This window comes from Lytechinus variegatus, chromosome 17 (genome assembly GCF_018143015.1).
Source record: "Lytechinus variegatus isolate NC3 chromosome 17, Lvar_3.0, whole genome shotgun sequence".
In the NCBI taxonomy this organism is placed as follows: Eukaryota; Metazoa; Echinodermata; class Echinoidea; order Temnopleuroida; family Toxopneustidae; genus Lytechinus; species Lytechinus variegatus.
Genome location: NC_054756.1, coordinates 19,538,423 through 19,599,922, shown reverse-complemented (window position 1 = coordinate 19,599,922; position 61,500 = coordinate 19,538,423). Strand labels below are relative to the sequence as shown.

At 38.0% G+C, this 61,500-nt stretch overlaps 2 protein-coding genes across 2 annotated transcripts; both read right to left on the bottom strand.

Annotated features, from left to right (window-relative positions):
* Positions 1 to 24,091: 24,091 nt before the first annotated feature.
* LOC121430834 (retinol dehydrogenase 8-like) lies at positions 24,092 to 36,267 on the bottom strand. The gene is made up of 4 exons (XM_041628252.1): positions 35,773 to 36,267; positions 31,003 to 31,182; positions 25,306 to 25,399; positions 24,092 to 24,653 (listed from the first exon to the last, which is right to left on the bottom strand). The coding sequence occupies exons 1-4, from the start codon at positions 36,035 to 36,037 to the stop codon at positions 24,323 to 24,325; spliced, it is 870 nt and encodes a 289-aa protein (XP_041484186.1). The 5' UTR covers positions 36,038 to 36,267; the 3' UTR covers positions 24,092 to 24,322.
* Positions 36,268 to 41,938: 5,671 nt separating this feature from the next.
* On the bottom strand, positions 41,939 to 59,342 carry LOC121431332 (retinol dehydrogenase 8-like). The gene is made up of 4 exons (XM_041628869.1): positions 58,872 to 59,342; positions 43,797 to 43,976; positions 43,404 to 43,497; positions 41,939 to 43,092 (listed from the first exon to the last, which is right to left on the bottom strand). The coding sequence occupies exons 1-4, from the start codon at positions 59,134 to 59,136 to the stop codon at positions 42,738 to 42,740; spliced, it is 894 nt and encodes a 297-aa protein (XP_041484803.1). The 5' UTR covers positions 59,137 to 59,342; the 3' UTR covers positions 41,939 to 42,737.
* Between the last annotated feature and the right edge of the window lie 2,158 nt (positions 59,343 to 61,500).

Here is a 61,500-nt window from a genome sequence, read left to right as displayed (position 1 = left end):
AGAGAAAGAGACAGGGGGTTAGATGGCTTTTATTCTAAATGGATGGGGGCTAGGCTGGCTAGAAGTCAGTAAAAGTTGAACAAGATGGCAGTAGAACTCATTCTCAGCCCCCCCCCACATATTAACTATGCTTTTCTCTACCCCCCCCTCCCTCTTGAATCCACCACTCTTCAGTCAAATTCTAAAGTTTTCTCTTCTCATTCCCTTCCCCATGAACCAATTTTCACAAGCGCTATTGATGCAAGGCCTATCTAATGTGTACTTTATCTCGTGATGGGTGCAATACACGATTTACAGCAGCGCTCGTCGGTATACGAAAACACACGACAACATGCAAGCAAGTCCCAGTGACAAACACATGCACATACAGCCTACACAGCCTAGCCTAGGTACACAAACACAGAGTTAGTTACTAATAACAACTTGTTACCTGTACTACCCCCTATGTAGCCTTGTATAGCCATGAAGTTCAGTTTTTGGACCTCTTGATGATTGAAACATGTCTACTAGTAAGAAAAATCTGCTACTGAAGAGTTGGGCAGGGATTTCATTCACTAAGGAATTCCCCTTCTAATAGTAATAGGCTATGGTCAAGGTTATATGTATTGTATGGCACATGAAGGTTTCTTTTTAATTTACTTCCTGGCTTTTCTTCAACATCTGTACACTCACTTTATCACAAAGAAATGCATGAAATATACAGATGTGTTATGTAATGACCATTTCTAATGTTATCTAATATGTCTAGTGCCCTATGGATTTACACACATCCTACATGCTTATGTTGCTCAACAATGGATGCAATGTAGGGCCAATCCTATAATGCAAATTGTAGATATGAATAGTGTGCATATCTGGATTCAAGATCTGCCCACAATATAAATACCAGATTCACATGAGTTTAATTAGGATAACAATAAAAAAGAAATGAGAATCAACATACAAGCATACTATACATTCACATCTTCCTATGACAAGGGCCCAAGCCAGGGTGTAAGAGAAAGAGACAGGGGGTTAGATGGCTTTTATTCTAAATGGATGGGGGCTAGTCTGGCTAGAAGTCAGTAAAAGTTGAACAAGATGGCAGTAGAACTCATTCTCAGCCCCCCCCCCACATATTAAACTATGCTTTTCTCTACCCCCCCCTCCCTCTTGAATCCACCACTCTTCAGTCAAATTCTAAAGTTTTCTCTTCTCATTCCCTTCCCCATGAACCATTTCACAAGCGCTATTGATGCAAGGCCTATCTAATGTGTACTTTATCTCGTGATGGGTGCAATACACGATTTACAGCAGCGCTCGTCGGTATACGAAAACACACGACAACATGCAAGCAAGTCCAGTGACAAACACATGCACATACAGCCTACACAGCCTAGCCTAGGTACACAAACACAGAGTTAGTTACTAATAACAACTTGTTACCTGTACTACCCCCTATGTAGCCTTGTATAGCATGAAGTTCAGTTTTTGGACCTCTTGATGATTGAAACATGTCTACTAGTAAGAAAAATCTGCTACTGAAGAGTTGGGCAGGGATTTCATCCACTAAGGAATTCCCCTTCTAATAGTAATAGGCTATGGTCAAGGTTATATGTATTGTATGGCACATGAAGGTTTCTTTTTAATTTACCTTCCTGGCTTTTCTTCAACATCTGTACACTCACTTTATCACAAAGAAATGCATGAAATATACAGATGTGTTATGTAATGACCATTTCTAATGTTACTCCTAATGTCTAGTGCCCTATGGATTTACACACATCCTACATGCCTATATGTAGCTCAACAATGGATGCAATGTAGGGCCCAAATCCTATAATGCAAATTGTAGATATGAATAGTGTGCATATCTGGATTCAAGATCTGCCCACAATATAAATACCAGATTCACATGAGTTTAATTAGATAACAATAAAAAGAAATGAGAATCAACATACAAGCATACTATACATTCACATCTTCCTATGACAAGGGCCCAAGCCAGGGTGTAAGAGAAAGAGACAGGGGGTTAGATGGCTTGTATTCTAAATGGATGGGGGCTAGTCTGGCTAGAAGTCAGTAAAAGTTGAACAAGATGGCAGTAGAACTCATTCTCAGCCCCCCCCCCACATACTAACTATGCTTTTCTCTACCCCCCTCCCTCTTGAATCCACCACTCTTCAGTCAAATTCTAAAGTTTTCTCTTCTCATTCCCTTCCCCATGAACCAATTTCACAAGCGCTATTGATGCAAGGCCTATCTAATGTGTACTTTATCTCGTGATGGGTGCAATACACGATTTACAGCAGCGCTCGTCGGTATACGAAAAACACGACAACATGCAAGCAAGTCCCAGTGACAAACACATGCACATACAGCCTACACAGCCTAGCCTAGGTACACAAACACAGAGTTAGTTACTAATAACAACTTGTTACCTGTACTACCCCCTATGTAGCCTTGTATAGCCATGAAGTTCAGTTTTTGGACCTCTTGATGATTGAAACATGTCTACTAGTAAGAAAAATCTGCTACTGAAGAGTTGGGCAGGGATTTCATTCACTAAGGAATTCCCCTTCTAATAGTAATAGGCTATGGTCAAGGTTATATATAGGTCTCACAGGCCTAATTCATTCCCCATAGACTCATGTGTTAAATTGGCACTTTAAAAAATTCATAAAAAATAAGGATGAAATTCGGGGGTCGAATGTTTACTACCAGTGGATAGGATTTATATCTGGCAATCCATATCTGACCAGAAAAGGGTCCCTCGACCGGCTCATTTTAAAAATAATTGGCGTGTTTGAAGACACCGTCGGGGGGAGCAGATTCATCAACTCAAACAGCAAAATAGCCCTAATCCTTCCGCCAGTCATAATATAGTCCAAAATTGGTGATATTTCTTCCCAATTAGGGAAAAGGAAGTTCAGTAATTACCAAAAATAGAATCAGTGTTAGATGGACAATCATATGCATACACTTTGTCAATCAGCCATATCAAAATAAAAAAAATAGCAATGGGTTGGCTCGAATGAATATCTATGGCCTACCACTAGTAATTAGGCCCGTGAGACCTGTATTGTATGGCACATGAAGGTTTCTTTTTAATTTACCTTCCTGGCTTTTCTTCAACATCTGTACACTCACTTTATCACAAAGAAATGCATGAAATATACAGATGTGTTATGTAATGACCATTTCTAATGTTACTCCTAATGTCTAGTGCCCTATGGATTTACACACATCCTACATGCCTATATGTAGCTCAACAATGGATGCAATGTAGGGCCCAAATCCTATAATGCAAATTGTAGATATGAATAGTGTGCATATCTGGATTCAAGATCTGCCCACAATATAAATACCAGATTCACATGAGTTTAATTAGATAACAATAAAAAGAAATGAGAATCAACATACAAGCATACTATACATTCACATCTTCCTATGACAAGGGCCCAAGCCAGGGTGTAAGAGAAAGAGACAGGGGGTTAGATGGCTTGTATTCTAAATGGATGGGGGCTAGTCTGGCTAGAAGTCAGTAAAAGTTGAACAAGATGGCAGTAGAACTCATTCTCAGCCCCCCCCCCCCATACTAACTATGCTTTTCTCTACCCCCCCCCCTCCCTCTTGAATCCACCACTCTTCAGTCAAATTCTAAAGTTTTCTCTTCTCATTCCCTTCCCCATGAACCAATTTCACAAGCGCTATTGATGCAAGGCCTATCTAATGTGTACTTTATCTCGTGATGGGTGCAATACACGATTTACAGCAGCGCTCGTCGGTATACGAAAACACACGACAACATGCAAGCAAGTCCCAGTGACAAACACATGCACATACAGCCTACACAGCCTAGCCTAGGTACACAAACACAGAGTTAGTTACTAATAACAACTTGTTACCTGTACTACCCCCTATGTAGCCTTGTATAGCCATGAAGTTCAGTTTTTGGACCTCTTGATGATTGAAACATGTCTACTAGTAAAAACAATCTGCTACTGAAGAGTTGGGCAGGGATTTCATCCACTAAGGAATTCCCCTTCTAATAGGCTATGGTCAAGGTTATATGTATTGTATGGCACATGAAGGTTTCTTTTTAATTTACCTTCCTGGCTTTTCTTCAACATCTGTACACTCACTTTATCACAAAGAAATGCATGAAATATACAGATGTGTTATGTAATGACCATTTCTAATGTTACTCCTAATGTCTAGTGCCCTATGGATTTACACACATCCTACATGCCTATATGTAGCTCAACAATGGATGCAATGTAGGGCCCAAATCCTATAATGCAAATTGTAGATATGAATAGTGTGCATATCTGGATTCAAGATCTGCCCACAATATAAATACCAGATTCACATGAGTTTAATTAGATAACAATAAAAAGAAATGAGAATCAACATACAAGCATACTATACATTCACATCTTCCTATGACAAGGGCCCAAGCCAGGGTGTAAGAGAAAGAGACAGGGGGTTAGATGGCTTGTATTCTAAATGGATGGGGGCTAGTCTGGCTAGAAGTCAGTAAAAGTTGAACAAGATGGCAGTAGAACTCATTCTCAGCCCCCCCCCCACATACTAACTATGCTTTTCTCTACCCCCCCCCTCCCTCTTGAATCCACCACTCTTCAGTCAAATTCTAAAGTTTTCTCTTCTCATTCCCTTCCCCATGAACCAATTTCACAAGCGCTATTGATGCAAGGCCTATCTAATGTGTACTTTATCTCGTGATGGGTGCAATACACGATTTACAGCAGCGCTCGTCGGTATACGAAAACACACGACAACATGCAAGCAAGTCCCAGTGACAAACACATGCACATACAGCCTACACAGCCTAGCCTAGGTACACAAACACAGAGTTAGTTACTAATAACAACTTGTTACCTGTACTACCCCCTATGTAGCCTTGTATAGCCATGAAGTTCAGTTTTTGGACCTCTTGATGATTGAAACATGTCTACTAGTAAAAACAATCTGCTACTGAAGAGTTGGGCAGGGATTTCATCCACTAAGGAATTCCCCTTCTAATAGTAATAGGCTATGGTCAAGGTTATATATAGGTCTCACAGGCCTAATTCATTCCCCATAGACTCATGTGTTAAATTGGCACTTTAAAAAATTCATAAAAAATAAGGATGAAATTCGGGGGTCGAATGTTTACTACCAGTGGATAGGATTTATATCTGGCAATCCATATCTGACCAGAAAAGGGTCCCTCGACCGGCTCATTTTAAAAATAAATTGGCGTGTTTGAAGACACCGTCGGGGGGAGCAGATTCATCAACTCAAACAGCAAAATAGCCCTAATCCTTCCACCAGTCATAATATAGTCCAAAATTGGTGATATTTCTTCCCAATTAGGGAAAAGGAAGTTCAGTAATTACCAAAAATAGAATCAGTGTTAGATGGACAATCATATGCATACACTTTGTCAATCAGCCATATCAAAATAAAAAAAATAGCAATGGGTTGGCTCGAATGAATATCTATGGCCTACCACTAGTAATTAGGCCCGTGAGACCTGTATTGTATGGCACATGAAGGTTTCTTTTTAATTTACCTTCCTGGCTTTTCTTCAACATCTGTACACTCACTTTATCACAAAGAAATGCATGAAATATACAGATGTGTTATGTAATGACCATTTCTAATGTTACTCCTAATGTCTAGTGCCCTATGGATTTACACACATCCTACATGCCTATATGTAGCTCAACAATGGATGCAATGTAGGGCCCAAATCCTATAATGCAAATTGTAGATATGAATAGTGTGCATATCTGGATTCAAGATCTGCCCACAATATAAATACCAGATTCACATGAGTTTAATTAGATAACAATAAAAAGAAATGAGAATCAACATACAAGCATACTATACATTCACATCTTCCTATGACAAGGGCCCAAGCCAGGGTGTAAGAGAAAGAGACAGGGGGTTAGATGGCTTGTATTCTAAATGGATGGGGGCTAGTCTGGCTAGAAGTCAGTAAAAGTTGAACAAGATGGCAGTAGAACTCATTCTCAGCCCCCCCCCCACATACTAACTATGCTTTTCTCTACCCCCCCCCTCCCTCTTGAATCCACCACTCTTCAGTCAAATTCTAAAGTTTTCTCTTCTCATTCCCTTCCCCATGAACCAATTTCACAAGCGCTATTGATGCAAGGCCTATCTAATGTGTACTTTATCTCGTGATGGGTGCAATACACGATTTACAGCAGCGCTCGTCGGTATACGAAAACACACGACAACATGCAAGCAAGTCCCAGTGACAAACACATGCACATACAGCCTACACAGCCTAGCCTAGGTACACAAACACAGAGTTAGTTACTAATAACAACTTGTTACCTGTACTACCCCCTATGTAGCCTTGTATAGCCATGAAGTTCAGTTTTTGGACCTCTTGATGATTGAAACATGTCTACTAGTAAAAAAAATCTGCTACTGAAGAGTTGGGCAGGGATTTCATTCACTAAGGAATTCCCCTTCTAATAGTAATAGGCTATGGTCAAGGTTATATATAGGTCTCACAGGCCTAATTCATTCCCCATAGACTCATGTGTTAAATTGGCACTTTAAAAAATTCATAAAAATAAGGATGAAATTCGGGGGTCGAATGTTTACTACCAGTGGATAGGATTTATATCTGGCAATCCATATCTGACCAGAAAAGGGTCCCTCGACCGGCTCATTTTAAAAATAAATTGGCGTGTTTGAAGACACCGTCGGGGGGAGCAGATTCATCAACTCAAACAGCAAAATAGCCCTAATCCTTCCGCCAGTCATAATATAGTCCAAAATTGGTGATATTTCTTCCCAATTAGGGAAAAGGAAGTTCAGTAATTACCAAAAATAGAATCAGTGTTAGATGGACAATCATATGCATACACTTTGTCAATCAGCCATATCAAAATAAAAAAAATAGCAATGGGTTGGCTCGAATGAATATCTATGGCCTACCACTAGTAATTAGGCCCGTGAGACCTGTATTGTATGGCACATGAAGGTTTCTTTTTAATTTACCTTCCTGGCTTTTCTTCAACATCTGTACACTCACTTTATCACAAAGAAATGCATGAAATATACAGATGTGTTATGTAATGACCATTTCTAATGTTACTCCTAATGTCTAGTGCCCTATGGATTTACACACATCCTACATGCCTATATGTAGCTCAACAATGGATGCAATGTAGGGCCCAAATCCTATAATGCAAATTGTAGATATGAATAGTGTGCATATCTGGATTCAAGATCTGCCCACAATATAAATACCAGATTCACATGAGTTTAATTAGATAACAATAAAAAGAAATGAGAATCAACATACAAGCATACTATACATTCACATCTTCCTATGACAAGGGCCCAAGCCAGGGTGTAAGAGAAAGAGACAGGGGGTTAGATGGCTTGTATTCTAAATGGATGGGGGCTAGTCTGGCTAGAAGTCAGTAAAAGTTGAACAAGATGGCAGTAGAACTCATTCTCAGCCCCCCCCCCACATATTAACTATGCTTTTCTCTACCCCCCCCCTCCCTCTTGAATCCACCACTCTTCAGTCAAATTCTAAAGTTTTCTCTTCTCATTCCCTTCCCCATGAACCAATTTCACAAGCGCTATTGATGCAAGGCCTATCTAATGTGTACTTTATCTCGTGATGGGTGCAATACACGATTTACAGCAGCGCTCGTCGGTATACGAAAACACACGACAACATGCAAGCAAGTCCCAGTGACAAACACATGCACATACAGCCTACACAGCCTAGCCTAGGTACACAAACACAGAGTTAGTTACTAATAACAACTTGTTACCTGTACTACCCCCTATGTAGCCTTGTATAGCCATGAAGTTCAGTTTTTGGACCTCTTGATGATTGAAACATGTCTACTAGTAAAAACAATCTGCTACTGAAGAGTTGGGCAGGGATTTCATCCACTAAGGAATTCCCCTTCTAATAGGCTATGGTCAAGGTTATATGTATTGTATGGCACATGAAGGTTTCTTTTTAATTTACCTTCCTGGCTTTTCTTCAACATCTGTACACTCACTTTATCACAAAGAAATGCATGAAATATACAGATGTGTTATGTAATGACCATTTCTAATGTTACTCCTAATGTCTAGTGCCCTATGGATTTACACACATCCTACATGCCTATATGTAGCTCCACAATGGATGCAGTGTAGGGCCCAAATCCTATAATGCAAATTGTAGATATGAATAGTGTGCATATCTGGATTCAAGATCTGCCCACAATATAAATACCAGATTCACATGAGTTTAATTAGATAACAATAAAAAGAAATGAGAATCAACATACAAGCATACTATACATTCACATCTTCCTATGACAAGGGCCCAAGCCAGGGTGTAAGAGAAAGAGACAGGGGGTTAGATGGCTTGTATTCTAAATGGATGGGGGCTAGTCTGGCTAGAAGTCAGTAAAAGTTGAACAAGATGGCAGTAGAACTCATTCTCAGCCCCCCCCCACATACTAACTATGCTTTTCTCTACCCCCCCCTCCCTCTTGAATCCACCACTCTTCAGTCAAATTCTAAAGTTTTCTCTTCTCATTCCCTTCCCCATGAACCAATTTCACAAGCGCTATTGATGCAAGGCCTATCTAATGTGTACTTTATCTCGTGATGGGTGCAATACACGATTTACAGCAGCGCTCGTCGGTATACGAAAACACACGACAACATGCAAGCAAGTCCCAGTGACAAACACATGCACATACAGCCTACACAGCCTAGCCTAGGTACACAAACACAGAGTTAGTTACTAATAACAACTTGTTACCTGTACTACCCCCTATGTAGCCTTGTATAGCCATGAAGTTCAGTTTTTGGACCTCTTGATGATTGAAACATGTCTACTAGTAAGAAAAATCTGCTACTGAAGAGTTGGGCAGGGATTTCATTCACTAAGGAATTCCCCTTCTAATAGTAATAGGCTATGGTCAAGGTTATATATAGGTCTCACAGGCCTAATTCATTCCCCATAGACTCATGTGTTAAATTGGCACTTTAAAAAATTCATAAAAAATAAGGATGAAATTCGGGGTCGAATGTTTACTACCAGTGGATAGGATTTATATCTGGCAATCCATATCTGACCAGAAAAGGGTCCCTCGACCGGCTCATTTTAAAAATAAATTGGCGTGTTTGAAGACACCGTCGGGGGGAGCAGATTCATCAACTCAAACAGCAAAATAGCCCTAATCCTTCCCAGTCATAATATAGTCCAAAATTGGTGATATTTCTTCCCAATTAGGGAAAAGGAAGTTCAGTAATTACCAAAAATAGAATCAGTGTTAGATGGACAATCATATGCATACACTTTGTCAATCAGCCATATCAAAATAAAAAAAATAGCAATGGGTTGGCTCGAATGAATATCTATGGCCTACCACTAGTAATTAGGCCCGTGAGACCTGTATTGTATGGCACATGAAGGTTTCTTTTTAATTTACCTTCCTGGCTTTTCTTCAACATCTGTACACTCACTTTATCACAAAGAAATGCATGAAATATACAGATGTGTTATGTAATGACCATTTCTAATGTTACTCCTAATGTCTAGTGCCCTATGGATTTACACACATCCTACATGCCTATATGTAGCTCAACAATGGATGCAATGTAGGGCCCAAATCCTATAATGCAAATTGTAGATATGAATAGTGTGCATATCTGGATTCAAGATCTGCCCACAATATAAATACCAGATTCACATGAGTTTAATTAGATAACAATAAAAAGAAATGAGAATCAACATACAAGCATACTATACATTCACATCTTCCTATGACAAGGGCCCAAGCCAGGGTGTAAGAGAAAGAGACAGGGGGTTAGATGGCTTGTATTCTAAATGGATGGGGGCTAGTCTGGCTAGAAGTCAGTAAAAGTTGAACAAGATGGCAGTAGAACTCATTCTCAGCCCCCCCCCCACATATTAACTATGCTTTTCTCTACCCCCCCCCTCCCTCTTGAATCCACCACTCTTCAGTCAAATTCTAAAGTTTTCTCTTCTCATTCCCTTCCCCATGAACCAATTTCACAAGCGCTATTGATGCAAGGCCTATCTAATGTGTACTTTATCTCGTGATGGGTGCAATACACGATTTACAGCAGCGCTCGTCGGTATACGAAAACACACGACAACATGCAAGCAAGTCCCAGTGACAAACACATGCACATACAGCCTACACAGCCTAGCCTAGGTACACAAACACAGAGTTAGTTACTAATAACAACTTGTTACCTGTACTACCCCCTATGTAGCCTTGTATAGCCATGAAGTTCAGTTTTTGGACCTCTTGATGATTGAAACATGTCTACTAGTAAAAACAATCTGCTACTGAAGAGTTGGGCAGGGATTTCATCCACTAAGGAATTCCCCTTCTAATAGTAATAGGCTATGGTCAAGGTTATATATAGGTCTCACAGGCCTAATTCATTCCCCATAGACTCATGTGTTAAATTGGCACTTTAAAAAATTCATAAAAAATAAGGATGAAATTCGGGGGTCGAATGTTTACTACCAGTGGATAGGATTTATATCTGGCAATCCATATCTGACCAGAAAAGGGTCCCTCGACCGGCTCATTTTAAAAATAAATTGGCGTGTTTGAAGACACCGTCGGGGGGAGCAGATTCATCAACTCAAACAGCAAAATAGCCCTAATCCTTCCGCCAGTCATAATATAGTCCAAAATTGGTGATATTTCTTCCCAATTAGGGAAAAGGAAGTTCAGTAATTACCAAAAATAGAATCAGTGTTAGATGGACAATCATATGCATACACTTTGTCAATCAGCCATATCAAAATAAAAAAAATAGCAATGGGTTGGCTCGAATGAATACCTATGGCCTACCACTAGTAATTAGGCCCGTGAGACCTGTATTGTATGGCACATGAAGGTTTCTTTTTAATTTACCTTCCTGGCTTTTCTTCAACATCTGTACACTCACTTTATCACAAAGAAATGCATGAAATATACAGATGTGTTATGTAATGACCATTTCTAATGTTACTCCTAATGTCTAGTGCCCTATGGATTTACACACATCCTACATGCCTATATGTAGCTCAACAATGGATGCAATGTAGGGCCCAAATCCTATAATGCAAATTGTAGATATGAATAGTGTGCATATCTGGATTCAAGATCTGCCCACAATATAAATACCAGATTCACATGAGTTTAATTAGATAACAATAAAAAGAAATGAGAATCAACATACAAGCATACTATACATTCACATCTTCCTATGACAAGGGCCCAAGCCAGGGTGTAAGAGAAAGAGACAGGGGGTTAGATGGCTTGTATTCTAAATGGATGGGGGCTAGTCTGGCTAGAAGTCAGTAAAAGTTGAACAAGATGGCAGTAGAACTCATTCTCAGCCCCCCCCCCACATACTAACTATGCTTTTCTCTACCCCCCCCCTCCCTCTTGAATCCACCACTCTTCAGTCAAATTCTAAAGTTTTCTCTTCTCATTCCCTTCCCCATGAACCAATTTCACAAGCGCTATTGATGCAAGGCCTATCTAATGTGTACTTTATCTCGTGATGGGTGCAATACACGATTTACAGCAGCGCTCGTCGGTATACGAAAACACACGACAACATGCAAGCAAGTCCCAGTGACAAACACATGCACATACAGCCTACACAGCCTAGCCTAGGTACACAAACACAGAGTTAGTTACTAATAACAACTTGTTACCTGTAGTACCCCCTATGTAGCCTTGTATAGCCATGAAGTTCAGTTTTTGGACCTCTTGATGATTGAAACATGTCTACTAGTAAAAACAATCTGCTACTGAAGAGTTGGGCAGGGATTTCATCCACTAAGGAATTCCCCTTCTAATAGGCTATGGTCAAGGTTATATGTATTGTATGGCACATGAAGGTTTCTTTTTAATTTACCTTCCTGGCTTTTCTTCAACATCTGTACACTCACTTTATCACAAAGAAATGCATGAAATATACAGATGTGTTATGTAATGACCATTTCTAATGTTACTCCTAATGTCTAGTGCCCTATGGATTTACACACATCCTACATGCCTATATGTAGCTCAACAATGGATGCAATGTAGGGCCCAAATCCTATAATGCAAATTGTAGATATGAATAGTGTGCATATCTGGATTCAAGATCTGCCCACAATATAAATACCAGATTCACATGAGTTTAATTAGATAACAATAAAAAGAAATGAGAATCAACATACAAGCATACTATACATTCACATCTTCCTATGACAAGGGCCCAAGCCAGGGTGTAAGAGAAAGAGACAGGGGGTTAGATGGCTTGTATTCTAAATGGATGGGGGCTAGTCTGGCTAGAAGTCAGTAAAAGTTGAACAAGATGGCAGTAGAACTCATTCTCAGCCCCCCCCCCACATATTAACTATGCTTTTCTCTACCCCCCCCTCCCTCTTGAATCCACCACTCTTCAGTCAAATTCTAAAGTTTTCTCTTCTCATTCCCTTCCCCATGAACCAATTTCACAAGCGCAATTGATGCAAGGCCTATCTAATGTGTACTTTATCTCGTGATGGGTGCAATACACGATTTACAGCAGCGCTCGTCGGTATACGAAAACACACGACAACATGCAAGCAAGTCCCAGTGACAAACACATGCACATACAGCCTACACAGCCTAGCCTAGGTACACAAACACAGAGTTAGTTACTAATAACAACTTGTTACCTGTACTACCCCCTATGTAGCCTTGTATAGCCATGAAGTTCAGTTTTTGGACCTCTTGATGATTGAAACATGTCTACTAGTAAAAACAATCTGCTACTGAAGAGTTGGGCAGGGATTTCATCCACTAAGGAATTCCCCTTCTAATAGGCTATGGTCAAGGTTATATGTATTGTATGGCACATGAAGGTTTCTTTTTAATTTACCTTCCTGGCTTTTCTTCAACATCTGTACACTCACTTTATCACAAAGAAATGCATGAAATATACAGATGTGTTATGTAATGACCATTTCTAATGTTACTCCTAATGTCTAGTGCCCTATGGATTTACACACATCCTACATGCCTATATGTAGCTCAACAATGGATGCAATGTAGGGCCCAAATCCTATAATGCAAATTGTAGATATGAATAGTGTGCATATCTGGATTCAAGATCTGCCCACAATATAAATACCAGATTCACATGAGTTTAATTAGATAACAATAAAAAGAAATGAGAATCAACATACAAGCATACTATACATTCACATCTTCCTATGACAAGGGCCCAAGCCAGGGTGTAAGAGAAAGAGACAGGGGGTTAGATGGCTTGTATTCTAAATGGATGGGGGCTAGTCTGGCTAGAAGTCAGTAAAAGTTGAACAAGATGGCAGTAGAACTCATTCTCAGCCCCCCCCCCACATACTAACTATGCTTTTCTCTACCCCCCCCCTCCCTCTTGAATCCACCACTCTTCAGTCAAATTCTAAAGTTTTCTCTTCTCATTCCCTTCCCCATGAACCAATTTCACAAGCGCTATTGATGCAAGGCCTATCTAATGTGTACTTTATCTCGTGATGGGTGCAATACACGATTTACAGCAGCGCTCGTCGGTATACGAAAACACACGACAACATGCAAGCAAGTCCCAGTGACAAACACATGCACATACAGCCTACACAGCCTAGCCTAGGTACACAAACACAGAGTTAGTTACTAATAACAACTTGTTACCTGTACTACCCCCTATGTAGCCTTGTATAGCCATGAAGTTCAGTTTTTGGACCTCTTGATGATTGAAACATGTCTACTAGTAAAAACAATCTGCTACTGAAGAGTTGGGCAGGGATTTCATCCACTAAGGAATTCCCCTTCTAATAGTAATAGGCTATGGTCAAGGTTATATATAGGTCTCACAGGCCTAATTCATTCCCCATAGACTCATGTGTTAAATTGGCACTTTAAAAAATTCATAAAAAATAAGGATGAAATTCGGGGGTCGAATGTTTACTACCAGTGGATAGGATTTATATCTGGCAATCCATATCTGACCAGAAAAGGGTCCCTCGACCGGCTCATTTTAAAAATAAATTGGCGTGTTTGAAGACACCGTCGGGGGGAGCAGATTCATCAACTCAAACAGCAAAATAGCCCTAATCCTTCCACCAGTCATAATATAGTCCAAAATTGGTGATATTTCTTCCCAATTAGGGAAAAGGAAGTTCAGTAATTACCAAAAATAGAATCAGTGTTAGATGGACAATCATATGCATACACTTTGTCAATCAGCCATATCAAAATAAAAAAAATAGCAATGGGTTGGCTCGAATGAATATCTATGGCCTACCACTAGTAATTAGGCCCGTGAGACCTGTATTGTATGGCACATGAAGGTTTCTTTTTAATTTACCTTCCTGGCTTTTCTTCAACATCTGTACACTCACTTTATCACAAAGAAATGCATGAAATATACAGATGTGTTATGTAATGACCATTTCTAATGTTACTCCTAATGTCTAGTGCCCTATGGATTTACACACATCCTACATGCCTATATGTAGCTCAACAATGGATGCAATGTAGGGCCCAAATCCTATAATGCAAATTGTAGATATGAATAGTGTGCATATCTGGATTCAAGATCTGCCCACAATATAAATACCAGATTCACATGAGTTTAATTAGATAACAATAAAAAGAAATGAGAATCAACATACAAGCATACTATACATTCACATCTTCCTATGACAAGGGCCCAAGCCAGGGTGTAAGAGAAAGAGACAGGGGGTTAGATGGCTTGTATTCTAAATGGATGGGGGCTAGTCTGGCTAGAAGTCAGTAAAAGTTGAACAAGATGGCAGTAGAACTCATTCTCAGCCCCCCCCCACATACTAACTATGCTTTTCTCTACCCCCCCCCCTCCCTCTTGAATCCACCACTCTTCAGTCAAATTCTAAAGTTTTCTCTTCTCATTCCCTTCCCCATGAACCAATTTCACAAGCGCTATTGATGCAAGGCCTATCTAATGTGTACTTTATCTCGTGATGGGTGCAATACACGATTTACAGCAGCGCTCGTCGGTATACGAAAACACACGACAACATGCAAGCAAGTCCCAGTGACAAACACATGCACATACAGCCTACACAGCCTAGCCTAGGTACACAAACACAGAGTTAGTTACTAATAACAACTTGTTACCTGTACTACCCCCTATGTAGCCTTGTATAGCCATGAAGTTCAGTTTTTGGACCTCTTGATGATTGAAACATGTCTACTAGTAAGAAAAATCTGCTACTGAAGAGTTGGGCAGGGATTTCATTCACTAAGGAATTCCCCTTCTAATAGTAATAGGCTATGGTCAAGGTTATATATAGGTCTCACAGGCCTAATTCATTCCCCATAGACTCATGTGTTAAATTGGCACTTTAAAAAATTCATAAAAAATAAGGATGAAATTCGGGGGTCGAATGTTTACTACCAGTGGATAGGATTTATATCTGGCAATCCATATCTGACCAGAAAAGGGTCCCTCGACCGGCTCATTTTAAAAATAAATTGGCGTGTTTGAAGACACCGTCGGGGGGAGCAGATTCATCAACTCAAACAGCAAAATAGCCCTAATCCTTCCGCCAGTCATAATATAGTCCAAAATTGGTGATATTTCTTCCCAATTAGGGAAAAGGAAGTTCAGTAATTACCAAAAATAGAATCAGTGTTAGATGGACAATCATATGCATACACTTTGTCAATCAGCCATATCAAAATAAAAAAATAGCAATGGGTTGGCTCGAATGAATATCTATGGCCTACCACTAGTAATTAGGCCCGTGAGACCTGTATTGTATGGCACATGAAGGTTTCTTTTTAATTTACCTTCCTGGCTTTTCTTCAACATCTGTACACTCACTTTATCACAAAGAAATGCATGAAATATACAGATGTGTTATGTAATGACCATTTCTAATGTTACTCCTAATGTCTAGTGCCCTATGGATTTACACACATCCTACATGCCTATATGTAGCTCAACAATGGATGCAATGTAGGGCCCAAATCCTATAATGCAAATTGTAGATATGAATAGTGTGCATATCTGGATTCAAGATCTGCCCACAATATAAATACCAGATTCACATGAGTTTAATTAGATAACAATAAAAAGAAATGAGAATCAACATACAAGCATACTATACATTCACATCTTCCTATGACAAGGGCCCAAGCCAGGGTGTAAGAGAAAGAGACAGGGGGTTAGATGGCTTGTATTCTAAATGGATGGGGGCTAGTCTGGCTAGAAGTCAGTAAAAGTTGAACAAGATGGCAGTAGAACTCATTCTCAGCCCCCCCCCCACATATTAACTATGCTTTTCTCTACCCCCCCCCTCCCTCTTGAATCCACCACTCTTCAGTCAAATTCTAAAGTTTTCTCTTCTCATTCCCTTCCCCATGAACCAATTTCACAAGCGCTATTGATGCAAGGCCTATCTAATGTGTACTTTATCTCGTGATGGGTGCAATACACGATTTACAGCAGCGCTCGTCGGTATACGAAAACACACGACAACATGCAAGCAAGTCCCAGTGACAAACACATGCACATACAGCCTACACAGCCTAGCCTAGGTACACAAACACAGAGTTAGTTACTAATAACAACTTGTTACCTGTACTACCCCCTATGTAGCCTTGTATAGCCATGAAGTTCAGTTTTTGGACCTCTTGATGATTGAAACATGTCTACTAGTAAGAAAAATCTGCTACTGAAGAGTTGGGCAGGGATTTCATTCACTAAGGAATTCCCCTTCTAATAGTAATAGGCTATGGTCAAGGTTATATATAGGTCTCACAGGCCTAATTCATTCCCCATAGACTCATGTGTTAAATTGGCACTTTAAAAAATTCATAAAAAATAAGGATGAAATTCGGGGGTCGAATGTTTACTACCAGTGGATAGGATTTATATCTGGCAATCCATATCTGACCAGAAAAGGGTCCCTCGACCGGCTCATTTTAAAAATAAATTGGCGTGTTTGAAGACACCGTCGGGGGAGCAGATTCATCAACTCAAACAGCAAAATAGCCCTAATCCTTCCACCAGTCATAATATAGTCCAAAATTGGTGATATTTCTTCCCAATTAGGGAAAAGGAAGTTCAGTAATTACCAAAAATAGAATCAGTGTTAGATGGACAATCATATGCATACACTTTGTCAATCAGCCATATCAAAATAAAAAAAATAGCAATGGGTTGGCTCGAATGAATACCTATGGCCTACCACTAGTAATTAGGCCCGTGAGACCTGTATTGTATGGCACATGAAGGTTTCTTTTTAATTTACCTTCCTGGCTTTTCTTCAACATCTGTACACTCACTTTATCACAAAGAAATGCATGAAATATACAGATGTGTTATGTAATGACCATTTCTAATGTTACTCCTAATGTCTAGTGCCCTATGGATTTACACACATCCTACATGCCTATATGTAGCTCAACAATGGATGCAATGTAGGGCCCAAATCCTATAATGCAAATTGTAGATATGAATAGTGTGCATATCTGGATTCAAGATCTGCCCACAATATAAATACCAGATTCACATGAGTTTAATTAGATAACAATAAAAAGAAATGAGAATCAACATACAAGCATACTATACATTCACATCTTCCTATGACAAGGGCCCAAGCCAGGGTGTAAGAGAAAGAGACAGGGGGTTAGATGGCTTGTATTCTAAATGGATGGGGGCTAGTCTGGCTAGAAGTCAGTAAAAGTTGAACAAGATGGCAGTAGAACTCATTCTCAGCCCCCCCCCCACATATTAACTATGCTTTTCTCTACCCCCCCCCTCCCTCTTGAATCCACCACTCTTCAGTCAAATTCTAAAGTTTTCTCTTCTCATTCCCTTCCCCATGAACCAATTTCACAAGCGCTATTGATGCAAGGCCTATCTAATGTGTACTTTATCTCGTGATGGGTGCAATACACGATTTACAGCAGCGCTCGTCGGTATACGAAAACACACGACAACATGCAAGCAAGTCCCAGTGACAAACACATGCACATACAGCCTACACAGCCTAGCCTAGGTACACAAACACAGAGTTAGTTACTAATAACAACTTGTTACCTGTACTACCCCCTATGTAGCCTTGTATAGCCATGAAGTTCAGTTTTTGGACCTCTTGATGATTGAAACATGTCTACTAGTAAAAACAATCTGCTACTGAAGAGTTGGGCAGGGATTTCATCCACTAAGGAATTCCCCTTCTAATAGTAATAGGCTATGGTCAAGGTTATATATAGGTCTCACAGGCCTAATTCATTCCCCATAGACTCATGTGTTAAATTGGCACTTTAAAAAATTCATAAAAAATAAGGATGAAATTCGGGGGTCGAATGTTTACTACCAGTGGATAGGATTTATATCTGGCAATCCATATCTGACCAGAAAAGGGTCCCTCGACCGGCTCATTTTAAAAATAAATTGGCGTGTTTGAAGACACCGTCGGGGGGAGCAGATTCATCAACTCAAACAGCAAAATAGCCCTAATCCTTCCACCAGTCAAAATATAGTCCAAAATTGGTGATATTTCTTCCCAATTAGGGAAAAGGAAGTTCAGTAATTACCAAAAATAGAATCAGTGTTAGATGGACAATCATATGCATACACTTTGTCAATCAGCCATATCAAAATAAAAAAAATAGCAATGGGTTGGCTCGAATGAATACCTATGGCCTACCACTAGTAATTAGGCCCGTGAGACCTGTAAGCCTCAGACAGTAATTTTTCAAGATGGCGGTTGGCGGCCATCTTGGATTTTATCTGAAGATTATCCTTTGTGCAAAATAACTACATGAATTGAATCAACATACCTAATGACTCATGAATAGAGTTATTATGCATGATTCTGGGGCAAAGGGTTCAAAAATTGATATTTCAAGATGGTGTCATATGGCGGCCATCTTGGATTTGACCTGAAGATGACATTATATTGCAAAATAGAAAGCAGAAATGGATTCTGCACACCCCAAAACCCCTAAGTAGAGGTATTACTCGTCATTCTTGGGCAAGGGGAACAAAAGTCAATTTTTCAAGATTGCATATGGCGGCCATCTTGGATTTGACCTGAAAATGACCTTATATTGCAAAAATGATTACAGAAATCAGTTCTACACATCTCTAAACCCCTAAAACGAGTCATTACTCATCATTTTGTGGACAGGGGTTCAAAAGTTAGGTTTTCAAGATGGCATCTGGCGGCCATTTTGGATTTATGCAAATTAGCAAAATTGCCCAAACGGCAACTTTTGGCAACCAAGCTGAATTTGTTCTAGGACCCCTTAGGAACACGAATCAAGAAAAAAACTTCATCGGAAAGAACATTTCTAGGTTGGTGTATTGAGCCTATGAGACTGTCAAATCGACTAGTGGTGGCTCTCCTCTACGGGGACATCCCGATAGACCGCGGGTCCGAAGTGTGTGTACAATTATGATCAGGATTAGTGAGATCAATGTCATCGAGAGGTCCAGGGGTCAAATGAGACGAGACCATGTGGGTCTATCAGGTGCGGATCCATGGGGGCCGAGGGGGAACTGACTCACCCCCCCACCACCACCCCTATCTCAAAAAAAAGAGGGGGGAAGGGGGTGAAAGGGAGAGAATAAAGAGAGAGGAAGATGGGAAAAGAAGAGAATAGCCAGAGTAAGAGGGAGAAAGGAAGGGAAGAAAAAAAAGAGGGGAGAAAAGGGGGAAAGGAAAGACAAAGAAAATGGGAGGAGAAAAGGGGGAAAGAAGAGAAAAAAGAGAGGAGGGAAAGGAAGAGAAGAAAAGAAAGGAGAAATGAAAAGGAGGAAAAAGAAGAAAAAGAGGAAGGAAGAGAAGAATATTCAAATAGAGATGAAGATGGGAAGAATGATAAGAAAGAGAGAGAGAGAGGAAGAGGGGAAAAGAAGAGAAGAAAAAGAGAGGGGGAAGGAGGAGGGAGAGAAGAAAAAAAATATAAGAGAAAACAGGGGGAATGGAAAGAAAAAGAAAAAGGGAGAAGTAAAGGGGGAAAGAGAAAAAAAAGAGGAAGAGGGAGAGGAAAGAAACGAAAAGAAAGGAGAAAGAAAAAGAAAAAGGGGGAAAGAAGAAGAAAAAAGTGGAAGAAGAGAATAATATTTAAAAAGAGAGGAAGATGGGAAGAAAGACAAGAAAAAAGAGAAAAAGAAAAGACGGCAAAAAAGAGAAGAAATTGGGGAAAGGAAGACAAGCAAAGTGAAGAAAAGGGGAAAATAAAGAGAAGAAAGAGAGAGAGAGAGGAGGAAGGAAAAGAAGAGAAGAAGATAAGGGGAGAGGAAGAGGGGGAAAGAAAGAGAGAAAGAAAGAGAAAGGGGAATGAGGATAACAGAAAGAAAAAGAAAGAAAGAAAAGGAGATGGGAAACAAAAGAGGGAGATGTTGACCCGACGTCGATTTGATGTTCGAACTAGGCGGCGCCAAAATGACGTGCGAACTATGGGGCGCCGAACTGATGTTTGAACTGGGGGGGGGGGGGCGCCAACTTGATGTTTGATCTATAGGGGGGCACCAATTTGATGTTCGAACTAGGGGAGCGCTAATTTTGAATTTTGACCATAATGCGACAAATACATGTTTCAGAGAGGGGGAGGGGGGGGGGCAAAGTTTATTTCACATAGGGGCGCCAAGTTTATATGTTCAACCGAGGGCGCCAAATTGACCTTGAACTTACGGGGCTTCATGCAAAATTTATTTTCAACCGGGGGTGCAACATTGCTCGTATTGCTTGTTTATAGTGAAACATAAGTCCTGCCCAAAAAGCTTAAATTAATGCGGCTGAATTAAAATATCTCGTTTTTACGATAATAGACAAAAACAATGTTTTCGAGTTTTAAGTCTGTATAGCGAGATAGATATCAAGTTTAGGGTCACAAAAAGGGTTATTATCAAATTCAGCTCGCGCTACGCGATCGCAATATTTGATTAATGAGGTATGCATCCTCTGCACCAATCCCACATGTAAGATCCCCTCATGGTGGCATAAAAGGGGTAAGAAACAGAAAAAAATAAGACAAAAGGACAAGCAATTAGAATAGGAATTATACCTTAAAAGAGTCCTTTTTAAATAAGAATATAAAAAACTGAGCTCACGCTTCGCGCTGGCATCAATACATTGTTTAGTTATATACGTATCCCGACCTCACAGTTTTTTTATGCGAACGAGGAGCACAAGCTGAAAATATCAGGAGGAAGGAAGGGAAAGAAAAATTGAAAAAATGGAAAAGAATACGAGGAAAAAATGAAATAAAGAAAGGAAGAAAGAGAGGGAGGGAAGAACGAAGGGAGGAGAGAACGAAAAAATAGAAAAATAAATGAAGGAGAGAAAGAACGAAAAGAAACAGGAGAGGAATAAAGAAGTCAAGATAATTTTAAGGAAAAGAGAATGAAGGAAATAAAAAAAAGGAAATTTGATAGAAGGAAAGTAAGAGAAAGAAGTAAAAAAAAATGTTCAGGAAAGAAAGATAGGAAATAAAGATAAATGGAACGAAAATGGGCACGCAGGAAAGATAGGGTAGAAAAGAAAGAAAAAGGAAAAAAGTTCAAACTTCAAGTAAACAAAAAATTGTAATCATCCAATAAAAATCATGTTATTTGGTGTTTTTCTTAATGTATTTTAAAAGTTTCAAAAAGTAAAATGTTAGTAGAAATGAATAAAATTTTAAAGTGAAACATATCGTCAAACTTAAAAATTAGATGAAACATCGCGGCATCGAACACACCAAGACTCAAAACAAAAGCTGAAAAAACTAGATCTATGAAAAGTCAATAACTTCTTGCACCGATTACATCTCTAAAACATTAATCTGAGAATAATTATAAAAATTTCCTGCCGACTTTGTGACTATTTTGGTGGAAAAACTGTTTATCATGTGAGATTGTTTGCATTTGCTCCGATCATACATGCCTAGCTAGTAGCCTGACACACACACATAGGCAGGAGGCAAGTTCGTTTGCAATGTATTGGGTTACAGAAGCAAGAAAATCACCGCAAAACTTGCAAAAGTTTACAGTTATCGATTTAATTGTTATCTCTCCTTCGTCATCTGTTGTTTATTTATGATTTAATGAAAATTTGTCACTTTTAAATGTATTTTTGTTCAATATTCTGAAAAACGGGACAATTAGGCGTCCCGGGGAGGGTTTATCGGGACGCCGGGACAAAGGAGCAAAATACGGGACAATCCCGGGAAATACGGGACGTCTGGTCACCCTGTCCGTTCCTCACAACCGTATTGCATGTGTGCCTGTGCATAGTAATTGCTCCAGATAAAAGCCTCTATATCTATGGTAATGTCAATCTTCTAACCGTTTCCCCCAAACCAATGCGAAACTGACAAACAATGACGAGTTGTACTGTCTATGATTAAAATATATCATCGGGATATCAAGCTTTGTTCTTTAATTATGTTGAGGTCAGAATAGTAATAATAACAATAGTAACAGCAAGGAGCTTCTACAGTCATAACACGATGTTGCTTATATATATCGCATATCACTACCCGTGGGCGTCTCAATGCGCTTAATGCAAAAATAAAAATGAGTAACCACCAACAAAAAAAATTGTTTGAAATTTATTGACACAAAAATGATTCAGAAGTTCTGCTGTACAATTGTTAAAACCACACAGAATGATATAAATACCAATAGCCTACAACCCAAATGCTTTTATGTCAAATTTTTTTTTAGCCTCCTGATCCGAGTACCGAACATATGACCTAGATTTCATGAGTCACCATGCCGGGTCAGTGAAGACTTTGGAAATATAATAATAATTCATGTTAGCACATGAAATATTGAGTACGTGCTAATTATAAAAAAAACCCCAAAACCCAGAAAACTGTAAATAGACAAGTTCTATTTTGTTTTAATCATCACCTAAACTTTGGGAAGTATAATTTACAAGAAAAGTTTAGAAGAAGCCATATTGAAAAAAGTATTCTGAAGTGCAAAAGCAGAAGCTTCGAAAGGACGGGGGTGAAAATATTAGGAAAAATATGACTTCTTTACTTCAAGGAACAAATAGAGAATCCTAACAAAAATACTGAAATTAAATACAAACATACCCCTTAATACCCTTTCTGCTCGATATTTCACTACTACAGCGTATTCCACGAGAAAATGGTAATGGCACTCTAGATTGGTATGATATTAAAAGGATACCATTACATTCTTCATTTCTTTACATCCGGAAACTACAATTCATTTTCTACATCTGGAGGAATTTTTATGTGATATGGGGCCCGTTGCAGAAAGAGTTGCAATCAAACGCAACTCTAAAAATCACGCGCAACTTGATTTTCAACCAATCAACAGCGCGCATTTCTGACTTGCGGTTGATTTTCTGACTTGCGTTTAAACGCAACTCTTTCTGCAACAGGCCCCATCGACTAATAATCACAAAGATATGAGCACTTTTTCTTTTGATTACATTCAAGTGGTACAAATCAAATGCCTCTTTATTCACGTTCAGCCAGGGGCATAAGATCGGCACTGATTTCTTTTGTTCAAGTTCTGGGGATGACCTATTTATTCCTCCTTCGGATGAATAGATGAGATTATGGATTACAAAAAAGTTTTAGATCATTTCCTTGTAGTTATCCTTTAGTAGGCCTCCAACCCTTCAAAGGAAATAAATAAATGAATACATAAATAGTGAAGGAGGTGATTGGAATTTGTGCTTTATTTCAACGTCACACCGAAACAAGGATTGAAAGGACTGTTTTCTGATCACTCCTGAAAGAAGGCTCATATCTCATGAAATTCAAGTCGGTTGTATACAAATGCTGTTTCACGATATTACAATTATATACAATATGATTTAGCAATTATCACAATCTACTCATTTTATCTTTGTGGGACACGCTGTACAGTAACCCCCTGCCCCTTGAGGAGAAACATCTGGTGATGGTTGTGGTGGAGGTAGTAGTAGTAGTGGTGGCAATGATGATGATGATGATAATGATGATATTGACAATGGTGATGATGATGGTGGAGGTGATGCATAATGGTTTGATGATGGTGGTGTTGGTGGTGGTGTTGATTTGATGATAATCGATGCACTAAGTAGAATTATTTAGCACCAGCATAACTAACACTAGCTGTTAATGATTATCAAGGCATTTTTACTCTTATATTTTTTTTACATTCGGTTTTGATTAGTCATTCACCTAAATTATCAATGCACTCATATATGTCCGTTCGTATCAACATGTTCAAACATCGATGTTGAGATGTCTCGCAGGTTCTGCGAACGGAGCCTCCCATTTCACGATGAATACCCCAGTCGCTTTAGGTTTCCAGCTATAGAGCGTTCCCCAGTAACATCACTACAATACTTCGCTATCTCCTCGCAGCCAACCTTATCTTTTAAGAGGTGTCTAAGAGCAGGTTTCTCCTCCTCCAAGCACCGTTCCACGATGGCCTCGGCGACCTTCTCCGCGCTTGACGACTTCGATACCTTCATCATCCGATGCATGTGTTCTAGATGACGGCGGTCTATTTCGTCGATTTCGTCGTCGTTCAGTATCTCCCTCACGCAGGCACATACATGATCATCCATCCTGGTAGCAACACGAGCAGGCTCCACCAGACAAACCCTGAGTGAAATCGAATATTGGTGAAATTAGAAGCGTCAAAATGTGGAAATGCACGACATCCCATTTTGGTTCATCCCTCCTGCCTCATGCAGTAACTGCAAAAAAAGGTAACTTACCTTCTCGGACCCTACCACCTTGCTTCATCTTTCTATGCAAGCCCTGTGACCATTGCTTATCTTGGAAAGGGATAAGCGAAAAAGAGCTTTCCCACCTCCAACAGCCATGAAACGGTGTGTTGGCTCAGATGGTGGAGCGTCCGTCTCACAACCGGGAGGTTGGTGGCTAGAGTCCCGGCCGTCGATCTGGCGCCGCACAGTGGCTGCCGGGCCCACGATCTATTCAGCAAAAATTATTTTTGGAGTATTTCTATTTCAGATTTCATTTCGAACAATGAAATATGGATTTTTCTTTATTCTTTTTAAAAAATATTTTTTTAGGTCCCTGGCCCTCCCCTAATTTAAAGAAATGACGAAGTCTGGTTATCTACTGATGTCAGGAGCGAAAATTGCCAAGTCTCTCCTTAGTTCTCAATAACATTCTAAATAAATCAAATATAAAATTATACAGACTTTTTATGTATTTTCAGGAAGAGACCTAGCTTGCCAATATTGGCAAGAAGTATATTTCTATCATTTGTAATAGGCCTACCCACCGAATATTGAATAGCCTCAAGCCAGCAGCCAGAGATTCGAAAAACCCTTCGATTGCAAACTTGGTCGCACAATAAAATTCGTAGTAAGGTCGACCTGGAGAGAGAGAGAGAGAGAGAGAGAGGGGGATAGGAATGATTATGAGATATTTGTCTTGTTCAGTTCATGACGTTGGAAATTAGCTAATGATAAATCTTGTATTTTCTGTGATGTAGAATAAACTTTTGTTCATGTTATGTTATGTCATGTTATGTTAGAATGTAATCCTGTTGCAAATTTTTTGATAAAGATAAAATAGAATTCTTTGCAATTGATGTTTAAAATGACAATTCTTATTAACGAAACGACGTTGTCCATTGGATACAAAATACACGATGGCAAGTTTACGTTGGTTAATTTGTTTAGGATATTTGCACAGTATGCAATATGCAAATCGTATGTCATTTAGGGACTTATCCACAGAGGATTAGTTTATTGTTACCATGGTTACTGGGAGTGCTGAGCATTGTCACAGCCACCCAGTAACAAAAGATAATCCTCCGTGGCCAGGTCCATGACGTCATGAATAAGAATCAAGGAAGAGCTTTTAATATATATTAAATTTGGTATGAGTTCAAGAAAGAGCTACTTTTTATGTAAAATGTTGATTTAATTCAAATGATCAGAGTTTTGACACAATAGAGAAATTTCATCTATATTACATTATATATTAAATAGTGGATGTTTACTGCATGTTTTATAACTCTACATGCTACATGCACGTGTTTTGTAACTCCACACGCACTGTATCTCGAAAGAAATTGTTAAAAGGAGAAAGAGTAAAAGAACCTCTGAATGAGGAAAAGTAAAAGAAAATCATTATTATTTTGTCCATTCTTCAAGATTTCGGAATGGGGGTGGGTCCAGGCGCGGATTTTTGACATCACTTACAAATGCCCTTCAGGCGGCCATGCAGTCTGCCTACAAACAGCGCCACGGTATCAAGACAGCTCTTCTTGAGAGCGGTTGACAACATGAAATCCGTCATACTCGTTTTAGATCTATCAGCAGCATCTGACACGCAGATCATGAAGTCCTTCTCCAGAGATTGCATGTAGACTTGAAGGTTCATACCACTGCCTTAGCATAGTTCCGGTCGTATCTCCGGTGCAGACGGAAAATGGTGAATATCAATAGGCTTTGTCAGAGGAGGCTCTCTTGAAGTACGGTGTTCCGCAAGGTTTCGTCCGCAGTCCGCTACTCTTCACTCTGCACACTGCACCTCTTGAGGGAAATTGCGCGTCATCATGGATTGCGAGTTCATTTCTATGCGGATGATACGCAATTGTGACCTTCGACTCAAGAGTGAGAGATGAGGATTATGCTATTTCACGTATTACTACCTGCCTGACAGAAGTTCGACAATGAATGGTAATAATTTTTGTACAGTTGAATGATGAGAAAACTGAATAGTTTTTTTCTTTACCACGTATGCGAAACAAGATTGTTCCACAAAATCTTCAAATTGGCAGTGTGTCTGTCCCACAATCAGACAATGCTCGTAATCTGGGTGTCTCCTCCTAACAGTGCTTCAAGATTGACAAGCATATTTCCATTAAGCTATGCCAAGCGACTTACCACGAGTTATGAAATATATCGGCTACAGGATCGCTACTTACTCATTCTACAGCAGAAATCCTAATTCATCATTCCTTAATCATTCCTTAATCACTTCTAGGATTGACTTCTGTGACAGTCTGCATGCTGGTCTTTCTTCCACTGTGCTGAACAGACTCCAGGGTATACATAATGCTGCTGCCACCCCGCTGCCGCTGCGGAGAAATATAACAACGTCACCCCTGTTGTCACAGAGTTCCACTGGCTACCTAATAGGTACAGGATCGAATTCAAAATCCTTCTCCTGACTTTCCAGACTTTTCATAGTTTAGTTCCAGGTTTTGTGTCTTCCCTGATAGAATAACACCGCCTAAGTCCTGGTTTGCGTTCATTTGGTACTGGTGTCACTCTTCATGTACCCATCACACACCTAAAGGGATATGGAGATATTTTCATCTAATGCTCCACGTCTCTGGAACTACCTTCCTTCTCCACTACGTGAAATTAACAACATTGAACTGGCGCAATACAAATGCTATGGATCATCATCACCATCATCAGCATTTTTATCATTATCATCATCATTTTAATCATCATCAGCAGCAGCATCACCGCCACCACCATCATCATCATTTGACCACCCCGCCAAAAAAGACAGGCAAATACAAGGGGGGAAATCAACAGAAAGGCCATCAATCCCAATGATGGCAATTTTGGGCTCTCCTCCTGTGTATCTATATATTTTTTGTTTCAAGTTTACTTGGTGCTCCCGCACCTTCCTCGGATCCGCGCATCGTTTTTTTTGTTTGGCATAATAGTCGGGTAGATATGATCAGAATTATTGCATGACCGTCAAGTTGGGTATATATGCAATTTTTTGGGTGAAAGTTGTAGTGTAGAGTGTCTACTTCAAGAATCCGACAGGTGCCACTTGGGTACCCTTGGGCTTTTTTTTAATTGACGTCATAGGCCACGCCCACTTTTTTTTTACATACCTCTTAAATATGACTTTCATATTTTACGTTAAAAACATGTCATGCTTGGTATCAAATGGAAGCTAATGACAAATCAAATGCAAATATATATATGGATCACTGGGCATTTAGATCACACCAATGTCAGTTAAAGGTCATTTAAGGTCGTAAAAGGTCAAATTGCATTACAAATGTAAGTAATACACATAAGACGAAAAATATAATGTTTTAAATACAAATAAGTTAGGTATAATATGCATTTTGTACAGAAAGTTAAGTTGAGGGTGCGCATATTAAGAATCCAATGGATGCGACCTTGGCATCTTGAGGAATTTTACTTTTCTGACGTCATAAACTACACAAACTTTCTTACATTCCTCTAAATTACTACTTTTCCATTGAGCGGACTAAACATATCATGTGTGATATCAAATTATAGAAAATGCAAAACCGAATCCACAAATATGAATCACAGGGCATTTATATTGCGTTCAGATCAATTAAAGGTCATTTAAGGTCATGAAAGGTCAAGTGAGGTCACAAATGTAAGCAATGCAACATATAAAGCATTATGGAATACAAACAAGTTGGGTATCATATGTATTTTGGGCTTTAGGTTATGTTGAGGATCTGTATTTTCTGAATCTGACAGGGGCTACTTTGGTAGCCTTGGGGCAACGTCATTGACCACACCATCCTTTTCACATAGGACAACCTCTTAATTATGACTTATCTCTGATCTAGTGTATGGAATGAACACATCATGTTTGGTATCACATGAAAGTTTGTGGAAAATGGAATGTACATTTATACAGAAATAAAACACACTGTGTCATAAACAAGTGCGGGGAAGGCCTAATGTCCTGTTCCACGTACTATCAGTTATCTTCTGAAGATGTCATGGGAGTAGAAGCATATATGATTTTTCTCTGACGACACTGATTTTTCTGTTCTACCAGACTGTTCTGCTTTTAGGATTTACAAGCCTTTTACATTCTGATGGAAAGGTAATCGATATGTATGGTATTGAATCTAGGAAAAAAAGCTGGCTGTGCACAATTCCTTTCATTAGGGTGGGATACAATGTTGTGTTAATTTGGAAAGGGAAATACTTTCACTCTGAACTTACTGCTTACTCTACAGAGCCTGATGTAGAAGAAGTGGACAGGAATCAGGATCAATTAAAGCTGTAGTATTCAAACTTTAGCTCTTTCTTGACTAATGATAAATGTAAAGATTAAGAGCCTACCCCGACTGAAAAGTCAGCAAAAGAGCGTGTCAAATGTGCTCTTCTCCAGGATCTTCAGCCGGAGAAAATCTTTTCTGCAACTAACCTTTCGTGTATGCTGGGAAGTATATTAAGTTAGGAGGGCATTCCTGTACCTGTTCATAGCACAGTGGATACTCTCATCATGGAATTGTCAGAACTTATTCCATGTGTATTAATATCGGGGCCACCGTGCATGTTCTAGGGCTTGCGTTTGTCACTTTGGTGTATCGTATTGTGCCATTCTAAACACAATTATAGATTAACATGCAATCGAGATTGAAGAGGGGCAAATCAGTCTGGAAGAGGATTAAGCAAGTTCAGGGTGGAAGTATTTTCCTTGCCAGATTGACACAATATGTTATCCCAACCTAAAATATTGTCTGTGCACAGCCAGATTTTTTTTCTCTCTTAGTTATAACTTTAATATCGATCACTTGTTCTTCAGTATGCTTGTAAACCTTAAATGAGAAGATTCTCGTAGAACACAAATGTCAGTGTTGTCAGAGAAAATTATTTAAACTATGCTCACGCCCATGACATCTTCGGAAGATAACTGATACAACGTGGAACAGGACATTAGACCTACCCGAGTACGTGGAACAGGACATTAGACCTACCCGTACTTGTTAATGATACAGTGGTTGGTACCTTTGCAGATGCAAGTCAGTGTCACCATGTTCTATGAGACTTAATGCAGTTGCTGCCCAGCCGTCGAATCATGTATTCATAATTCATACTGCAAGTGTGAAACGAACATGACAAAGTATACAGCTAAGGCACAGACATGCAGTCGAGGTTGTTGAGGAATTTTCACTTTTTAAGTACTGATAAACTCCCGCCTTCATTAGAGCTTTCATCGGCTAAAATGACCTAAAGGTGACCTTGGCATGTGATTTATTTATTTTTTTTTTATAAATTTACACTCCATTTTCCATAAGCTTTAATTTGATACAAAGTATGATATGTTTATTCCGTTCACCAGAGAAGAGATACTGTAAATCATAATTAAGAGTTTGACCTATATGAAAAGGATGGTGTGGTCTATGACGTCAGAAAATGACGTTGCCCCAGGGTACCAAAGTAGCCCCTGTCAGATTATAGATATACACATCCTCAGCATAACTATCAGCCAAAAATATATTCAATGCTCAATTTGTTTGTATTCCAAACTTCAGTGCTTTATATGTTGCATTGCTTGCATTTGTGACCTAACTTGACCTTTCATGACCTTCAATTGATCTGAACGCAATATAAATGCCTTGTGATTCATATTTGTGGATTCGATTTTGCATTTGCTATAATTTGATATAAAACATGATATTTTTATTCCTCTCAAGAGAAAAATAACAATGAAGAGGAATGCAAGAAAGTATGTGTGGTTTATGACGTCACGTTCTTAATATGCCCACCCTCAACTTAACTTTCAGCAAAAAATGCATATGATACCTAACTTAGAACATGTTTTTTCGGCTTATATGTATTACATACATTTGTATGCAATTTGACCTTTTATGACCTTAAATGATATTTAACTGATATTGGTGTGATTTAAATGCCCAGTGATCCATATATTTCCATTTGATTTGTCATTAGCTTTAATTTGATACCAAACATGACATGTTTATTCCGTAAAATATGAAAGTCATATTTGAGAGGTATATAAAAAAAAGCAGGCGTGGCCTATGACGTCAGTTTTAAAAAAATGCCCAAGGGTGCCCAAGTGGCACCCGTCGGATTCTTGAAGTAGACACCCTATACTACAACTTCCATAAAAAATGCATATTTACCCAACTTGACGGTCATGTTGTGGTTCTACTTGACTATAATGGCATTCGTCTTAATCGAAAGAGGAACTTTACCTTGCCTGGCGAGACTGCTTGTAACAGCAATAATCTTCCCTGCTCTTCTTTCTTTCATGTGCGGCAGGACAGCTTGTGTGAGTCTCATAGCCCCCATCACATTAACACTGAACATAAGGTCAATCTTTTCCCTCGGCATCTGCTCAGGAATTCCGAGGAAGACCACTCCAGCGATGTTTACTATTGATATGATAAAAAAATGCATATAGAAATAATAATAAATAATATTTGCCATGAAGAATTGAAATCACCATGATATGAAATTATAATTGGTATAGACCAATTTCACGGCCGGTTTATGTATTTGGCCCTCTATCGGCGACGCCATTGCTGCGGTGGGCAAGTGCGCTGACCGCGATTGGCTCTGTGTACAAATTCAATGGAAGATTACAGATAAGCTCTGATATTGTGTCATTAACTTCATCATAAAACAATAAAATAAAGCATGGACACCTGGGTAGACGATGTAAGACAATGGCCATATCTGACCGATGAAGGTATGATGAATTTTTGCACTTTGGCTACTTTTTCCCCTTAGTTTTGTCAGTAAAAGTGAGTTGATGACCAAGAATCGCTGTTGGTTTTCATCAGGGAGCTCACTTCTTGTTGCTAGTAAATTGTGCGGGAGAGTGAACGAGACATAGAGTGAGAGAGGATGAGAGAGAGGATGAGAGAGGGGAGAGAGTATGTGTGAGAGGAGGGGGATAGTGAGAGGGGAGAGAGTATGTAAGGGGATAGTGAGAAAGGGGGGGGGGGGGGGTAGTGAGAGAGAGAGAGGGGGGGGGGGGCTAGCGAGAGAGTGTGTGAGAGAGGGATAGTGTAATACAGAGAAGGGGATAGTGAGAGGGAGAGAGAGAGAGAGAGGGATAGTGTGAGAGAGAGAGGGGGAGAGAGAGAGAGGGACTGATATTTCCATCTAAGTCCTTTCTGTTGATGTTTTTTATCCACTGGCGACGCATTCCTTCATCACGGCCTGGAAACCTATGCAGGGAGTACGGCTTCACACACAAACAGGCTTCATGAGTCCAAGGCGAGTGAATTTCACATTCACTTTGCTTCCAATCCTGAAGCTTTCTCCAATTGTTGTGGCAATTGAACATAGCACAGCTGCGACCTGAACTTCTCCGATTAATGCTCATTGTGAATCTTACAAGAAATCTGCTCAATTGATCCAAAATAAAAAAAAAATCGAACGAATGTACCAAATACCCTATTGACTTGTGTACTATAAAAGTTGATTCGCCCACCGCAGCATGGCGACCAGTCTGCTGCCCTCTCACGTTGTGAAATTGGTCTATAGTGTCGAAAATCTGTTTATCTGACCGTCTATCGGATCGGGGTCGCACTTGCCAATAACCCGTCTTTGTGGTCTAGTGGTTAAGGCACAAGCGTCCCAAGCTGGTGGGCTAGGTTCTATTCCCGACAGAGACATTTTTTCGGCATTACCCATTTTTCCAAAGGGCAGACAGCTCTTGGGAAACGTGATTTAAAGGTAAATGCTAGTTTTGGTAACGATATTAAAATGAGTTCGTACAGAATCCAATGAAATTATCACCAAAGTGTATAAATAAAACGCATGTGCCAAAGGATTCTCGAAGAAATTGTATAATTGCTGAGAAATCAGCAAATAAGCACATCACGATTCGGGTAGAGCCGTCGGGCCCCACGCTCTAAGTAATAATTATACATTGTCCCACGTGCGCTTATCTGTGTTGGGATCTTCGGTGTGAAAATTTTTTAGCGTAGATTTCAAGATTTCACAACGTTCAGTTAATGTAACTGTACCAGATCTAGATCCTCGATGATATACTGACAATTAAGCCTTGTTTTACAGACTTTCTCATGAAATCAGTGTTTACTGCAATTACTGGAATTTTTCTTTAAAGGGGAATCTAACCCAAATAAAAACTTGTTTTTATAAGGAAAAGAAAAATGAGACAAGTTGATTGGTAAAAGTTTGAACAATATTGGACAAACAACAAGAAAGTTATGAATTTTTAAAAGTTGTAAATATTGGTAATCACTATACCCATGGAGTCTTCAAATTGGCCGCATATGGGATGTGATAGTGATGTAAGGCAAGGACTACTCTTCCATGTACTCCAATACACATTATGGCTAAAATGTCATTTTTCCCAAAAGTTTTATTTCAAATTATATTTGTCTTTCATGAGGACATAAAACAATATACTCCCTGGGTTATATTTAGATTACTGCCCGGGGGAATGGGTACTTAGGAGAAAACCACAAATCCCTGATAATAAAGTACATGGCCTATGGGAAAGTTGTCCTTGCCCCTTGTCATAATTTACTTACTCAATTGCCAATTTGAAATCTACATAGTATTAGTGATCTCAATTTTAAAGCAGCTATAACTTCCTTATTACTTGTCCAATTTCTTTCAAACTTTCACCATTCTGTTTAATTTATTTTTCTCCTTCCCAACACAACTTTTATGGCCAAGGCTGGATTCCCCTTTAAAGGTCAAGTCCACCCCAACAAAATCTTAATTTGAATAAAAAGATAAAAATTTAACAAGCATAACATTGAAAATTTCATCAAAATCGGATGTAAGATAAGAAAGTTATGGCATTTTAAAGTTTCGCTTATTTTTAACGAAATAATTATATGAACGAGCCAGTTTTATCCAAATGAGAGAGTTGATGACATAACTCACTCACTATTTCTTTTCTATTTTATTATTATGAAATATGAAATATTTTTTGGATTTTCTCGTCATTGTCATGTGAAATGAAGTTTCATTCTTCCCTGAACACGTGGCAATCCATTATTTTACATTTTGTGTTTCAGGCAAGGAGGTCCTATTCATCAAATTCGTAAAAATTGAAATATTGTATAATTCAAACGATAAAAAACAAAAGAAATATTGAGTGACATCATCGACTCTCTCATGCATTTGGATGTAACTGGCTCGTTCATATAAATATTTTGTTGAAAATAAGCGAAACTTTGAAATGTCATAACTTTCTTATTTTACATCCGATTTTGATGAAATTTTCAGCATTGTGCTTGTCTGATTTTTCTCTATTGATTCAAATCAACATTTTTCTGAGGTGGACTTGACCTTTAAGCTACTTACGCCTACTTTCATCAACTTCTTTCACAAAATATGTAAAAGAGTTGTCAAAGCTGTTGTACACATATATTTTCTCTCTCTCTCATACACACACACACGCACACCCTCAAAAACACACCCTCAACCACACACACACACAGGTATATGTATATATATGAGTTGACCCTGATCTCAAAATGTTACATACTCTCATCTGAAGATCGTTTGGTAAATGAAAGATTGGCATCACTAGATATTTTTATAGCATGTATAGCCTACATAGTTATTGATTTTACGATAATTTCCATGGGTCAATGCAATAAATCGTTAAATATTGTAATCGACTGCTCATCTTCCTACTTTGGATCCACGTTCCTATTTAACCGCTCTCAGTTATTGATTCCTATGAACCAGCTAACTCGAAAGCAAATTGTATTCATATCAATAAATGATATTGCATGCATATGATCATTTTAGTCTAGGAAAACGACCTTTCCAAGCTTCTAACACACAAACTACAAATTGTTTGTTTAAAATGTTTGTATATGTCCGTAACTCTAACAACTATTTCTTTTAAAAACTATTCTGAAAGTATTACAATTTTTTCTAAAAGTTAAAAGAAGTTGTCATAAAGTTTACCATGGTCACATTTGTTCTACGGCGGCCGTACGGCGAGTCGAAAACAGCCGTTTTATCAATTTTGATTCAAACCACCTATATGTAGTTGGACTCGCCGTACGGCCGCCGTAGAACAAATGTGACCATGGTACCTTACAGTTGTTAGAGTGATAGGCCCAAACAATATTCTTAAAATGCTATTGTTTTCCCAGTGTATAATTTAATCATTCAAAAGTTTCATTCACCCATGTCTAGAATTGAATTGAATTTCGAAAACTGCCCAACGAACCGACTGTTTTCAATATGAATAGATTAAAAAAAGATAATGAAAAACACCCTTTTTGTGCTTTCCCGTGTCTCGGCCCTGAACCCATTCAGTTTTGGTCTATTAAAAATGTTCAGACAACTGTGAAAAATGAGTCACAACCCATGCAAGGGACGTACAAAAAAACAGGAAGCACTTTTTAAAGGAATGCATGTTCTAGCCTGAAAAATAATATGGCTTGAACAGATTTAGGAAAATCAGGTTAAGGAAACAATGAACATTTGTAAAAATCGGACAAGGAACAACATGATATTTTAAGAATTTGTACATAATTTCGGTGAAAATGTTTTATGGGTTTTATGCATGTCTTCATGAAAATTCAATGAGCAAATTTGATGTCATATCCCCATTTTTTCTTTTTTTTATTTTATTATAATCATGAAATTATTTCCATTCAAATCAATATATGTCATCGTCAACTGATTCATTGCTGCAACTTTATCATATATCATACACTCATCACGACGTGCATAAATACATGTACTGTTCCACAAGATATTGCTAATCTTACAAGTCCGTTAACTTTGGTATTTGTTTTCAGATTTTGATATTTTCAGCATTTTATTCGATGAATTTTACTAATTATTCAAGTATAATTATTTTCAACCCTAAGTTGACGTCAAAGACACACTTTCTCATATATCCGCGGTACAACATGGACCTAGGTCCATTCGTACAATAACAATTCTGAACAATTCCTAATTATAATATGAAGCAAAAAACAAACAAACAATACAATTAAAGAACTCACTCAAAACATCGATCCGCCCATGAGTATTAATGACATTGTCAACCACAGAAGATATATTCTCGTCATTCGTTACGTCCAAAACTTTGATGAAAACTGTTTTATCCAGGGCGTCGCCCACGGCAGTCATCAGCTCCGCCCTTTCCGACATCGAAATTACCGTTGCGATGACGATGTATCGCTGATCGTTGTCGTGAGCGAGACGAGTGGCAGTGGCGAGCCCGATACCTGAAGAGCAGCCAGTTATGAGAACGATTTGAGGCTCCATGTTTGGGGTATAATACTAAAGTATTTCATATAAATTCAGATTTAAAAAATTGAATGAGTAAGCCTTTAGATGGGTAAGGTCCACGTACGGTACTGCCACCGCTACACCGCGGTTAACCCGTCTACTGATCAACCCAGGGACCAATCCACGGATGATCAGTTTATTGTTAACTGTGGGTGCTGAGCATTGTCACAGCACCCCCAGTAACAATAGATGATCCTCCGTGGCCAGGTCCATCACCAAACCTATTTTATACTAACCAATGATATAATATCGCGCAAGCGGTTTACCATGTTTACAATGGTTTCATTGACGCAAGCCCCATGGGTATGGCGGGCCAAGTGTCCGCTAGTAAATTCCGTCCACTATGCATGGGTGACTCAACACTGCCTCAATGAAAGCTTTTCACCAACTAACTATGCGTCCCCAAAAACTATACACTTTTGACATGACTGCAAAAAAAAAACCCAACCATATCACGGGGGGGGGGGGCTTTATATATATGGGAAGCCAATAGAGTCAATTTTCAAATAACACCAAAAATTTGGGGGAAAAAAGTTGATGCCCAAATTCACAATTTATCATTAAATCAGGATTCTGCTCTGGCATGCGTACATGACAATAGCAATCAGTCTCTCAACAGGAGGGGATGTTGGGAGAGAGGGGGGGGGGGGGGGGACATTCTATTGACCCTTATTCCATCAACCCACCTTTCCCACTTAAAGTCCTATCTCACCCCCGATTCTCCCGACTCCCATGAACACATAGTTCAATCAAACAATTTATGAAATTTGCTTAAACAACCAAAACTAGTCACGATTGATCATTAATCTATCACAACTCCCTTAACTTTGCAATTTCCGAATGATTTGCCTCTCAAAAACTGACATAAATTGGAAGGCTAATTCCGGCCCAGCCTAATTTTCATACTCTTTGTTTCAGTGGACAGTGCTCGCTCAAGCATGAATAGTTTTCCAACTTTTTGGTATTATTTGAAAGTTGACTTTATTCGCTTCCATATACATGTATTACAGTATGTGTTTCCCCCGAAGTGCTATATTTTTTAATATGGCAGCCATTTCAAAAGTGTATAGTTTTTTTTTTAATTTTTTGGGGGCGCACTGTATAGTCAACGTTTCACCAGGAATGGAACGGATCACTCGAACCTTTCATTTGACTGCAAATGATTCTTCTATCTAGTAGTATTTTGAAAATCCCTTCCCCTTTCCTACTTTTTGTAATCAAAGATTTATGTGACCACGGACCTATGAAGAGATGGACATTCATCACGTAAGGCATGGTCACACCGGCCGAGCGTAATTTTTTGTTGGAGCCGTCGTGGAGCTGAGAGAAAAAAATCATCATCGCTCGCTACCGTTTACCATTTTCGATTTCGTTTTTTTTTTTTCGATTTTTCCCCCAATTTTGAGAGCGAAATTCGACCCTCTTTCCCTACCGCTCCATAACTCTCGGCCGGTGTGACCATGCCTTTACAAAATGAATTCACTAACAGGGGACTGACCCCTGTTACATCAAGAAAATCGGTATACTTGCCTACTTTGGTCTTATGATCGTTACCATGAGAAGGGCTTGAAGCAGTTCATGATTAGAACTTCATATTATATACGCAGATTGTATGCGCAGTTAATAACAAATGACTTAAAGCATGGAAAATCGATGTGCAGTTCCTGTTTGCCTTTGGCAATCTTAGTTCCATGTGTTTTATATTGGAAAATGTCTGCATATTTTGATTTAGAGGCAAATTTGTCATTGATTGTTTACCATTTAAAATTCCATTTTCCCAAGGTTCTCCATAATATTCCAGATATACGTCATGTACGTGGCACATAATACGACCGGAAGCTAGTGTCCGGATCGAATGATATCATCACAAAAATCGTCTGCTTCTCAAGTTTGCTGCTCCAAATATGAAGCATGTTGATTGAAAGGCACATGCTGAAACAAGGTATCAGCCAACAAAACTTCAAGGCTGGCGAAACTGACTGAATGTTTTTATTAAAGATGTACATAACTATCACTGGATCAAAAAGCTCGCGTTAATCATCAGTCTCTTAATATGATGTGACAAACACACAGCATAGATAATACCTTTGTCACGCAATTATTGACAGCAGACAATATACCTAGCCAGACATGCAAAGGTCAACAGGAATGAATGGAAATGTAGAATGCTCATTGAACCTGATCTGTCTGGTATCTCTTTTCATTATCATTATTATTCTTTTATTTCCCCCTACATACGAAGTAAGGTCCAACTGGCCCGCTCTCACGATTACCTGCCAAAAAGACCTTTCACACGGTAAAGCAAATCTTAATCTCAATGATGATTCTAGTGAAAAATAAGCCTAATGAAGAATTGTATGCACGTGTGAAATTGAAACCCCTACATGATTATAATCACGAACACCTCTCATCATCGTTACATTGATGATTCAAGATTCACGTGTGAAAAGCCCCAAAGACAGACCAACAAGTGCGGATACACCATGTACACCATTGTCCAGTAGGAGACTGGAAACATCCTGAAACATCAATATACAATAATGAAACCCGAAATGTGAGGAGAAATATTATATATTTTGTTTTCATGCACCTTAACATTGACATTAATATGGACATCTGTGAGATTACATGATTTGAGTCGTGGTTTGAAACACCCATGCATGTTTGTTTGTTTGTTATGCGTTTGCTTGTGCAGAGATGTGTTTATGAGGTATATTAATGTCGATGTCAACGTGAATGTAAACAAAAGAAACCGCTGAGAAACTCAATATCCTTGTGGTCGATTTTTTTTTCATTGGGGGCGTGTCAAAGTTTTCCTCCGAAAAATTAGTTTTCCTCCGAAAAATTTACCCCACCCCCCTTTCGGAAATCCTCGATCCGACCCTGCTCATCACCACGGAAAAAACAAATACTGTGACTTTTAATATTGTGTAATTTTGCAACTTCTGAATTTGAAAACTTGCCTCACATTTCAGTGCCCTGCTCTTCCATGTGAAACATACTAATATCATGTAGGTATCGTTAAAAATATTAAATGATCTTTTGAATGATATCAAATATGCATTGCGTGCATGAAATTGGGAGTTGGGATAAATTAATGGCCAAACTCTTTTCCTAACTTTTTTTGAGGAGTTATAAAGAGGAGTATAAAAGCTGATAATGTCATGCCCCCACTATGAATTCGTAATTACATCATAATTTCATACACGTGTGTGGAAATATGCCTCCTAAACAAAATATCGTTTCAGCAATGATTATATTGCATTAAAATAAGTATTATATTCTTTTTTTCGTTCTAGGTTGACAATATCTGTATTAAAAAGAAAAAAAAACATTTGCTCACGCATCGTATATTGACAGTGACATGTAGGAAACTGTTTTCATCGGAAATGTTAAACTTTGAACAATCATGCGTTTTCATCGAATTTGTATTTTAAAAAGTCGGTATCTCATTATTTTATTTGGTTTTATTTTTTGATATATTTTCTTTTTTTATGATTCCTTGTTAATCTTAACGTGCTGATTCCAAACATGCTGTACAGGGGACTATGGAGGCTATTTTGAATATCAAGAAGAAGTGTTTTGTAAAAGAAAAAAAATCATGTTTTTGTAATAGAAAAAAAGATTATGTTTTCAGATAGCTTTTCACTCCTGTGTCACAATTGAAGGCAAAGGTAATTAATTTGTGTGCAATGTTATGTTTTCAATGGATAATTTTATTTTATTTCATTTATTTCTGCACTCAGCATAAATATTCAACATAACATCTAGGTGATACAATTAAGTTTTACAAAACAATTTAAGCAATAATCATAACAAAGCAATGAAAAATTAATATAAAAAAGTAGCAATATTCAATGAAAAGAAATAACAGTTTAAACGAATGCAGGAGACCGCCATCGTGAGCGGTTAAGCCTAAAAATGATGGCGGCCTCGTAAAATGGTAATCGGTGAGAGCACCCTCGAATTAACAAGAAACCATTCCAATTTTATATGGGCATTGCCTGGAATACACACCTTTAATTTATGAATGGCATAGGACAAAGCAAATCCACAGACAGAAATACAAACAAAAAAAGAAGAAAGAAATGCAGAAACAATTGCATTTATTCGTGGTCATTCGATACATACAGCTCATTGTTCAGGATTGCATTGTTCAAGATTGCATTGAATAGGATTGCATTGGATAGCATTACAGTCAAAAGGTTAATGTTGAGATGCATTATTTTTCCAAAGATCTACAAACAGGAAAGGCGGAACTGGGGAGGGGGCAGGGGAATACTTGCCCCACCCCCTCAAAAAAAAATCCTCGTAGGAAAAACTCTTTTTTACATTGAGCGCCATGATTAACTAAAAAGTGAGTTTTTACAACTTCAGATTTGATTTTTTCCTAAACCGCTCGCTCGCTATACATCCATGTATACACACATCTTATAATTGAGGAATCACTTCAAAAAGGCATTGCTCAACTTCAGGCAGATGATATTCCCAATAAATATAAATCTATAAATGAAATATCGGTTTACACCAAATGCACATTTCGACATAAAATATATGATATCAAATATATAATACATAATGTTAGAAGATTGTTTTGAAATCATTAAAATTCACAGATACATGATGACGTATCTTATAGACCACCTTTTCAATGACAGAAAAAATAAAAATGATAATTGTAATACATTAGGTAAATTACATGTATTTTACATATTTCCCTATTTCATGAGTATCGATTTAGATTCATCTACGGTATACTTTGTTGCATATAACTAGATATAAGTAAATTTCAACACTGTATTTTTATATTGTATTGTATTATTGGTTAAAAACTAAACTTTAAAAATTCGGCTTTGCCGCAAAGAAAGCATCGTAAACTATTCTTGATTCAATCTAAAACACAAAGTACCTTCGTATTACCAAATTGCCATATATATAATAATGGTAGCAAGATTGCTTCGGAATGACTAAACCTGACCACTGAAGTAAGCTAAAAAAAAACTTTATTCGTGGTCATTCGGTACTTACAATATGAAATTTCTCCTAAATCACCTTTTCAATCTAAAACAAATACAGTATAGGCCCACCTCCACATTACCAAATTAAAAAGGGTATTGATTTACAATATCAAATATACTAACACTTAAAGGTCAAGTCCATCCCAGAAAAATGTGGATTTGAATAAAAAGGCAAAAAAAAAATTAAAACAAACTAGCATAACACTGAAATTTTCTTCAAAATCGGACGTAAAATAAAAAAAAGGTATGACATTTAAAGTTTCGCTTAGTTTTCACAAAAAAGTGTAATGCACAACTGAGTAACATGCAAATAATAATGATAATATGTGATATTTGTATAGCGCACTTTCCATCTTGATTCGATGTTCAAGGCGCTTCAGAGCAGAGCAAAAACAAAAGCTAATCATAATATGTCTGAACAATAAGTCAATGTCTCATTTGCCCTGTCAAATGAAAGACAGTCGATGATGTCCCTCACTCACTATTCTTTTTTTAAATTTAAATTATACATTATTTCATTTTTTTTGTAGATTTGACAATAAAGGACAACTTGACTGAAGCATAGTATAATATCAAGCAATGCTAATTCCATATGTTCATGGAAGAATTAATTGTTGTATCACTTGATAATGTTATGTTATACCGAGGATATTTACCTGACTGCTACGAAAGCACGAATGCATGTGAGCAAGCAACCAGGGGACCAACGGTTTAAGATCCTCTCCGAGGGACCTGGTTATGAGGATATATGCCTTAACAAAGGGCACTAGCGCACCCTTTGGGAATCGAACCCGGGTCAGCGGAATCCGAAACCCCTGCTCTACCGACTGAGCTATTGCGCCTCCCCTGAGGAGAAAATGAGGAGAAAATTAGAATATTTCATATAATAAAATGCTAAAGAAATAGTGAGTGGATGACGTCATCAGTCTCCACATCTGCGGATGAATCAATTCAGGATTATTCGAGGGGTGCTGTGAATACAACATAGGCAGAACCCCCTGGTCACCTGGGGTTGGTTTCATAGTGCTTTTCGTGTGTTAGGAGTGACTTTAAGAACGACCGGTGATCCTTCTTGTGGTAAATGATATTCACCATTCAAGGTTCATTGGTGATTATCTGGCTTGTAAGAAAGATTCATCAGTCGTTCTTAAAGTCGATTTTAATTTACGAATAGCTTTATGAAACACCCACCAGTTTGGTATGCCTAAAAGGTATAAATTTGACCCAAATTACCTTTATTTTGGAGCGAGCCCCCCTTTTCTTGCTTGTCAGGTTTTTCTTTTTACCAATATCACCTCATTTTGTAGTGGAAATATTCCTTTGGGCTTGTTAACATTTGTTTTCAAATCCAGCAGCCCCTCTTCAAATCTCGTTAACAGGCCCTTAACTCCAGACCACATAAAAACTGAATATATAATTTCCCTCGTATTTTGATATCATATAATCTTAAAGAAAATTTTCAAAATATAAAATGCATTTATTGTGCAGTTGCATGACGTTTTGTCTCCTTTTAAACAATCTCTGTTCTTTCCATTTTTTCTCCTTTACTTGTCTGACTCAGTTTGGCTGCGATTGCCCCTATCTCGGAGCACAACCTTTGGAATGTAGGAGCCAGTTAATTCTATTTATTGATATCTATTGTGATAATATAACAATTATCAATGCAATGACATAAGAATGTCAGAAGATGAATATCCTATACGCTCTAGGTTTCCTGCGATGGAACGTTCTCCGGTCGTATCACTTAAATCCTTTATCATGGTTTGCCGCACTTGCTCATCCTTCAGGAAATGTCGAAGTACGGGCTTCTCCTTGTCTATGCACCGGTCCTGGATCTCCTTGGCTATCTTCTCAGCGTCGGTCGCCTTTGATATCCGGATGGACCGTTGAATATGACCTAGATGCTTGCGGTCCAAGTCATCGATCTCGTCGTCGCCTAACAATGCATCAACGCTGGCACAAACTCTGTCATCCAGTCCTGTACCAACTCGACCAAACTCTACTAGACAGACTCTAGAGAGTGAGTGGTAGAGAGAGAGAGAGAGAGGGGGGACAATCGTATAAATGATGAATATTATTAAAAATAGATGGGGTGAACTCAAAATTATCTTGCAAAACACGCAAAATTTGTTCTCATTGTCAATGTATGATATTCAGGATCTAGAGATTGTATTCCTAAAGTTTCCCGACACACACGTTAGCAAGGATATTTTCTGATATCATTACCACCCGATCCCTATACTTTTGATGTTCCCACAAAATGCTGACCAATCAGACACAACTTCTGGTGACGTACTAGTCATGTTAATTATAGATCTACCTACCGAATGTTGTATGGCCTCAAGCCGGCAGCCAAGGATTCGTAAAAGCCTTCAACTGCGAACTTTGTTGAACAATAAAAATCATAATATGGTCGACCTGGAGGGATAGAGATGAAGAAATAATGATAAGAGAGAGGGGGAGAGAGGGAGAGTAGAGACGAAGGAAGGGGGGGGGGGGGCTACTCGGTAAGAGGGAGAGAGAAGTGAGAAGAGCCCAAGCGCACTTCATTCATGTTAGAGTGATTTATTTATTTTATTTTATTTATTTTTTTTTTTTTTTTTTTTTTTTTTTTGGGGGGGGGGCTTATCTAATATTTGGGACAAAATTTACCCCCTTCAGAAAATTCCTGGATCCACGCCTAGTATCATGGGTATCATTGGTATTGATGATATTACCTTGCCTTCCTAAACCACTTGACATCGAAACAATCTTCCCAGCTCTCCTCTCTTTCATGTGAGGCAGGACAGCTTGCGTAAGTCTCATATTCCCGATCACGTTCACACTGAACAGATTGTCGATCTTCTCCCGCCTGATCTGCTCGGGAATCCCGACGGCTATGACCCCTGCATTGTTAACTGCCAATGTATATAAGAACAATAAGACGGTTACTAGTGTATTATGTACTGTTTTGCTATATTGAAATTCATTGGCATATCATCTTAACCCTGTTGTAAAGAACACATGTCACATAGTGTAATCACAATGTATTCACATTGAGGAAGGACTGTGTGTAATTTTTTATTCATACTGTTAAAATGCTCAAATTCAACAGTGTGGAGATATTTCCACACTGTGGACACCTCAAGAGTGTGACTCTTCACAGTGTGTTTACCTAGACGACTATGCGGAGGTATGATTCACACTGTTGAAATGCCAAGAATCAACCCCGGGAGGCCACTTCCATTTACGAGTGGATACAATGCGCGACCACGGGGTCTCGAAAAGCACCCTAAACACGTATTTTCCATACTCTGAAAATGCACCCATTAACAAGTATTGGCGTGTGAAACCCTACCCTTAACAAGTATTGGGAAGAAAATGATACTCTTACCAAGTATTCCCTAAAATGCACCCCTAAACAAGTACAGGAATATGTTAATTATGTCACGGGTCCTTCGGTCGTTGGTTTTACACATGACGACCTCACCTTCCACGCCTCGTGCAAATCGGACTCTAAACACTTAGTGTTGGTGCAAAAAGGACATCCTTTATAAAACATTTTAATTTTGTTTTTATCTTCCCCGCGAATTTGACCCTAAACACGTAACTTTCCTAGCGAAATAGATACCCTTAAGTTTCAACATTGTTGTGTTTTTGACACCCTTATCACGTTGCGTACGTAACGTGCCCTATCGTGAAAAAGACATCCTTTTTACGTTTTTTTTTGGTCGCGCATTGTATCCACTCGTCAATGTAAGTGCCCCCCCGGATTCAACAGTGTGCAGGTGATTTCACACTGTGAATACACTGTGTTCCACACTGTGAACACGAAATGGTACACACTGTTTGAGGCACTTTGTTCTTTCTAGTCGGGTTATTCTATTGGTCTCTCGATGAAAACTTTTTGCCCGAAAATGCCCGATGCGCTCAATTTTTAACGTTTACATACATGTATTTAGATATTTATCACCCTCTCGGCATGTTGCCCTTGCGGTGCCCCAATATTCGTGATATCATGCAATTGTAGATTTGAGATTACACATATCTGTTTTATGGCGCAAAAAACGCTTCCCTTCTAACAAACCATGATTGAAAAACACTTCTTATTTATTTTGTAGGGAGAAACGGACATTCACTGACACTGTCAAACAAGATTGATCAATTATTTTGTTGTGCCATCTCGCATGATACAATTCTGAAAAAAGGTAAGTCGTTACAACGAGAGCTTTCATACGGACAAAAGACTTCTGTCTTATGCCTCCAAAAAAGAGAAATGTAATACAATACAAACAAACTTGTTTGTCGTAACTAAACCGACCCTATTCTTTAGACTGTCATTTCTGAAAAAAATAAATTTAACTTTAAAAATGTGCCGAACGACTAAAATTTTTTAGTTTGTCGCTCTTTCCTTACAAAAACGGAAACTTATGAATAGCGTATTGGAACATCGACAATAGACCTGTTGCATATAACTTTTGTTTTTAAAAAAACTCTGGCAATTTTGTTTCCCCAGAAATTTTTCAGTGTGAAATTTTGAATGGCATATTTTTTTTTTTCCAAAGTTTTTTTTTGGAGGGGGGGGGGGTCGGGGGACAAAAGTTTTATGCAACGGGTCTTATCGTTAGAAAAGGACCCGCGTCCGCCCTAAAAGGTAAAATAGAATATCCGACCGACCGGCCGACCCTTCCCGCCCTCTGATGCGACAACTACTAAATTATTTTGGCCTCACTACAGACTATTAAGGTCATTTTCAAAGGAATTGTATGCTTAATGACAATGACTTTTTGCTTAGTAGGGGAAGGCGGGGTAAGTTGTGACACTTTGACATTTTGCATGTTAGAATTGATATGACTAGTAATATTGTAGAAATAAGTACCTTGCCTTTGAATTTGATTCTTGGGAAATGTTTTTCACCTATATATAACTTTCTACCCCCACACTGAAAGTCATCGTGACCTTTGAAAAAACAATGTCAAATGGCTCAACTTGCCCCATATATGGGGTAATTTGTGCCACCATCTGTGGTAAGTTGAGATACAAAAACTATGTACAAAATGTACGAGGGAAGAACCAGGATGTCAATTTTTCATTTAAAGGGGAATCCAGCCTTGGCCATAAAAAGTTGTGTTGGGAAGGAGAAAAATAAATCAAACAGAATGGTGAAAGTTTGAAAGAAATCGGACAAGCAATAAGAAAATTATAGCTGCTTTAAAATTGAGATCACTAATACTATGTAGATTTCAAATTGGCAACTAAGTAAGTAAATTATGACAAGGGGCAAGGACAACGTTCCCATAGGCAATGTACTTTATTATCAGGGATTTGTGTTTTTTCCTAAGTACCCATTCTCCTGGGGCAGTAATCTAAATATAATCCAGGTAGTATTTTGTCTTATGTCCTCATGAAAGAAAAATAAAATTTGAAATAAAACTTTTGGGAAAAATGACATTTTTTAGCCATATGTATTGGAGTACATGAAAGGGTAGTCCTTGCCTTACATCACTATGACATCCCATATGCGGCCAATTTGAAGTCTCCATGGGTATAGTGATTACCAATATTTACAACTTCTAAAAATTCACAACTTTCTTGTTGTTTGTCCAATCTTGTTCAAACTTTCACCTATCAACTTGTCTGATTTTTCTTTTCCAAATAAAAAAAGTCTTTATTTGGGTTGGATTCCCCTTTAAAGTCTTTTCACTTGCTAATTCTCAATAAATACCAACATCTTCTGAAAGCAAAAGAGCTGTCATGTGAATTTGCTCCTTTCTGCCTGCATACCAATGGCTTTTTACGTTATTATACATCACCATAATAGTCAGGTCCAGATTTGAGAAAAGTAGACTGCCTTAGGCAAATCGTGTTAATGCTGAATTGAGAAGTGCTTTAACATAATTTGAGGGCGCTGAGTCCAAATTTGCTGTTTGCCAACCTTGATTTTGATGTTAAAATCCTCAAATTGGCAAAAACAAAATGGCCGCCACTCTACACCCATTTTTACTCTATTCTGACCCCCAAAACTTGTAACGAAAATGTTTGTCAACGGTTTTTGGTACTATTTGATCTAAAAAATAACATACTTAAAATCCACCAAAATCCGTATCCGGAAAAGTGGTTATTTTCAAGATGGCATCTAAGATGGCCGCCATTAACTGAAAATTAAAATAGCCGGCACTTTATCTACCCTAGACACCCTTTTCGGTGCATATATGTATTCAATGGTGGAGGGCGAAAAAGGAAAGAGTGAACATAAGCACTCCAGGGTACCTGAAAATCCAAGATTGCGTAAAAATGGCTGCCATGGCCTAAAAATTCATAATAAAAATATTCATCTTTTACGTATTTTAGTGTCTTTTATTTGGGTTGTATTCATTGGTGATTTCAAGGGTCAAGAAGTAAACCGGGACAAGTTACAAGGACAGTCAACAGTCCACTATGTCCAAAAATCCAAGATGGCTTGCAAAATTGGAGTCTAAAATAGCTGTTGTTATCGAAATACCACCAAACCGGACATAGTTTGTTTAATACCTGCCTTGGGCAAATGATGTTGGTGTCTAACCCATGGTTTAATGGGTCAAGAAATACGTTGGGACAAGTAAAAAAAAACATGGTCCTCCCTGTCCAAAATCCAGGATGGTTTGCAAAAATGGAGTATAAAATGTCTGTCGTTAATTACAAACCGACACAGTTTGTTTAATAACCGCCTGGAGAATATGATTTTTAGTATAACACATGGTTTAAAGGGTCAAGTATTAGATTGGGACAAGATACAAGGACAGGTAGTGGTTCCATTATGTCCAAAAATCCATAATGGCTTCCAAAAATGGAGTCTACATAGGCCGTTCTCACCGAAAAACTCACATAGTTTGTTTAGTATCAGCCCGGGGTATATGATTTTGGTGTTTAACCCATGGTTAAAAGGGTCAAGTAATAAATAAGGACAAGTTACAAGGACAGTCAGAGGTCCAGCATGTCCAAGAATCCAAAAAGGCTTCCAAAATTTGAGTCTAAAATGGCTATTGTTAGTTGTCATAGTTTGTTTATTATCCGCCTGGGGTATCTTGTCTAACCCTTGGTTTAAATGGTCAAGTAATACGTTGGGACAAGTAAAAAAAAAGTCTATGGTCCTCCATGTCCAAAATCCAGGATGGTTTGCAAAAATGGAGTATAAAATGTCTGTCGTTAATTACAAGCCGACACAGTTTGTTTAATAACCGCCTGGAGAATATGATGTTTTAGTATAACGCATGGTTTAAAGGGTCAAGTATTAGATTGGGACAAGTTACAAGGACAGTTAGTGGTTCCATTATTTACAAAAATCCATAATGGCTTCCAAAAATGGAGTCTATATAGGCCGTTCTCACAGAAAAACTCACATAGTTTGTTTAGTATCAGCCCGGGGTATATGATTTTGGTGTTTAACCCATGGTTTAAAGGGTCAAGTAATAAATAAGGACAAGTTACAAGGACAGTCAGAGGTTCAGCATGTCCAAGAATCCAAAAAGGCTTCCAAAATTGGAGTCTAAAATGGCTATTGTTAACTAAAAACTGTCATAGTTTGTTTAATATCCGCCTGGGGTATATGATTATCTTGTCTAACCCTTGGTTTAAATGGTCAAGTAATACATTAGGATAAGTTACAAGGGCAATCAATGGTCCTGTATGTCTAAAAATCCAAGATGGCTTCCAATTAAGGAGTCTAAAATGGCTACTGATACTAAAAAATTGACATAATCTATTTAAAATCCACTTGGGAAATATGATGTTGATGTCTACACTATGGTTTCAAGGGCTGAATAATACTTTTGGATTAGTTACAATGGTATGAAGCGGTCCATTTTGCCTTTTATTTAAAGTTGGCTTTCAAAGTGAGTCTTAAAATACCTCCATCAGCTAAACATAGTCATAATTAGGTGAACAAAAGCTTCACTACATGTAATGTGGTTTGAAGGCTGAAATAATAAATCGGAACAAATAAAAAAGATGGTCAGTTTCCTTTTCGTCGTAAAAAGTCCAAAGCGACTTCTAAAATTGCGTGAAAATGACTGCAATCCCCTAATCATAAAACCATAGGATAGTCCTGAGCACAAAAATAAAGTGTTCTTGAAATACTTATCAGTGAATTATGGAAATTTTTTGGTGAAAGTGTACCTTATTTCTTAAAGTTTGTTTTCGGATGTTTACTTATTGTTGCACCACCACCTAATTATGTCACTAATTCTTGTCAAACATAATTTCATGAATCTTAGAAACCGAGACACCAAAATAGTGGCACTAGATGAGATATAAAGTATTGTCATTTTTGTAACAATGGTGGCCAATTTGAATGTAATTTTTGGAGCGTTCTTCAATTTTTTGACAAAATGGACAATAGTGTTTCCATGTAATCTGTCTTCACCTATATCATATGACCCTTGAAATCATGAGAAAGGCACAAAAATGTTCTTACATTGTAGGTAGATATTATATGAACTTTGCAGCCAGATTTTTAAGAAATAGCAACTATTTTTAAGCCATCATTATTATTATTATTTTTTTTTTTTTTTTTGGGGGGGGGGGCAAAACTACACCACTGATAAACCTTGAAATTTTTCCAATGTAATTTTTCCCTTTGGAATCATGATTTTTGTTTTATTCTCGGTAGACTCCAAAGTTATTTCTATCAGGTGGATATTATATGAATTTGGACCATTTCAAAGTTACAACGTCCATTATAGACGCCATTTTGGAAGGTAATCTTGAATTCTCTGACACACTCACTATCTTGTAAACATGTCCTGATTCATTATTTGCCTTGAAAGCTTTTTGATGATTTTGATTTTGAGGATTTACTTTATTTTTGGAGTTGATAGTACAACGACTGCCGTTGTGGACGCTATGTTGAATTTCCCGGTAACCTTGACAAAGTTTTGTAACTATAACCTGTGTCAATAGACTTTGTTTAATCCTAACATGCCTAAGTTTCATGAAATAGACATCTAAACCCTAAAAATTATGAAATTTCAAAAACTTAACCGCGGTTAAGATTTGTTGTTGACTTCGCCGCCGCCGTCGGAAAAGCGACGTCCATGTCTTGCTTCTGCTATGCAGGCGAGGAAAAAATGGCGGGCACGTTAAAGATATCCAATGTGAATATGCCAGCATTGCCCCCAAATTATCAAACATTTTGCCATATTATTTATCAAGTCAGCAGCAGTGAATCATGGCAGCCATCTTGGAATTAAAGATGGCTGACGAATCAATCGGACACATTGTGTTTGCAACCCTGGGTATCAAAAATAACGCATAGATCCCAAAATTTTAAATACAATCACCCATAAAAATCGTTTAATATGGGAAACTGCATTAAAAATGCCGCCATTTTGTTTTTTGCCGATTTGAGGGTGAAAACGTCGGAATCAAGTTTGGCAAACAGCATTTTTGGGTTCAGCACCCCTGAATTACCTTAAAACAATTGATAAATCAGCATTAACACAAAATGCCTAAAGCACTTTTTCTGAGCACATTTTTTAAAATCTGGACCTGACTATAAGAATTAACGTGGCTCAACTTGCCCCATGTTGATTTGGCTTACATTACCCCAGTCCGAACTTATTGCGATATTTTCACATCCACATATTTCTTATGCATTCATCATGTAAAAAACTATGACAAGATTGAGAATCCATACCTGGACTAACAATATTGTTCGTATTTCTATAATATGTTTAAAGATGTCTATTGGCCAAAAGCACTTATCTATTTCACACCCTTTTTTACTTTTTTGGCTGAAATTTGTATTTTTAACTCTAAAAAAGTACTTTTTGTTCAAAGTTGGAAATAAAGTGGTTGGGTTAAGGGTTATGCAATGGGTCATCAATACATGACACCACCACAATGTATGACTCATCCATTATTAGCCTGGGATGGTGGCTCAACTTGCCCCTATGCATGCTATGCTCAACTTACCCCGCCTTCCCCTACTGGTTTTAAGATTTATGACCATTACACGAGGCTTATTTAAGGACACTGCTTGGCACAGTCAGGATATGACTTTTTATTTCATTATGCAGCTAACCCAAGGACATACATTAGGTATTATATATAAAAAGTGAAATATGCAGAACGTTCAGCTGTTGAACAAATATTTCGAGACGTTCCCATGAAATTCTTAACAGTAAACCAAACACCAAAGCCAATATAAATGAAAAAAATCCTTTGTGCTTCGATACAAAGTGGTCGATGGCTGAACGAATTATTTCAGATTGAGACTCTGGCTATTCATAGTTGTTCAGCCTGTATTGTCCTTTATTGAGTAGGAGAATGGTACAATATTTGTTTGCCACGGTGCCGTGAATTTCGACAGACCATCAAATGTTAAAGAAAATAAAGTGAAGGGATTGGCTTCAAAGGTATGATTTTTATGATTCAATTTTTCGATATCCCGCTTTGCACCGGGGGGGGGGGGGGGCTTTGCATTAGTTCATGTGAGGAGGACAGTATTCTCGGGGGGGGGGGGGGGGGGGCGAAGCAGAAAAGGGGCTCTGATATGTCAAAATCGGTGTTTTAGCGCAAACGGGTATTATTACCATGAGATTGTCATCTGTGTGAAGTAGTTGCATTTAGTAGTAGTTTAGTTGAGCACAGCCATTTGAAAAGATTTTTTATTGATAAGATATACATTAAGGCTTATTATTTGGAAAAAATGTTCAAACAACTGTTGTATAACTCACCTTTTGGTCAATTACGGCGCTAATTACTGTTAAAGGGCATCCTTTTGAGATGTCGCCAGCGCGAATCGCGAACTTTTGAACATTCAATGTATTAAGAGATGAAAAATAAACATTCGGAGCATTTATTTAAAATCAGAAATAAGATGTAACGCGATCCGAAATTTTTAATACGCTGACCAGAAAAGGAACCTGTTAATATCTACATTTAGTGACTAATAATACGATACATATCTCATCAATTGAACAATAAAAGCGCGAAGCGCAAACTGAAAACTTTGTAATATTCCAACCAGGAAACTGGAAATTCTAAGCATTTTTGGTAACCAATAAGAGAATGAGTACTTTAATAGAAAAAAGATTGATGCGAGAGAGAAACACAAGTAAAAAATGTGTGATATTTCAACCTGAAAACTGGATATTCTAAACATTTTGTAACCATGAATAGGATGACTACCTTACTAAACAATAATCGATTCGAGCGTGAAGGGCGAGTCAAAAATTGTGTGATTGTCTAACCTTCATTGTATTTGAGTTTACTTCAAAAATTCTATTTCAATCGGAAAAAGGCATTTTCTTCCTACGGGGATTTTTTTTGGAAGGGGCAAGTGCCCCACCTGCTCCCTTGTTCCATCGCTCCTGAATCAGTTGTTCGCGTTTTCATTTCCATTCTAGCTTTCACCAAAATCTCTTTTTATATATCTATTAATTTACCCACTTTTGTATTTAATTACTTACTTATTTATATATTTAAATATTCATTCATATACTTAGTATGTCTATTCATACTTTGTTTATTTATCGGCTATTCCTTTATTTAGAAAAATTTATTCACAAAAAACAATTTTTATCAAGATAAGAGGAGTTGTAAAACAGAAATTGGAAGTACCGAGACCTTGCAATTACACAACAGCGCATGAAACATCAAAAGATTCTATTTCATTCCAATACTTATTTTAATAAACATAAAATACAGGGATTGTATGGTGCATGAAACTGGGTCACGCGTTCCTAATTTAGTTGGAGCATACCAAGATCAATCGTATTTTGCTTCCAAACTATTTATCAAACTCAACGATTTTGTATACCTTAATTGCCCAAGAGCACGGATCATACCTTTATTTGTCATGTTTATCAATGCAAATTTGTTACTTGTAGTGTACGTGACATTCTGGTTCTCAAGCTCGCTGTCATTGCTTTCCTTTTCCTCAATAAAGTTAAAATAATTATAAGGTCTTGCTCTAAGTAGGTCTTAGTAGGGTAAAGGCATAATGCCTTTATGCCGAATGCATTTACATGACGGTTAATCCAAGAGACCAGAAAAAGATAAAAATTGTATTTTATCTCTCCAATTGTCCTTCCCTCACTCAAGACGAGAAATGTTAAATTTTGGAGAGAGATTCGAGTGTATCAAATGTTTTTTTTTATAAAATGGCTCTAGTAAAACTCGTATAGTCGTTCTGCGTAACAAAAATGCATTGCGGTATTTTTCGTCATATTTACGGCCATTGCATGATTTTTATCGCACATGCAACTCATTACATCCTGAACATGCTGAAGCCATTCGTAAGAAGATTTTTCTCAACAGTTGCACAAATTGTGTCTACCTACGAGTCGTACGAAACCGTTAGCCTGCCAACGGTTTCGTATGACGTTCGAGAGAACATCTTACGAAATTATTAAGGTCGTTCGCATAAGGCGTTCGTAGAGTTCTTAATGGGATTTGTTACCGATACATAAGCAGTGACCACTGAAATCAGTGCACCTATGATTTGACCCACTGACGGATCTAGGGGGGGCACAGCCGGCCAGTACACCCTCTTTGAGAGGCACAATGAAAAAATTGTGCAAAACTGCCGTTAAAACTCAAGTATACCCCCTCTTGAAAGTGAAGATCCCCCCCAATTTTTTTTGCTTCTCAATTTTCTTCGTGGACGAAATGTCCCCTTTTTTTGGAAAATCCTGCATCCGCCCCTGATTGGACCTTAGAAAGAGCATATCGATTGACTCTGAATGGAGTAATCCATGCTTATATTGTTTCGCAGTTGCTGTTTTTATTTTGTGCAATGTATTTATGTTCTAATTTTGATACGGCAAATAAACTTAAACCACACTAAACGAAGTTGAATAGGAGAGCTTTTCAAGAGCATATCAAGGTGGATATGAGCGCAATGGAGATAAATAGCATGCACTATTGCCATCACTATTTTAAATGCGGGGTTTTGATACCGATCAGTGATACCAGCTGATTGGTTGCTAGTGTGATATTACTCACATTCACCCGGATGACCCAGTAAAGTACTCCACTAGTCATATAATCATATTTGGACTCCAAGGTCACGTAACCAATTTTTTCTTTTAATTTGATTCCTCTTTCATGAATACGCGTAAGAATGAAAATAATGATAATACTTCATGAATGCTTAAGTCCTGACCGTGTAGGAGCTCAAAAGCTCAAAGAAGCATAGAAAATAAACACTGGGGATACCTGGGAGCTTTTGAAATAATGTAGTAAACTGGGCTTGGGTGGTAGTATGGGTTGGGAGTTGGGTACTCAGTCAGGAAAACCATAGAACCATAGACAAGAAGTAGGGGTGGGTCAGCCATTTATTGACAGCCGGTGGATCATGCAAAACAGGGAAAACAAACCCCTGTAAATAAGGGAACAATGAATATAAAAAATTAATCAATACTGATCCAAGATCACATGATTATCATATCATATCTTGATAAATGGTATATCATTAATCGTTAAATTGTATTTCATTAATCAATTGCATGATTATGGGTTTAATTCAATAACAATTTAATTCAAGTACCAGTAGAAATTATTCAACATAAATTGCATGTAAGTATACATAATTCATTTCTTGCTCGTAAGGCTATATCACATTACTAAGAATTATTGATCGCTTTTCAATGAAGTCTTATGTTTAAAAATATATTCCAATTAACCAATGATAATAATCACAATAATGTAGCACTGATTTTAAATCATTCTTTCTAAGCACATTATATCATAGCATTTGAACAGTTATTGCCTTAATTATACATGTAAATCATAACAAAATAACCATAACTTGGCCATCCTAACTAACTCACCCTACTATAGGCCAAGAGAGAACAAGGGTACATCCACCAATCACGTACCTCTGGAGACCTCACTCGGCATCACTCATACATGGTAGTACGTCAATTGAAATTCCATGCCTCCTTGTCGAACTTGACTTGGAAGAACGAACACAGTACCCCTAACGTACACTGTCGTCACAATTCGCTTTCTCATTTATCCTACCGCCGTAACAACATAAACGCTTATTCTTTCGCGCCAACTACACTTGAACGCTATCTGATGTAAATATCCTTCCACAACATCACAAATATTTATGACATATCACTAGATTCAGTATAAATGAAAAGTATAATGAAAACAACTATGGATTTAACATAAACATCATTCACATCATGTATATATAAGAATAATCAGCTATAAATCTGAGGAACTACTTTCACTTCTTTGAGTAATAACATCATTGACGTTACGTAACAGGTGAGTAACCAACGGAACATATCGACCAAAAGAAATACACTTTCGCTTTAAATTCTCGTATGGTGTCTCCGCTAAAAAAAATGATTTTGCAATAAAATTCAATTTACCACAATAATAATGAAAAGGAAGGACATTCTTGAGTTAAAAGCAGTCTGTATACCTGCTAGACTTGGTCCCTGAGTAAATACATGTATAATGAATGAGTAAATGACAAAAAAATGAAATGAGGAAAGGGGACTATAGGTCTGGAAAAGAGTCCGTGTGCGCATTATTATATTTTTTCCTGAAACTTCCATCCTCACTGTCTCCCTTGTCGATTTCTTTTTAAAACTTTCCAAAGACGCCCTTTCACCCAAAATTCACGATTTAAGGTCTCCTATGATGAAATTAAAAAAAATACTTTGTATGTCACGCATATTTTTTTGTTTGTCAGAATTCTAAGCAATAGTAGCCTTCTATTGAAATTTTCTTGCTTCTTTTTGAATAAATTTTGATTTGCTGTTCTGAAGGTGTCTTTTTCACATTCTGTACCAAATACTTAAAAATATTAGCTCTTTTAGATTTAACCAAATCCAATGAGACTCTATACTTTTCAGATTAAAATAAAATATTCGGATTTATTGGAAAAACAATTGTGCTCTCAATTGTATTTTCATTATAGTAAGAAAAACTGTGTATGATTGTAAAATAAACAATACAATTCCTCTTTTCAGTATCATTAAATCCTCAATAATCAATTATTACCAAAATGAAAAATACATTGCCCAACTTAATTTCAACCAACACAGATTTTACAAAAGATGGTTTCGATTGAAAAATCTCTTTATTGTTTGACTTCCACATGTAAAATTATTTTGTCAGTTCATTGTTTCTATCAGAGATTGTATTATTCATTGTACTCTGTATCTATTGATTTTTGATTGCCAATAAAATCCCTGTGGAGGGGAAACAGATTTAAAAAATCCAATAGTTTTTCAGTACTTTTATGCATATTATCTTTTAAACAAACGATTAAATTTAGGCAGCTGAGGCATAAACTATTCACTTTGAGCTACAAATTTACCTTTTCACTTATCGGGGGTAATCGATTATCCATGAATAAGTTCAACCAATTTCAATAATATCATAAAATTGTTGTTTGGTGAATGCATTCAGCTCATTTTAAAACAATGCATAATAAATCGGTAAAATATCATTTGTAAGAATGAGAGAAATACACGTTGGCCTAACTTTGTTATTTGTAATAAGATTTTGATGATATTTTCAGCGTCTTACTAGGTAAATTTTACTGTTTAGTACTTAGACGAATCTATCCCCTTCAACATTAATGATCAAGTTTTCCTGACTTCATTTAACCATTTACGATTGGGGATTGAATCAATGAAATACCTGTGAAATTGTGTTAACTCACTGCATTATTTTTTTGAGCAACGGTAACAAAAAGCCATCAATGGTCTCTCACCCTCATACCTGTGTAATCTCATTCATGTAAAGCAATCTAACTATAATCTAAGATCTAATGCCAGTAGAGTTATCCAGATTCCAAGATGTCGAACCAATGCTGGCAAGCGGGCGTTCCTAGCTACTGCTCCAAGAACATGGAACGATCTCCCCAACTTTGTAAAGAATTCCGTTTCACTCAATGTATTCAAGAAAAATCTAAAAACACAACTTTTCCGCTAACTCCCGCTTGCCAGCACTGGTCTTTTATTGTTTATATTTTCATTTGCATTTATATGTGTTTCTATGTTTTATTTCTCCTCTCAACATAATGCACTTTGTATCTTGTATTAGAAAAGGCGCTATAAAAATGTATTATTATTATTAGTAGTATTAAAAAAGTTTGTATGATGCCGTAAAACTTCTCTCAATATTCTGAAAAAGATATCGCCTGAGGACACGAAGCGACCAAGCTCAAAATAATTAAAAATCATATCTAATGCCGTTTACTTTGAGTGTAGTAGGGATTAGGATTTTACTACAGTTCCTCCTTTCCTGTGTTTCACTTTCGCGTTTTCTGTGCTATTTAATTTCTCCCCTCTTTAATTACAGTGACCTATGACATTCGAATTTTAGTCTTCTTCAAGACATGAATAAAATTGATGAAGCAAAGAGGGCAAGCTTTATGATACCCATGCAATTTTCTTTATTTTTTTCCATTCCTTCTTTTTTTTTGTGTGTGACATCCAGTGGCGTAACGTGGGTCGTGGCATAGGGGGGGGGGGCACCTGCAAAAAATTGAGTCACCTCGCTCAGTTGCCAGGTATGCTGACCTAATAGAGACATTTAAGGACAGTGCCATTAAACGGATATGTATCTCACTGATCGAATAATGCGAGCCTGAATTGCGAGTCGAAATTTTTTGATATTCAGATCAGAAAAAGGGACATTTTAATTTACGCCACTGGTCACGTCACTGGTTACATTTTCCGCGAGAGAGTGTCAATGTTGTGACGCAACAAGCCTAGAATCGCTGGTTCGAACGGTTCGGCAGCGCTGCTTAAGACAATTAAGAGAGAAAAATGTACCTACATATTGAACTCTAAAAATCCGAAAGACCCGAAATGTGAAATCGGTGTGTGCTACCCCAAAGTTCACCAGAAACGGTAAAATTCACGGTGGAAAATTGCTCAGCGAGTTGACAGGTATTTTTAATTTGACCACGTTGACGGTAAATTGCTGGCAGCATGCTGCGCGACTTCCCACGGTAGTTTTACGGTTTATCGCAAAATATGCAGATATGGGGGTTTATACTCCGATCTCACGATTAAGTTGAATCTTTCGTAAATTTAACACCTTTTTCACCGGTAAATTTGCCTGGATTCACTACGATTTCCCGGGAATTTTTTTTTTCCGGTGTAAACTACTTTCCTAAAACTTTCAGCCTCCATGTACACAATTTTTGTATATGATTAAATTGAAGTCGTGAAGAAAAGATGAAAATAGAATCGATCGAATGAGATTGAAAATTAATTCGACGCCACATCCTTTGAGAAATATAACAAAAGCCGAGGAAAAGAAAATGAGATGGAAAGGGCTGGTACCCTGCGTCCCTGTCTAGATTCAAAGCCATTAATACCCTGCCCAAGAACAGATTATAAAAGAATATCTTTTGAATGTGTTGCCGTCGTATTTAAAATTCTCCCTTGTGATTTACAAAAATGCACGTCTCTCTATGCATTAAAAAAAACACTGTAAATCATTAAAATTCTGACTGTCATACATGTACACTGTAATTACACTGAATAACTTGATGTAAATGTAATGGCTCCATGAGTAAGTTTTGATTTCACTCTATATGTATCTAATTTATTTTGTTTTTACTATATTATAATTATGTACGATGATTTGCTATGATGTTGAATAGTGACCGCAGGGCTCCTTTGGAAAACAGTTTTGCATAACTGAACAGGCCTACCCTACAGTATGAAATTAATAAAACCAATAGATAAATAAATAAATGATAAATAGATATAAATTCTTTTTTTTTTCATGAAAATATTTGATTTCTGAATTGGAAATAAATTGTGAATTCAAATAAATCAACTTACTCAAAACATCGATCCGCCCATGAGTATTAATGACATTGTCCACCACGTAAGATATGTTCTCATCATCCGTTACGTCTAAAACTTTGATGAAAACTGTTTTATCAAGGGCGTCGCCCACGGAAATCATCAGCTCCGCCCTTTCCGACATCGAAATGACCGTTGCGATGACGATGTATCGCTTATCGTTGTCGAGAGCGAGACGAGTGGCAGTGGCAAGTCCGATGCCTGTTGAGCAACCGGTAATTAGAACGATTTGAGGCGCCATGGTGAAATGTGTTTAATGTGATATTTTCACATTCAAATATTAAGAATGTGTCCGCTTAGGCTCAATGATAGAAAATAGTTATAAAGATCTGTTACGAATAGGTACTTCTTTTATACCATATACTGTCCATATTACATAGTTGACGGGGCAGACATAAAACAAATTTGTATTGCATACCATATTTCAAAAGTCTTTTTTGTTGACGATTCAGAACAGTAAGCACGTATGGGAGGCCCTGGAAGATAGCTTTAGGGGTGTAGACCCGTCCAAATCAGGGAGATGCGAAATTTGAAGATTTGGAGATAAACGAAATGAAATTAAGAGCGGAAAGACGATTTGTAAAACAAGATGACGAAGCCCATCTTCAACCTCGAGTCTAGCATCCCTACAAATAGGACAGGCACGATATCCTGACGCCCCGTAAGTAGCAAGTCTAGTAGTAGAGTCCGTGATATACATGATCTATGCAAACTATGTAACCATTGACCCTACTAAATGATGTAACCCTCGACCAAACGACCAGGATGATGGCGAATATAATATCCACCCGTGGTGATTTCTTGATATTTCCATTTTCGCCACTGCCGGATGGGGGGGGGGGGGACTCCCTCTCTCACATGCATTTGTGCATCATTTCCCCCTCAGGTGGGGAAGGGGGGCACGTCCCCTATCCCCTGGTATAGCCACACACACCTGCATCAACCGTACGGGTGCAAATAATCTACTCGGTTGGATAACTTCATGGGTTCATGCACATGTGGGTTGCATCACAGGTGAGGCTAGGCCTATATATTTACCTTGTACCTTGCAGTTCCATTCCCTGAAGTCCTCCACCAGGAAGGGTAACTCAGGGCTGACGAGAGTGAGAGTATTATTACTCTGTTTTGCTTTGTTGCAGGTTTTGCATGTTTAGTTTTGCTATTGAATATACTTTTAAAAGCATTGGTGTGCAGGTTTTTTTTCTGACACTGAGTAGCCACCCATTATTGTTGAAATCATGTGACGTCATCACATTTTGATTTTGTCTTTACTAATCGGAAATAAAGTTGTTTTACTTAAATACTGTTTTATATTGCATGACTATCGTCATTCCAAAATATATCCTGGCTTTTAATCAGACTGTCATGGATAAAAATGCAAAGAAAAAAAATAAGGAATGAATGAATGAATGATAATTATGTAGAAATAAAACATTGAACAAGTTTTTTTTTGTTTTTAACAATACGATTTATCGATATGATTCTAGCATAATAACCTCTTACAGTGATGTATTTTTTCTATAGTACAGTGAGAAGATTAAGGTATATTAGGCTACCATAAGCATGATATGGGGACATGGTTTCTCATTCGAAAATAAATATATGAAATGATGAAGGCATGCTGGGGACATCATTATAACGCGTGAACTCGATGAAAGACGTCATTGAGGTCTTTGGTGTTGCTGTTGTTGTTTCACTGATCGATAGCAATGAACTCTCAAAACCCTGGTGACCGTCGGATGTACCACCGCACAGTGGGCCAGAATGAGTTGAAAGTGCGCACAAAATTATTTTCCGTGTTATATGTTTACTTTAACATGTTGAACAAGGGCAATTTTGGGCGTAGAATCGACTGAACATAATTTAAAGCCCATGTGACGTCACTTTGATACCACATTTTGATTGCCTACTTAAAACATATCTGTGAAAAGATAAATTACGCTAAACAATATGCAGTGTATAAACTTTGTGTTATGTGTTACTTTAAGATTGACCAGAGTGAATGTTGGTTTATGCTTCTCACATGCCTAAAAAGTGTGTATGAGAAGCCGAAAATAATTTCATGGCATCAAAATGATCATTGGATTTAAGAAATACTTAAAAATCTGAAAAATATTAACCGTGCTTTATCAAGCTGGGTAGACTTGGGTAAAACGCAGATTAATAACACCACGAATGTTTTACTTGCATGATGACGATTAAAAAAGAATTGCTGGACTGTTAAAATAGTTCGATAAGCAGGGGGAGATCAAAAGATTTGACAAGCACAAGCAAAAAAAGGGAATTTTCCTCGGAAGCAAAGATGATTTTAAGGAGAAACAATTAACAAGCAAAAACTGGCATTTCGCTTAACCCTATCTAGGCCGGGGTATTTTGGGAGTTCATATGGCTGGGGGGGGGGGGGGCTGAAAGGCCCCCCCTATGATCTCGGCCGTCGACCACGCGATCGCGCCGAAAATTGGCACGCGGGTTGCCTGGGACATAATCTGCAAGAATTTATTTCATGTGAATTGCTATTAAGTGAATATGCTAATTTATGCGTAATTAGTATGCGAAATCTTACTCTTTCCTCCAACTCCCTAAACAAAGCTCCAAATGTACTAAT

Coding starts and splice junctions, on each gene's coding strand:
- LOC121431332 (XM_041628869.1), bottom strand. CDS start 59,136: ATGGCGCCTCAAATCGTTCTAATTACCGGTTGCTCAACAGGCATCGGA. Junction 43,498..43,796: donor AAGTGGTTTAGGAAGGCAAG/GTAATATCATCA, acceptor CTATCCCTCCAG/GTCGACCATATTATGATTTT. Junction 43,093..43,403: donor TTGAGGCCATACAACATTCG/GTAGGTAGATCT, acceptor CTCACTCTCTAG/AGTCTGTCTAGTAGAGTTTG.
- LOC121430834 (XM_041628252.1), bottom strand. CDS start 36,037: ATGGAGCCTCAAATCGTTCTCATAACTGGCTGCTCTTCAGGTATCGGG. Junction 31,183..35,772: donor TGGGCGGATCGATGTTTTGA/GTGAGTTCTTTA, acceptor TCATATCAATAG/TAAACATCGCTGGAGTGGTC. Junction 24,654..25,305: donor TTGAGGCTATTCAATATTCG/GTGGGTAGGCCT, acceptor GATTTCACTCAG/GGTTTGTCTGGTGGAGCCTG.